Here is a 72089-nt window from a genome sequence, read left to right as displayed (position 1 = left end):
AGTCATACAGTGACAAGTATCACAGTTCACACATCAAGTCCTGCCAAGAGACAGGAAGGAGGAGGGGAAGACAGTCTGCTTATAAAAGAAAAAAAAAAAATAAAGGCAAGGGAAAATTTGATACAATCATGGAAAAACACTGAGATCCTCAGCAGTCCAGTTAACTCATTTGCTTTAAAGACAACAATGCTTTTTTAAAAGAGACTACATGAAACAAGTGAAAACACTAAGAATTATGCTGGGGTAAGTGGTATCACATGGAGTAAATGTTCTGCAGACCATTCTGAATCAAATATCTTTTGCAGGTGAATGAGGGAGATTTTCTTAATGTCCCAGCTAACTTTTCACTTCTTTGTTCTGGCCAGTTCATGTGCATAAGAGCACAGTTATGATCTACAAAAGTGGTTAGGAAGAAATCTGTAAATTCATATGCCTGATTTATATATATAAATATCTATTTACAATTTAATGTGAGCAGAAAACACTCCTGCTCAGACTCGGAGCTGTGCACATCCTTTTACCTATAAAGTCTTTGCTATTGAGTGCTGCCCAATAATCAGAGTGAATCAGAGATTGGGCATAGACCTAGGAGAGCTGGATACTGGTATTTTTGGAGATAAACCAGCTTCAGGCTCTTCTGGGAACACCACCACAAATTAAGCATGGTGTGAATGTAGCCATTTTTGTTTCAAAATGAGAACAACATAAAACCAGGGTAAGGATGTGGCCACAACCTCCATACAGATGAGGAACACCTCTTTTCTGTGCTCCACAGCATACACAGAATCATAAAGCCATTACTTGATGCTGTACTATTAATCTATCAATCCTATTGCTAATCAGGGTGTATACATAAAATCATTTTTAAGTTCGCTGAACATAGGAGGATTGGTAAAGAGGACAGTTTGCTGATTCTGAGTTCTCAGGACTGCTTGGTAATTTTGGTACCAGAAAGCAGCATGTGTTTGGTTGTTTGTTTGTCTGTTTTGTTGTTCTTGCTCTTTTGAAGTCCTTTATGTCTTAAGTCCTTGAGGCTTTTTATGTTGTCATAAACCTAAGAAAAAAATAAGCATAAATATACAAAATTAAATATTTTCTGGGAAAACTGTAATGCTGGTTAAGACTAGAAAGTTTTAGTGGATAATAAGCTAGCCACAAAGTGCCTGGTTAATGGTGGGACCAAAAAAGGCAAATGTAATCAGTGGATATCTAAGTAAATATAGAGCATCAACAGGCAACTATTATAGCCCGGTATTTGGCAGAGGTATCATGCTAACAGAATAGTACATCCAGTTCTGATGTCTGCACTCTAAGAAGGGTCCTAATAACATGAAGACAGCTTTGAAAAGGGGAAAGGGAACAAATTATGATCAGAAGAACAAACAGGACTTCTACGAGTGCAACCTCTAGCCTAAACAAAACCAGCTAAAGGGGCGACTTAGTCCATCCTCTGAGTACTGGCCAGGAAATAGAAATATAATAGAAAGTATTTCAAACTCTTAAAGCTATAAGGAGATACTAGGACTACGACTCCAACATAGACAATTTCAAGCCAGAAATAAAGCATGTGTTGTTTGATCGGTTGTGTCTTAAAAACTGGAGATAGAAACATGTCAGAATAACTTTTTTTTTTTTTTTTTTTTTTTTTTTTAAATCAGATACAGATTGTTTTCTAAAAGATATATTCTTTTTCAACATGGAATTAGTTTCCATTAACCTGAAGCATCCAGCAATATGAAATGTACCAGAACACAAACTCCTTAAGAACACCCGAACCAAGGAGGAGTCCTGGATCCTGGGGAAACTTTTCCTGCTGAAAAATGATTGCTGTCTTTTAGCAGATGTGCCCAGGCCTCACTATTGGCAGCCAGACTCCATTTCTGCATCAAGGGAGGAAAACAGTAAACAGCAAAATTGCTTGCCTTTTCCCACTGATTTCCGAAGTATGTCAAGAAATGGCACCACTGAATATTTTTGTGAGGTATAGATAGCTACATAAACAATAATGTAGTTGCAATGCCCAGATTTTGACAGTGTTTAAATGAAAAAAAAAAATGTAAAGGATGCTTCTGAAAATGTTCATAACAGGTGACCATGCCTTTCTTCATAACCCAGCAGATACAAAACTGACTGTATGGTACTGCTACTGCTGTTTTATTGCCAAGAGGGGTTCCTGCCAAAATTTCTCCATTATTTCAAAAAATTTGGGGAATTTAATGGGCAAGATTAGATTTAGATCCAGATGACAGCACAAAGTGAGTTGGGAATGATGTGGAAGCAAAACAATGTGAATGGTATTTGGGGGAACTGTGTTACAGGAAAGTCCGTTCCACCTTCCATGGCATCTCTGCCCAATGCAAAATGTTCCTGTCATCTCTTCCTTCTTTTCTTCTTCACTTACCAAAGATAAAGCACTTATTGTTTGAAAATAAAATGTTTCAGTGACAAGTTTGAAAGTTGTATGTCCATAAATTCATTTTTTATGCTGTTTAAGAGAGGGACATGCTTAAATTCTGCCTTGAGATTGAGGCTTCTGATATCCAACCTGAATGGCAACAACATCCTATAAACACAAGTATACTAATGCTCATGCCAGGGTTCTTACCCACCTTGCTTTGCACTGTACTGTAGTAGAAAGTATATTTTGGAGAGAAGTTAAAAAAAAAAAAAAGAAAAAAAAAAACTTAGCTGTATCAAAAACATGCTGATAAATCAGAGGCACAGACAGCTTTAATAATGAAAAAGCCATCAAAGATTAAACAAGTGATAATAATCTACTGAACACAACAGTTTTGCATTTGCTACAGTGTCACTTTAGAAAATTATCTTCTCCAGGCTTAACTACAAACATATGCACAGTAAAGGATAACAGGACCAATCCTAACTTTTCTTTTGCAATTATAAAATGAAGCTTAGTTAAAGGGAGATTAAGGGAAGGACTGAAAGAAAAAATGAGGAAAGAAAGAGACAGCAAGGGCAGAAAGAGTATCTAGAAGGATGGCTGGCAAGTAGATGGCACGGTCTCAACAGCTGCCATCGTGAAAGCCAGCCAGAAAGGGAGCTGGAGCGTGGCCAGAGCAAGATGCTGTCAAAAAATAGGGACTCTGATGTGGCAGACCCAAGCCCGAAGAAGTTACATGAGCTTGCAGAACGGTGCATGGAGGGCTGCCTCTGAATGAGCAAAGGGTTTTCAGTCTTCTGGAGCAATGAAGACCAGATTACTGAAGGATCACTGAAGCAACCCATTAGAGCTGTAAGTTTTACTGATTTGGGCACCAAATCATGATCTGCGAGCTGGTGCTGACCTCTTAAAAAAGGACGTGGACTTGAGAAAGACTGACTTTATCTTTTAATAACTGTCTTATAGAAAGAGATGGCTAATTTTTAGTAGTAACTTCCAGGATTTTCTGGATTTTCTGACAACTATATTTTCTCACAAAACATTCCTCCACTTTTTCTTTTCAAAGCAGCTCTAATTACAGCAACAGTGAGGAAAAAAATAGCTGAACATGATTTGTCCTAGGGTTATGTAAGATAATAATGAAATATGAAGTCTCCACCTGCAGGTTTATTTGCTGCAGATGTTCCCTTAACTTAAATTTAAAATGAAATATTTTGATGGCTTGCAAATGAATACAGCACGTAATAGTTAAAATGTTGGTTTTCCTACTGGGCGTTTGGCCAACCCTTAAGAAAGTTATCATGGGTTCCCAGTAAAGCACAGAGCATCTCCTGAGAATAGAGGTCTATCCATCATGAGCTCATATGAATTTTATGTTCCAGTTCTCAGAAAAGCATCTTGCTTTTCTTGCACACTATCAACTCATTTACTACATCAGAGCAAAATCTCATTGTTTTATTTACTACAAATTACAGTTTCTTTAAAAGAAACAGCTTGTTTCAACTGAAAATTGGATTAAAGTACATATCTTAAGTAGAAGAAGAAAGGAAGAGAAGATGAAGAAAGAAGAAACAACAAAGAAATAAAGAAAAATATCATGTACTGATGTCCATGTGGTAAACAGAAGCCATCAATGGCTTACCATTAGAATCTGCTCTTCAAAGTTGACAACCTCACTACACTTGCTATCCACATTTACCTTTCATCTAAAACAGATTTCAAACGAATGTTTCTAAATAGGGGCCATTGCTCAGTTTTGCTTTCAATTGTTTACTTTTTCCCTCAAAAGAAACAGAAAATCATTTGAGCTACCTGATATTACTTCCTAAGTGGGACACAATCTGTAAGTGACTGTTCTGCAGATCATTTGCCAACGTACTATCTGTTTCCTGGAATGTTTGGTCTGATAAACAACTGCAATGTATTTGAACCAATTTCCTATGCTAAATGATGCAGTAGTGTCCAGAAATAATGTTTTCTGACAAGGTTTCCACTAGCCATGGTAAAAGAAACAAGATTTTCCTTGTTACAATTTGGTAATAATAATTAGGCATGCAAGGAGTATTTTCAGTATCACACATACAGTCTGCACAATTTTTGGCCAGACTCTTCATCTCTTCAGTCTTGCCTGTCCTTGCAAAAAATGAAATGACTGCCCTTATCATTGTTTCTCCATATATTTGTATGTCTTTGTCTTACCAGACTACCTGTAGATTAGACAAACACTAATGATCCTGTAAAAAGACAAGTATTACCTATCGACAAGATGAGGTTAAAATTTGATAAAAGTACAAATTAAAAAGACGATACCAGTATCAGATTTCAGCAGTCCCCAATAAAAAGAAGAGCAAACTGGGCACATTTACATGAGAAAACATATTCCTCAGTGATGACTAGAAGTAGAGATCAGCAGATACAAAAAAATATTTATAACTGTGGAAGCTTCCTTACTGTTGAAGCAAAAAACATGAACTTGTACACTACAGCTAGACAGTTTAATACAACCTTTGCAGATTTGATTATCATTCTGCTTAAAGCAGCATAACTCAGGAGTAAAGCTTATGAGAATGGACACATAGAAGTGTGAAAGTGACATATAATATGAAAACTAAAGCAATAATGTTGAATCAAACAAAGTTCTAAAGTGAAAATTTATCTTTCAAATCTGTTCTCTGAATTTCACTCATCACACCTGAATGCATAAAGTGGGTGTAAGTCAGAATCAAGCTGTGGTCTACATGCAGACAAATTAGAAATGAATTAGGCCATAAAAGTATATTTGCTTTGTCCACAAAGTCTGCAATACCCAGTCATTAAACAATCATTACTTATGTATTACAAGGTAGTGATATGCTACTCAAAATGTGGGATTGCCATTTTACGTATTGTTCTTTAAAAACAACAACAACAAAAACCAAACCAAACCAAAACATGCCGTTATCTGTAAACTATATGTAAATTAATGATAATCTTTCTGAGAGAAATTTCTCTCCTCTAAGGGTAGACAGGAATAAGTGGGAAGGGATCTGTGTGATATGCTCCCAGGTACTTGGTCACATGCCTGCAACAAGGCTGAGGCATGTTCTGGGCTTACTTGATAACTAACAGCTCCCCTTCGAGCACTTGCCACATTGCACCTGCTAAATATAGAGTAGGACAAAAGGACAATTCATCAGAGAGAAAAGATAAGAGAGTAAAGTTGTAACTGCTCTCTCTCAGCATGCTTGCTGATATATTTATTTTCCATCTCTAGCCACACAATTCCTCTCTTTCTCCTTCATAAAATTAACTACATTTGGAAATTATTTTCTTCCTCATCCCTTCCTCCATCCACCTGTTCTTCTTGTTTTGATACCTACTGAACCCCTCTCCTCCAAGGCTGCTTGTCTTTCATCCTCTGTTATAAAAGAGGTAAATTTCAGCTTGTTGCTGAGGCACAGAAGGGGGAAAGGGGTCACGTCTGAAGATGGTGTAGGGAAAATCTCAACTTGCAAGGAGGAAAGCCATGACAGAAGAAGATAGGAGCTGTGATTATTACTTCTCAGAGAGGCTATTTGCACAGCCATAAGCCATACATTCAACCTTTCCGTCAGAGGCAATAGCAAGGACAAGAGGTAGAGATTAGTTTTTCAGTATGGAAATCTTGTTTCCTTACTCAGAGGTAAACTGTATTGTTTTCTAGTCCCTATAAAATAGTTACTGTGTCTGCTCTTTAGGTTTTGCAGCCATTTCCCTGCTATTTCCCCACAAGGGACTGGAAGGATGCCCTTTTTACAGTCAAGGTTGTGTTAAATTGCCAGGCACCTAATCTCTTCTATTGGGATCAATCCAGGAGACAGTGCCTTGTCTCCCATCCCAGCAGATCTAACTTCTGCACAGCCAGGCATGTCCTACTTGTGTCAAGCCACATCCAAGTTCAGAAGCTGCCATACATTATCAGGTACTAGGTATCTGAACACAACAATTTTTACCTTACTCTTAACCTCATAACCTCAGCCTCTTAACTCTTGCTGTCTGTAAAACTAAAGTTTTCAAGATCAAGACTTCTTGTTCCACGGAGAAAAAGCTATTTCTGACCTGAAGAGCTAGCAGAAAGTGCATACAAAAAATGCCAGAGGGGACATAATAATTCTTTTATGCCTTTATTCCTAATACCTACAAAGTCCACAAAAACCTGTTAATATCATAAGTTAGGTCAAAAAGAGATGTCAAGGAGGAATCATAGTTACAAGAAATTGTTACAAGCAAGAAGCTATGAAAACAGATTTTTTTTCAACTCTATAGCAAAAACTGATTGAAAGATAAGAACAAAGTGGTTCAACCAATGACATGGTATCACTACACTCATGAAAACGAGTGACAAATTGGGTATACTTGCTTGCTGTATGCAATGATGCAACGTTAATAATCAGATAATAAAAGAAGTGCTCTGCTCTAAGGAGCTGTTCCTTTAGCTTGTGTTTGTACTGAGGTTTCTCAGCTGGGGCTGCTGCTATCCTTGCTCCTTAAAACTTAACAAATTAAATTAGAGCATTTTTTTTTTCTTTAAAATGCTGTGTGCCAGACGCCATTTCTTAACAATAGAAAATTTGATGAAAATTTCACTCTAGAATTTTTGGGGGAGGAGAGGGGTTTGAAAATTGTCCTAAAAATAAATATTACATGAAAGCAAAATATGCTAATTTGCTGCTTTCCCTAACCAACATTTTCAGCCAATTATTAAAAATCAGGTCTTCTGAGTACTTTGTGTACTTGGAGATGGCTCTTTGAAATTTCTTGTTTCTTGGCTTATGTCTGTCAGTCAACAGAAAGTGTCTCATGCCAGAGGTAGATCTATAATTAGCCCTGTGCCATGCAAATCCTTAATTTTAGAATATAGTCCTTAGAGAATTCATTTTAGAAATAGATTGTGAAGTGAGGAGATACATTTTTAGAAGTTTGCAGACACAGTATTATCCTGCTCTATGCATAGAATTACATCCCATATTAACCAGATGAAATTAGTAAAGATGAAATCTGAGAAACAGTTTTCAAAGTAGCTATTGAGTTTAGACTCACTTGAAGCCATATTTATCTGATTTTCAGATAATATATACCTTGCAGCAGAAAACGTCTAATTCAGACACAGAACATCGTCAGGATTCATCCCTCAGGTAACAAAACAGTCATTTAAGAATGCTTATTAATGTCTTCTCTTCAGTCACATATCAAGTCACAATAAAAGCTATTCCTGCATTGGTGTTAACACATAGACAACACTTTCTTCCTGCAATTTCATTTTATGCTATCTAAATATAAGAAGACTCATAAAGTTGATATAATAATAAATAACATGAAAAATAATTTACAAGATGCCAGCAGGGGTTATTTTAAGAGAGAAAAAAAAATCACACAAGCATGACTACCATAAATCCTTGCTTTAAATTCTCACAGGAGAGTTAACCTGAATTCTCTCTGCTATTCCCTTTTCTAGAATTACTACTTTAAAAATTAAAGAAAGCTCATTAGGATTTACTCTTATAAAAGCAGGCTCAGTGAAAGCGTTCCAGCTAGTTAGGCAGCCAAAATATCATTGCAGTGAGAAGGGATGATCACACACACATTCAAGGACAAATCTCATAAAACTTATGTTTGACAGGAAATTGTACAGGAAGCTAATTCAGAGAGATCAAAATGAGGGTGGTATGTTCCCAGGACCCAGGGCAAGTCAGAAATCTCGCAGCTGAATTTTGTACATATGGTAATTTGATCAGAGTGGATATAGCAGAGAAGGGGATAGTTGATTGAAAATGTAGTTCTAACTTTAATTTAAAAAAAAATAAAAAATAAATTAAAAAAAAAAAAAAAAAGAGAGAGAGAGAGAAGAGAGAGAGAGAGAAAAGAAAAACCAGCATGGAAACATGAATCTTTGTATCTCTGTAAAGAAGCCAGATCACAAAGCCCCCAAATTGAAACAAAAATTGCTTTATTGTAGTAGGATCAGAAATACTATGATTTCAGATCCGTGGATTAGAAACTGGTCACTTGTATTGTAGAATTTGAAAATGCTGTGCATGTGTTTTCATTTACCTTTTAGATCATTTACTAAATGTGTTGCGGCCCTAATGCTGAAAAAATAAAGAAAAAAAGAAAAAAAATATATTAGAATCAAGCACATGGTTAAAACAGTAGATTTTAAGGCTACTGTGCACTTCAAAGCCTACTTCATTTTTATGTGTTCAACATTACATCATTACAAAATGCACGTATCTTTTATATATGTACTATAAACAGGGAATGAGATTCTCTTTGCTACCTCCTCTGCATTTCCAGAACATGATAGAGAGGAATTTCAAAAGTTTGTAGGAAATGTATGTGGGCTGCAGCCTGCAGATCCCACAACCACTGTACATACCCTTTCAGCCAGCCATCTGGTGATTTGTGGTAGCATGAACTTTGATCGTAAGTGGAAACTGCTTAATAACATGAAATACAGCAGTGGCCAAGTAATCCAAGTACGAGCAGAGAGCAAAGCATTAATTTCAGCCATAACACTGACTTTCTCTGGGAAAATTCACAACTTGCAATGTCCCTCTGGATGACTAAAAGAATAAAATCTGGTATTTAATTTTCTGTTTTATATCAAAAAAATTATCATCTTATTTTTTATCTTTAAACTGAATGAAAGCTATAGTGGCTAAATCATAACCTGTTTGAATGACTTCTTTATTGTTCATAAAAACAGGCAACTCAATAAGTACCATTATGTGAATTGGAAGTAATTTGAATTTATACCCGTTCATTCTTTCAAGAGGGACAAAATCCAACAGTGTGTCTATGCTTCAGTATACTCGTATTACAAGTGACACATCTTGGTTTTCTGTGGGGAGAATCCCAGAAGCCCAACAGGAAAGAGGAGGAGCAATGAATGGGAAAATACAAGAGAAGTTAGAGGTTTCCCACACAGCCATAGGATTTCCCTGGGGCTTTACACAATCTAGGCCAAATTTTGGACTTAGTTACATTTGTAAAACCTGACTGATTTCTGGAGAGCTGTGGTTGTAGAAAAGTGAAATTTTCCACCCTGTTTTCATCACAGGAAATAATAATAATAATTCTAAAAAACAACTTAAAAGCCAGATTCTTCTAAAATCAAACAGAACAACTATAAGCAACCTTCTGGCATGTCCTTCACAGCATGAAGATCTATCCAGCACTGACAACACAAGACAGGCTGTGACACTCCTCAGTCTGATGACTGAGATGTTTCACTGAAATGTACAAATGGGAAGACTCAGATGACCAGGCAAAAATACGAGAAGAGGCAGGCTGGAGTCTCTTCGTTCCACTCTCCTGGATGATTTCCCCATTTGTGCATTCCCACAAAATTGAAGTGATTTGGATGAAAACATGAGCAATGAAATATGAACTTTACATATTTTTCTTTTTCTGTGGGCTTTTGCTGTAGAAGACATAAGAGAAATAAACTCACTCAGTATGCCTTATCTAAAAATGAACGACTATTCTTCCTCACATTGTGATCAGGAGTGCACAGTTCTCCTAGGACCTGCCAGCATTAGAAGATGAAATATGGATGACCATTCATCAGATTGATTTAGAATATTTGGAAGGCCTTAAATGGTCTGCACAGTACTGATAAGCATCTGGAAATTACAGAAGGCTGAAGGAAGGGAGAAATAAAGTTTCTAAGATGGTGGATTTCAATATACTTAAGGTGTATCTGCATTTGTTTTGTTCTCTGTCTCATTCTGGGTTCCTATTTCCCAGTCATTAATAGTAATACTGGTTCATAAACATAATTCACTCTAGCTTGAACTGAACTTAGTAACTGGTATGGACCAGAAGCTAAAGTGAACAAGAGTCTACACAGTGTATACAACAGTGTCAGGAGATATATCAAGCTTGTGTCCCTCTGCACAGTCCTTCAGAGGGAACCCGTCAACATCCTCATGCCTTATGGTTTCCATACCTCTATTTTGATGTCCCAAAGCAAAAGTCTAAGAGACTGAAAGCAGTCCTCTCCTTTTGGTTACTGTTTATCTTGCTTCCCTGATAAGTGAAATTCAGGGGTTCCTTGCATAGCCTGCACAAGTGGTTTTGCTTCTAGAAGTATGCCACGGCACAGTGTGAAGAAGTGATCTGACAACTAGCCATTGCAACAAGCATTGTTCTTAGGAGTTTATAAAACTGCCAGCAGTGTACTTAAAAGCCCATGTCCTGAATCGCTGCCATGGTTCAGTTCCAAACATATTATGCACAGTAGCACTAGGTTTTTGACCAAGAAACCACCCAGTACAGCCCTCATCCTCCTATCCATTTACTGGGAAATCTCAAATGTGTCTACAGAAATTGAGGCCTGGTTTCTCTTTTAGTATCTTTGCTTATAAAGGCAGCACAAAATCAATAGCCAAAGACCTTCCTACCAACCCAGAACACCAACAATTTTTACTTTTTTCCCTGAGGCACCAAATATACCACCTTTCTCAAGCAAGGCCAACATATTTGTTGTTATTTGTTGAAATATGTTTGTAGAGAAAGAAGGAAGAACACAGGTTGTGCTCTTCCCTGCTCTTCTCTCTTTGTCCTGTACCATCTATACACAAGGGCAGGAACAGGCTGGTGAAATGGTTCCCATGACCTGTGTGTTTAGAAACCAGCAAAATAACATTTCTACATGAGCAGCAGTGGCCATGTGACTCACTGATGGTTAATCACAGCACGCTATTGATGCTATTGCAGCAATAAGTACTACATGAGTATCTCCAAAGGAAAAATGACCCTTTCAGTATCAGGCCATCTGTTTAACCACACATACTTACCACCCTGCCCACATGGACCTCTTTCAAAATGGCATCAGGCATGGAATGTAATTGCATCCTACATTCTTGTACTGAGCAATAGCAGGCACAACATGCTTCCTTTTTCATCTTGAGTTGCTAATGATTTATCAGTGTTCTTTTTTTCAAGGATGGTTTCAACCCAAGTTTTAACTGAAAACTGCAGACATTGTAACACAGAACAGGAGGGAGTACAGTTTCAAAATTCTGCTGAAAAACTGTGATTTAATTTGGATTGGCGTTACTTTTCTGCATTCAATTCACAAGCAGTTGCATGGAAGAGGAAAAAGCATCTGAATTTAGTCATTTAGTAAGAAACAAAGTAAACTCTTCCACTATAATGATTTGTTTACAATGTAAGAGTTTCCTGAGCTGCAAAAACTGGGCCTGATTCTGGGCACCACTCTCCATGAGAACATCAAGAATAAATCAGCTAAATCCAATGATTTACTGATTCTCAGAAGCCTTTGCCAGGTATCTGTCAGAAAATGAGATGACAGAATCCCAGCGGGTAGCAAGAGAATAATATTTATGGTGAAACTGGCAGTGATCTTTCCAGTAAAATGCTGTCAATTTTTCCTTTATCACAAATACAGTCGTCTTAAAAAACATCTCTTTGAAGCTGTTGTTTGAAGACTAACATATACTTGCAAGGAACTAATTCCTCATTCTCCCAGTTCTGCTTTTCCTGAAAGAGAAATTAGTAACTGTTTATGAATGGATACTCAAAATTAAGTTTCTTTTAAAGGATTAGGAGAAGGGGAGAGAAAAAAGCCCCAAGAATGGAAAAGCATCCGTATACTTACAGAACTTCAGTTACAGAACACCTGTTAATGACGTACGATTTCTGTTTTATAGATTCAGACATTTCTCAATAATTGTTTTATACTATTGCGTAACACTGGACTTTCTATAATGTCTGTCTGAAGCTACTGTAATACAAGAGGATAAACTTTATCTGGAAGTTGTGAAACATAATTCATGTTTCCTCATCAAAATTGCAGAAAGTTACCATCACTAAAAAAGTTTAAAACAGCTTTGACTGGGCACTTAAGGAAGCCACCAGGATGAGCTGACAATAGTAGTTATGAAATCATTCTTTTATGAGTTGAGAACTCAAGGAACACTTTATGAAATGAAAGCAGTTAGACACATGAATGATATTGTCCTTCATCTAGATGGCACAAATACAAAAAGGATGAAGAATAAGTGGCAAATTAGCCAGTATCAATGTAAGAAAAGAAAATGCTTCTGTGTTCAAAGATGATGCTTGAGCTAAATCTGGTCAGAAAATGTTGATACATTTTTTATTCACTGAACACCAATTCAAAAAATAAGTATTTCTTGCAAGTTTGCTGATTTTAGGAAGAACTTATTTTTTACAATAATATTCTTAACATTGTTTCAGCTTCTGTGAAGTGATTAATTTTCCAGTTTGAAATTTTATAGAAATGATTCCTCTTTAATTTCCCTAGTGTTCTGCAGTTCTGTCCATCACAATACAAATGTTGTTTACTACCTATGTACTTTAAAAGCAAACACAGAAGACCACATCCTTACTTGCCTTTCAACAATGTCTGTATATCCCTTCTCCATTTCATCACTATTCTTACAGTCTAAAGTTGCTGTTTGGTCCTCTCCTTCTCCAATACGTCCCACATCTTGCTCCTGCCTCTGGATCACCACTGAATCTGTAGTCACTAATACCCCCAGTGACTCTTTCTGTCCAAACATTAGAAACTCTTAGAATCAATACTTTCCTTAATCTTCACTAATCATGAGATCCTTCATTTTTTTGTGACTCTGTTGTCTGTGACCTTTTCCATATTGCATATCCCTTATTCGAACATCAGCTTCCACTTCTGATCAGCCATGGATATCTTCTGATACTTCTCTCTTACATTTTAAAAAATAATCACTGGACTTTTTCTCTTGCTGCCATTCACACTTGGGTAGAGCTCCCCATAAACATCCACAAAGTTATTCCACAAACATCTCCAAAACTCTCTTTTGCTGTTGCCCATAAATGACTGCAGATTATTAAGCTTTCTTCCCTTGCTACCACTATCATCTTAGCCAGTACAGTGTTTTTTTTGGTTGGTTGGTTTTGGTTTTGTTTGTTTGTTTGTTTGTTTTTTAAGCTCCTTGTTAATTATGTTGTATCTTCTGTGTATGGATATAACAAACTTAAAATCAGTTTTTCACATTTTGTATACCGCCCAGCACAAGCTAACACTGGTTTCTGCCTACAGCTCATAGTACTATAGTACTGTGCATTAAGACAAGTGAAAAAGGAGCTGCAGTAGGGAAACATTGAGTCCAGCTTTCCAAAAGGCAAACAGGTGAGATATCTACATCCCACTGGAATTCAGACACCTATATGCCTCCACAGAGACCACTAGGAGTCCATCGCCATCTTTAATGGTCCAAAGAACGTTCTGCAAAAATAAGTTTCTAAAGATAATGCCGCCCAAGGATGCCACAAAAGATCGGTTATATAGTTTTGACTCAAGTCTACCTTGGGACAGCAGAAAAATAATTTTATAAACAGGAAAATTACTATGTACAAGCTCTCCTTGAAAATGAAAACAAAAAGCATACATCATACACATTTCAACATGCTATATTGTTATCTCTGAACCTTCCCCTTTAAGGAATACGTGAAAGATGAAGTGAAAGAAACATGAGAAGAAAAGAATGTGAGACAGAAAGATCGTGAGAGAGGTTACTCTCATAGCACTTTTGATCTGGCTGACACAAAGAGGTAATAAAAATTCATAAGAAGTCTGTTCTTGCTCAATTTCCAGGACAAAAATGTGTGGGTATCTATCCAAAGCTGACTCAGCCTTGACATCTTTTGATCCCAAGTGCCCTATTTCTTTGTAACCTAAGGTACTGTGAAGCATTAACAAAAATGTATGCATTTCTCAGTGGGTTTTGGTGTAGCCTGATCAGAGTGGGATGGGATTAAAAACAAAAGTTGGAACAATCCTAGACACAAAACCAAACCAAACCAACCCAAACAAACAACAAGCACTACAGGAAAAGATAAAAAAAAATGCCATTCGTAACAAAACTGTATTTTATTATTTATGTATCTCTGCATGCACAATGTACACAGTGTTTGCCTTGCAGTCTCAGTATTAGAACTGTCAGATAATGTCATCAATACACATAGGTAATTTAAAAAATGGTCTTTTTGTTGTGCAAATGAACATGAGGGATATACTATGTCTTGTAAACCAAGGAAAGCTACAAAGCAAAATAATGAACTTTGTCTGGAGAAGTGGATGGAGGAGATAGAGATGCACACAGGGGGTGGAGCCAGTAACGTGATGACCTCAGATGACCAATTATATTTTATACATTCCAAGCCTCTTTACATTCTACAATAAAACCATGAAGCCAAATACATGTTCTACATACAACTACAATTTAGGAGATATAGAGCTAAACAATGTCTTAACAACAGCTGATGTATGCAATTGCCTTACTGTAATAATTAGTATGGAAAAAAGCAACATTCTGCTACCTGCTGTGCTAACACAGAATAAAAAGAAATAAGCTAAAGAAAACATTACTTCAGTAGAATTGTTATAGAAACCTCAGTGTATTTGAAGTTAGTAAACCAGTAAGGACTCCCATGTCTTTATTTCATGCTGTTGGTCAGCTGTTCAGTTTTTGTGCAGATGCTTCAGGCACTCAAGTTGAAGTTTTCATGTTATGTTCTCCAAGCTAGTTGAAGAACCATGATAATAAGGTCTAATTTCTAGAAATACTGAGCATGGATTCTTTTCACCTACAATGTAATTTAGAAAAGTTCATTCAATCTGATATGAAGTCATTTAGTTAAGATACCTAATATTAACTTTCAAGTTCAATTTTAAATGACTAACTCAGAGAGTTTGATCTACCCCATTTCAGCCTCAACTAAAATCTGTTCAGTGATCTCACTGTAAATCCAGAAACAGTGCCACTTCTTCACAGTGTCTATATCAGTGAGATTGCTAATGGAATCTAACACATGGATTACATCTAGAAATGTACAGAGTTTTGTTTCAAGTGTTACTTCATTTTACTTTTTTTTTTTTTTTTTTTTTACAGCAACATTTTCACACAGTGCATGTTACCTTATAAACACAAAGGAAGGCTAAAGACTACCAAAGGCACAGTAGAAAGTAGCACAGCTTCATCCAAAGTTTATGTCAGTGACTAGAATCCATTTAATTAATTTCAGAAGGATTTGGATTAGGCTGTTTGGTTAGTTTCCAACTAACTTTGTATATACAGGGAAAGCAGTGATCACATAGCCAGCAAGAGTGGAGTTTGCACACATACTCACTTTGGTATGCTTAGACTGAAGACTAAACAGAGTTTTTTACTGCTTAATGCTACTGAGGAACAACTGAGACTATCTCGGAGAGATAGACCTGAACTGCAACCCTCTTCCAAGCACACTTAACTCTAGATAAACTGTGAACAAAGTATGCAGCGCAGAGAAAGCCAATTCTTTTTACTGGTAAGCTTTGCTTATGTTACAGTGGAATTTTGAGAAGCTTACCTTGGGTTTTCCTCTGGTTTACACACAAGCACAATTGTGAACTACATTTAGGTTGCCAAATATAAAAGTGATGAGGTGAGAAAGAACACAACCTAGGGGACAGATGGCAATTTGCATTCACAAAGCCTTTTCTTTTTTCCCTATTTGCATTTGTTACTCACATATTTCTGTGGAAAGAGAAGTCACAGGGGGAATCAGTACAAAAGTTCCCAATGTCCCTTTTAAACTTTATTAATACTGCTGTGTACAGCATAGCTACACTTTGACTTCTTTGGTGTGTCCCCTTTTCAGAGAATATGTGAAGCATTCGTTAATAGACCTGTGGCAGCAAAACGATGTCCCGGATTGGGAACATTTCTACAGGAGAGCTTCCAGCCGACTGTGGGCTGATTCCTGAAGGAAGTGGTAGGATCTAAGTTATTGCAGTTGTTTAAACTTGAGCTGAGAGCATCTTACAGAAACTATTACTAATGCTGATAGAAAGATGGAACTGATTATTTTATAAGTATATCCAGCTGTTTTTTTCTAGTTCTTTCAGCTTCTGTGTTCAAAAATTGAGTTCTTCAAAAATATTTGCTCTAGATCCAATAAAGTTGTGTGTCCAGTAAATGAGTGAGAATGAGTGATTGTTAACATTCCCAAGTGTGGTTATCTGGTTCTTTCACGGACACTTACAGATTCAAAATACAGAGCTTTTGCAATGATAAGCAGCTCTTTGAAGTTCCAAGCAACAAACATACTTTCAAATATAAATGCTACTACTGTCCAGAAATACACCTGAGAAATGATCTATCTGTGTTTGGACATGGTCCTGGGCAACCTGCCCTAGGTGACCCTGCTTGAGCAGAGTTGGACCAGATGAGCTCTGGAGGTCCCTTCCCACCTCTGCCATTCTGTGATTCTGGGAATCTCTGTGCACAGAAGCAGACTTACAAGTACCTGTTCTATTTGGGAATGTAACACTTTTCAACAAGTCCCTTTTTTATAGTCCAAAAATTAAAGACATAAGGAGACTTCTCAATAAATTGAGAACATTAAGTTGACAGGCAGAATGTGAAAATCATGTATTATTAAAATAGTGCATGAGGAAAGACAAAGTGACAATTACAGGTTTTGTGCAGAAAGATGCAAATTGTTGCTAATAAAATGTGTAATATGTATATACAAGAGCCTCTTTCTCCAACAAATGATGACAAAAGAAGGTAGTACTACCATCCCTATCAGTTATCATTTCCAATTTCTCTACGATGAGACTTCCCTCTCTTTAGAACTCTCTCAGTCTCTGATCAGGATGCAGTCCTAACATACATAAGCAACAAATATTCTCAAAAGCTAAGACCTGGCAAACATTCATCTATGCACATTACTTTAATAATAGCTACATGTGCTTAATTTCAGCTACACAATCATAAGGACTTTAAAGGTCAACTCCCTAACCTTAGAAAGACTGAAGCACTTCTAAAACTGACCATGCCTGTAGGTAGATAACATCACACATGCATCATTTTATATCCCTCTTTCCCACTGCTTAGAGGCTGTAAGTCTTCTGGAGCTAGGATCAGGACCTTTTATGAGTTAGCAGACACACCTAGCAAATGCCTTTTCACACCAAGTTGGACACTGAACAAATAAATTCTTATACAAAGTAGGAACATGTTAATAAAGATGGCTGAAGGCAGAAAGGAGGGTATTCAAATCATCACACTGAGTGCCTGTGTTAGGAGGCTGATTTGCCTTTACAGCAGATGAAAAGAGCTCTCGCTCCCCATTGACTAGAGAAGATTCTAGACGGATGGCTTCCACTTTCAGTCCATCAATTCGGTGAGATGAATACTGACACCTCTGCCCACTCATCGCCTACATTTACATGTGGTGAAAATGCTTTCCCCAGACACACAAATCAAAACATTAGCTATGCCACCACAGAGAACTTCTCACAAGGAGAACAGATAACCTTTAAATACAGATTGAAATGTAATGTGGACAGCAAGCACATGCATTTTGAAATCAGACAAATCACCAGTGCTTTGTGCAACAGCGTTAGAACTTCCCTATATCCATGAGATGTACTCTTAGCTACTGCTGCATCTTAACACTGCATTTGTCTCAAATTGACAGCCTGTAGTCTGATGTTGACTAAATATTTCTTTTCTTTCTTTCCTTTTTTTTTTTTTTTTTCTTTTCTCTTTTTTTCCTTTTGTCAGGTCTGGCTGTCCTGGTATACAGCAGAAACTCCAGTGTGGTTTCCATTACTCATAGTCAGGAAAGAATTGGTCAAGCAGAAACAGGTAGAGATGAAGGGCAGGTTCCTATTTAAGCTCTTGTAAGAAAGACGTGTAAGGCAACCTGACGTACTAGCCAAGCAAAATAAAGTCTGCAAGAGAATTTTTCTGTCTTTCTAAACAAGAATGAGGAATAAAAATGACCTAGGTTAAATAAAATGTTGGCACAGGAGTAATTTAGTTCAATGAAAATCTAAATAATTTTAGGCCCCAAATTGTAAGATTATGTTTTGGAACACCTTGTCATTAGGAACTAGGAAGGGCAAGAAACCTAACTGGTTACAAGAAGAATCACTGAAATTTTCTTAATAGACTAAATGATACAGTTGTCTGTAAGAGCAAATGAGAAAATATATAGCTCACTTTAAAAAGAATAACAAATTCACCACAAAATTTATGAGTAGAAATAAATTTCTGCTGACATGGACTAGGGCAATTGAAGCCAGGGCCCAAGTAATCCATTACAAGGTATTGTATTACTCATTCAAGAAGCACAGGAAGATTTATTTTATTTCAGTTATGCTTAGGCAATAAAGAAATAAGCAAAGATTACAGCAAACCATTGTTTTAAGCAAAAGAAGACCAGAAGGACAGGAAGGGAAACAGATGTGTTTAGCTCCACACATCCAAGTAGAATAAGCAGTATTTTTCAGAGGAAGGTGAGATTAGTGACTTTTATGTGAAGAATTTTGCATCTGCATAAAAAAAAAAAAAAAAAAAAGCTGAAAATGCAGAAACATAAATTGCACACACTAGTTAAACCAGGGATCTACTAAAACCCATTGATTTACAAGTATAACAAGGTCTATGCTCTGGATTCATCAGTGTTGTGCTGTAGAAAATAAATTTAAATAGTATTACTGTGAGTATGAGGCAGCTCCTTATAAATTATGCCAATTTCGCTGACTTTCAGCATTGGCTGATTCTTAAAACTTGGTACTCCACACATTTTTTTAATATTCAAGAAGCTCCTTTAGACAAAGCCAAGACTGGTAGTGCCAAAATGTTGTGGGGATGGCTGTCCCAGTGGCACTTCCATCAAAGACAGAAGATATGAATGCCAGAAAACTTTTAAGACAGATCTCCTGAGGCCTCCTGACCAGTTTTGTTCATGTCAGAAGCAGGCAAACATTTTGGAAAAGCATCAGACTTCCACTCATTACCCAACAGAATCTTAAAGTTTGACATGCAATAATTAATATAAAATCTGAGCACACATTCTTTTTGTCTCCCCTACAGACATTTTTTTCTCAAAAATATGAAGGACTGGCAAAGGAATCTAAATAAAAAATCTAATAAAAATATCCATTATGCCCTGGAGGTAAACATAACACAAATCAGGCATTGTCTTTAACAGAGAGAAGAAGCTAGCCAGTCCCTGGACAAGTCATTAGAACAAGAGGATAGGAAGGAAAATTCCATCAGTCTGGCTGGGAGACTGTCTCTCCTCAAGTGCAGACTTGGGTAGTCTTCCTGTAGAACTTTGTAGTGAGACTCATGGACTCTACAGTTTATAAATAACTCGAAAAAATGGTACGTCTGCATGTATGTAGGTTTAGAAAACTCTCTGTGTGTGTGTGTACAGTGCCTAAGTTTAGTAAACATGTCTCAATACAAAAAATCATAGGAACAAGTAACAGTAAAATGCCAGTCAAAACAGCAGATATACAAACAGGCAAACTGTTCTCCAAGGATGCACAATGTCTGCAGTTTGCTGGAAGCCTGTTCTCATGTTGAAAGATTTTCACTTGGCTGCATAAAGGATCATCTTTATAATTTCAAAGCAGAGAAGCATTGAGAAGCCTTTCAGTCAACACTGGCTCTGCTGAACATTTCCTTTTCACTATTTTTTTTTTTTTGCAGGTTTTCATTAAGATTACCTTTTAGTTTGTTCTGAGCTTTCCACGAACTTGAGATGTTGAATTTACTAATTGCACAAATAACTCGTAATTCATATTGATGCACTCTGCTGTTTCCCTACCAATATACCTATGAGATTCTAGCCTTTGTATGAAGCTTTCAAGTTCTGGAGAACAGTCTGAACTAGGGGACATGCCAATACCTTGTTACAAGTTCAAAATGAGCAACTTATACTCACTCACCCATTTTCCATCTTTTCTGATCAACCTAGACACAGTCTCAGATATAAATTGTTGACAGCCAAAAAAAAAAATCATCTCCAAAAAAAATCCTTCAAAGGAAGTATTGTCATTCACATTGCATTCCCTGTCATCATTACCCACCTTTCTTATAAGTCACACGGTACCATCTTATGTCTGCATCGAGGGCAATGCCACCACAAACTGGACTGTCCTGAGATATGAATCTAAACCATTGAAAATTTTCTAATCATGGACTAAAACTGACTTTACAGGAAAATTCCTTTTTTGTTTCTTTGTTTTGTTTTGTTTTGTCTTAATCCAGGTACAGAAACTTTGCACACACTGGGAGCGTGTAGCGATATAAAGATTATATGTGTTTAGACCTGTGACTAGTGGTGTTCCCCAGGGGTCGGTGCTGGGTTCGGTCTTGTTCAACATCTTCATCGATGACCCTGATGAGGAAATAGTGTCTGCCCTCAGCAAGTAAGCCAACGACACAAAGCTGGGAGGAGTGGCTGACACACCAGAAGGCTGTGCTGCCATTCAGTGAGACCTGGACCGACTGGAGAGATGGGCAGGAAGAAATCAAATGAGGTTTAATAAGAGCAAGTGTAGAGTCCTGCACCCGGGAAGGAACAACTGGAAGTATAAATACAGGCAGCGGGGTTGGACCTGATGATCTTTCGAGGTCCCTTCCAACTCCTACTATTCTGTGATTCTGTGATTCTGTGATTATCAGTAGTATAGTAAATTAATATTTTAAGACATGCTGTAGAAAAAAACAATCCTCACATGTGAGCTACTACCTGTTATCAGGGCATGGAGCAGCTAGACCAAATAGTTTGGGCTGGTCTCATCAAAAGCAACAACGATAAAGGAAATATACAGTGCATTTTTTTTCAATATTTTGTACATTGGGTAATTTCCACACTTTCCAAGAGATAAGGAAAAGCTTTGCTATCCATGATCTGTGGAGCTGTTTTATTCAGCATGTGCATGACAGCTTGCCCATTACATGCCATCTAACTGTTTAGGTACATGAAACAATTCTAATGCATATCATCAGAAATAGCATTACAATAGCAGCATGAGTCAATGTAGAGGAACATCAGGTAGGAATGGGAACATACATTACCACCTGTAGGCTTCTTCACATCCTTTTTCTTTCATCTGTTGCATTTGCAAGTCTAACATCACAATCCAGAGCACATCAATTCACTTTATGCTCTGTCTCTTCTCTACAAAGGAAGGTGGGGCAGCTGGATCTCTTAGAATTACTTTGAGGATCATCTGTTGTACATCCAACAGTGAACCAGCTCTGAACCAACACACCAAAAGTCAAGTTCCTGCTATAGTCTGAAATCATTCCAGTAAGAATCAGCCACTCAGAAAAACTAAAGAAGCAAACTTCAGGTACAGGCTGTGCATTTTGATTACTGATTTGAGGCACACAGCAGCTGCCACTTCATTAAGGCTTTTTGTCTAAGGTGCAATGGAAATGTGAAGATGTGAGAAGAAACAAAAAAAGAGGTAGATGCCCTACTACAGGTTAGACAGAAAAGCAACAGAAATAGCAAGGAAGATGGGGGCAGTTAACTTGATAATGAAAATTAGACTATATAGTATGTTCCCTTACAACATAGCAAGAGCAACAAAAGAATAATGTCATTAAAATTCTGGATGACTGTTCCTTTCTAAGGCTACTCTGAGATGTTGGAGTTGCATGCTACTTTTACCAAAGATCTAAATATAATCTCTTAATAACAATGCTAACGTGAGGCTTATCACATATGCAAGCACTCGTACACCTTCTTCCACTCTCCCATCATCCCTCCATACACATTCAGCTACCTTTGCACATTTGTTTGTAAGTCAGAGATCATCTGTGCTCACCTCCACAAGGGCTGGATATTTACTGTGTCATATAAACATTCAGACATAAACTTGACCTATATAGAGATGATATACTTATCATCTATCAGTTTTGCTTATTATAGTCATGCTTATTTGTGCACTATGTTATTGGGTACGGTCTACATTATATTTCTCTGTTGAAAGGAATTTGGGCTAGATGTTTAATGAAAAAAGTGTTATCCTTGCAGATCTGGAAATACAAATCACCTTTCTTGACAGGACACATCCTGTGTCCTTCACCCTCTTTCCGAGGATCTCTGCTGTCTTTTGTCTTATGTGTGTATTCAATATTTTATTCTGTGCACTTTGAGAAATGCTGCCATTTACTTCCATAGTAAGAAAAAATATCTGTAACATTGACATGGCTGCATACTCTTATAACTATATGAGACAAGCTACCAGTTCTGTACCCATGCTATATTGTGTCAGACATAGGAAAGCGAAGGAGGTTTAAACCAGGTAATCTAAACCACACCAAAACCCCATGAAAACTGCTGATATTTCTGAGTCCTAATGACAGCAGGTATCTGAAGTCATCACTTTGATGGCCCTGACTTTACTAAGCATCCCTTCCAGCACAGAACTCATAATGTCTGTAGAATTAGTGTCAGCTCCCACAAACCTTAATGTTACGGATGATCATCAACAGAAAGCAAGCACATTTTATTGATTAAAAGTGAATTGGTAGCAAATAAATGGAGGGAAACAAACCAGCACTGGAAATGCACAAAGAAATGCTGTTAGCACGCCCCACCCCTATTCTGCAATAGAGCTGAAATCAGCAGTGAAAAGCCTCATGCTTCTAATTTAAGGTCAGTAAAACAGTCTGTTGGACAGACTCTCTAGAAATCAAGGCTGTTGGACTTGCTGTTTCTTTATTGATGCAGCCAGTAACTTTAGTACCTCTTCATAGAAGAAGTCCCTCCATACATAGTCTTCTGTACAGTCACATGAGCACAGAGCCCTCTGTGGCTGTTTTCACTGTAAAGATTTTGAAACTTGGTATTGGGTCTCAGGCCTCTGTTACTAGGTAGAGAAGATGAAGAGAATAATCTGTTCTTTAGCAAGTTTGACCAAGATGCCAGTTTGTATTTACTTTAAATTTAAAAACAGGATAATGATATTAAATGGCAATCTGACTTCCTCCACAAAAAGATTGCTGTCTAAAATCAGTTTAGAATAGTTTAAGATTTCAGTCACTCAGGGTGAAATCCTAGCTTCACTAAGAGACAAAGAGAATTTTCCAAGGGACTTCAACGTGGTCAGGATTTCATTCCTTATATGCTTCAGATATTTTATTCAGAGTATTATTCATTCAGAGTATTATTCAGAGTATTTATTCAGATATTTTATTCAGTATGCTGTTGAAGTTTAAAAAATATGCTTCATTTAGTTAAATTTAAAGTGCACCAAGATGCTAGAAGTATACTAATTCTTCACTTGTAAATGGGAAAGAAAACCTTTGAAATGTCACTTTAAAGAGAATAAGCAGATTTCATATTAAAGGGTCATATTTGGCAACAACCAATTGTAGCATGCCTTCCCATTCCTCTCATCTTATAACTATTATTTATTGCCATTACTAGGATGTGTTCTATAATTGGATTCTGGCACAGATCAATGGAAAGAGAAAAATCTTTCCGATCTGATTCAAAATAGGATATACTTTGTAAAACACACATGCAAAGAGTGAAAGATTATCTCACTGCTCCCCAGTAGTTATTGAAAACATTAAGACATTTTAGGCTAGGCGGCCTTTAAACCTGCAATTTCTGAAGTTGTTTTTATAAATTGTCTGTGTGATTTGGGGTTGGTGTAAATTTTTCCCTGTTTGTTGGTTTCTACTAATTCATCTTGGCCAAGCAAATGGCATGTTCCTTTCGAGAAATACACTTTGAACGAAACTTGCTTCTCACCAGTCACATATTCTGCAATCAGAGGTAAAATAAATGAGGTACTTTGCAGTCATATTTAACAAATTAAAATCAGTTGAAGGCTAATCAGGCACAAATCAGTGATTCTGCTTCAGTGTCTATTCAGACAGCATATTGAAACAACTATGAACAAATGAGAAAAGCATAAGGAAAAAAGCATAACAACATAGCATAATAAAAAATACAAATAACAATAAATAAAGTAGCATCAGGAAAAGCTAAAACTTCTTATGATTTTTAGAAGATGGTCTTCCAGAGCTAAAGAACTTTTTTGACCAATTGATTCCAACATGAATGGCCAATGTGAGAACTGTCAGCACACTCACATAGTCTTCAGCAAAGTACTCACTGTTTGGACTTCAGGATAATCAGGATGTTAGTCAGACAATGGAATAAGGAAGAAAAATATGAGGAAAAGTCAAAAACTGTTCAGAGCACGAACCTGGAAATATTAATTTCAAACGTCAATTTGTTTAATTTTTTTTTCCTTTCTATAAAGCTTAAGTTATAGCAGCTGTCAGAACAGGTTAATTAATAGTATCAGCCACTTAACAAATCAGAAGTACTCTGTAGTTTGGACTCCGAGATTGTTCATAACTTTTCTGAACTTTGTAACACTCTTAGACTTATAGCCACCAACTGATGTCTATTTTGCAAGAAACTGTGCCTTTGAAGACTACTTCATCCTCAACTGTTTGTCACTAGCAACTTTTCTCTTCAAAAGAGGTCTGTCCAAACATCCCTTTATTTGTTTCAGGCCAACTGAACAGCTGCCCTAGTTTAAAAAATAGGTTCAGGTTCCTAACAGCTTTAGGGAAGGGACACGTCCTTCTGTCTGAAAACAAGCAACGGATGGCTAGCAGCATCTTACATTTGCACAGCTAAATTCAAATGTCTGTTTGGGGCCTATTTGAAGGAGGAGAGTGGGGCCATTTTACTTCAAAGCAATCAGAGAGCAGATTCTGTTTACCAGTCCCTCTAACTGAAAACCCAAAAGAATACCACAAACTTCCAGAAATGTTCCAGTTTCTGTGCATGGATTTTTTTTTCTAGTGCCAGACATTTTGAGTCTTATTTTAAAAGCTTAGTACCAGCTTGTTTTTATTAAATGATTGAAAACATATGTCAACCATTTTATATGCAAAAAAAAAGGCTAAAATATTTTCTTTATTGAAAAATACAGCACTGCCACTGAGAGCTTCATATGCATCTACAGTAATGTTACATACAAAAGAGTACATTTAAATATATATAGATACTTTTAATTCCTGTGCATGTTTGTATTTGTGATTGCAATTGTTCTAAAGCTGTTTTCCATAAAGGAATGTTGTGATTTCTGTAAGAAACTTAAGCCCCTCGCTAGGCCTATGGGTTTTCACATAAGTGACTTGACAGTGGTAAAATAAGAGATCAAAAATTGGTGTGCTCTACCAGAAGAAGTCAAAAACCCATTAATTATTATCACTTCATATCCAAACTGCTAAATGGAAAGGAGACTGTTGTCCCTGAAAATATTACCCGTTCACCTTCCTGACCGCTTGAGATACTCAGTCAGCTGCAGTGGTAGGTGACTGAACCACCAGGTGACAATGCAAGGGAAGATGTACAATTACAGAACAATCTTGTACACGGAAATAGCCTGAATCTGAGTCTCAACACTTTGATATAAGTTTCCAAGCATATCTGTTCAAACTAGCATTTCTTAATATACAAAGTTATACTAACCCTCCAGGGCAGAAAGAATTAAACTATCAGCTCCTATTCACCACTAAAAAGAACCCTAAAACTTTGTTTCATGTTGAGACACCTCGTTAGGGGTGGGTACTTAAATCTACAGGCAGCATTGTAATAAGAGTAATGATTAATTAAAATTTAAAAAAAAAAATAATGAAAATTTTAGAAAATTGCAGAGACTAGGCTTGTGACTATCTGGAGGCAACAATTATTGTTACTATCTCTAGAAAGTACTTGGCCCAGACATGTCTATTAATACCAGACTCATTAGGTCTTGACAGCTTATAGGACATCTGTTTGTTTCATTTCCCTTTAGTCTCGCCAAATGCTAGCAGCTAAAATCATACAGACTTTTTTCCTACTCCTGCATAGCTTGAAAGACTTTTTTGCATATATGAATTTTGACAATAAACAAGATCTTCTAGTGTTCTGCATCTGATATATATGTACAGGCATGTGTGTTCAAAGAACTGCAAATGTGGGTAAATTTCTTTAATCTGAAGACATCTCGGAATAAAGGTGCTGCTAGTGGAGCTAATAAACACTCAATAAATTGAACTAAGAAAGTTATAGAGACCAAAATATCTCAGTAGCAATTCTTCACATACAAAAAAAAAAGGGGGGGGGGGATGAGAGGAAAAGACATTTCAGACATTTCAGGAAAAAATATAGGTTTTGGGTATGGCTTTCCCAATTTTTCCACTTTCTAACATTAACTGAAAAGAAAAATCAGCACACAGAACCTGATCCAAATAAAGTTCTGACAGTGGTACAGTGGTACAGGTTCCAAGTTAAACTGGAAGTAGTCTTCTAGTCCATTTTGTCTTTTGCCAGACTGCTACAGTATTCTAAATCTAAATCCAAAAATCATTTTTTTTCCGAGTTGTCCACAGTTCTTGTAAAGCTTTTATTGTTCTTGGCCATTATTTCAAAAGTAACGGTATAGATGAGAGTTGAATACCATCAACTGAAAAAAATAAATAGGAGATATAGGAGATAGCTACTTGGATATTATAAATCAATCACAGACAGCTGCTGATGCTTTGATCCACATTTCTCTGTGAATAAATGCCAAATAGCTAAACTACTTAATTTACTGGAATTCAGCTTTGTCCACTTGCATGATCTTCATACTGCTGTATAAATAATGTTTGAATTTTAAAATTATCTTTGATTATAAATGTCATATTAACAATATAATTTTACACAAAAGTTTATAGCATTTGTAACTGTTAAACAGAAAAAAAAAAAAAAAAGAAAAAAAAAGTATGCTTTGAGTGATGTTCATTCACACAGTCAATAAATAGGTTTATTATTTTAGGTTAAAGCCTGTTTGGGTACAAGCTTCTTCAAATATTTTCATTCCCTGGAATGTCATTTCCCATAAAATATTTCAGATTATTTCAGAATCAAAATTTAATTTTCAACTATTTTCTAGAACTTATTGAAAATTTACTGATCAAGATTATTATAACCACTAGTGAATTAATATCCATAAAAATCAGGAAATAAAATAAAGTTAAGGTTATGCAAAAGACAGAATCAAAAAATCTTAATAAGAAATAGCTTTTGCAGAAAACTGCAGCAATTTTCCAGTTTCAGGTATATTTTGAGATACGTGTGCACAATGGCATGGTTCCCTACAAAGTATATTAATTGACATAAATGCATCGTTTATGATCACTATCATACATGATACAATGATGATACAAATAAATGCTTTTCCAGTTCCATCAAGAGATTTATGCCTGCTGAGAATCACACCCAACTGTATCATAAGAGTCCTACAATGTATCTTCAGTTGGTCTGAAGTAAATAGCATTTAATCACAATATTGATATGTGTGTTTTCAAGTATATGCCTCACAAGGATATGCATGTTTTTGAGTATATTCATAATATAATATTCTAAATAACTACAGAGCTTTCCTCTTATAAGAGAACCTCACATTCCCAGTGCCTTAAATCTGAACTAGTTAAGATGTATATTTATTTATGGATTAGAAAATATGAGTTTGATGTTCATAAGGCACTGAAAAGTGTTTTTTTTTCATATGTTCTTCCTTAGGAAAACATGATGCAAATTATAAACTGACTGGTTCAAGGAATACATAAGCTTATATTTGCATGTATTTATTGTTCACATTTTTTAACCTACTTCCTGAATAGATAAATTGAATAGCATATTAAATCAGAGTTGTTGAAAGTTTGTAACTAGGATAAGCAGTAGTTAAATGTTTAAAATCTGAATTATATTGATTACATTATTTTAATTATTAATGATTGTAATATACAGTATTTTGGTTATATTCATAAGAATTGTAACAGAAGGCTAATGTCATTATTTACCCTTCTGTGCCTAGCAATTACATAGGCCTCAAACTTCTTTTTTTTTTTTTCTTTCTTCTTTTTTGTAATCTAGAAAAAAATGGAATAGTCATTCATTACAGCTTGATACAACTGAATTGATATAGGAGTTTCTTCTATAACCTTATGTTCTCATTGCACTGGATATTAGCATAACAAAAATCCAGTGTTATCAAATGAAAGCCCATGTAACTGGAGTGGTATATCTGATAGGAAAGGGAGACTGGCAAAAATCTCTTATTCATTATCAGTTCACATTCTGAAAAGTCTGAAAGTAGTAACTGTGACAAGAACAAAAATAGAAATAATAATATACACGTATGTTAATAAGCCTGTATGTTTTAACAACACTATTAACTTATCTTTCTATTTTGTTCCTTTATTTAATAGGACGTAGGTTAATTCACAGTGGTTTGACACACAGAAACCAACTCAATTGCAAATTATTTTATTAGAAAAGGTAAGGTGGCTGTCACCACAGAAAGAAGTGTTTCTGTTCCAAGATATTGTAACTGAGTTTGATCTTTTGTTGAGGATACTTGGACTAAGACACAAGAAATCACTCCTTGTTCTCTTTCCAGCATGTCCTCTCTCAGGGAGCAGCAAGGGCTGGCTGTTCCCTCAGGGCTGGGGAGCCAGCACCTGAGGGGAAAACCACAGACAGCAGGGCAGGGGCCTTGCCAGCCAGAGGCTTGGCAGTCTCCATTTGTTCATCTATCTTTCCTTATCACACCAAACCCCAGTAACCACAACTGGGATTAAGGGTAAACTAGGAAAAGTTATCCATTTAGTGTTTAGTGCATGAAGAAATAGGCACACTACCAACTGTGTGAGAAACCAGTAGATCATCAGCATGGGGTAGGACAAGAATCAACAAAGGAAAGGTGGTAGATGAATGCTGTTGTTGGGGTTTGATGCCTAGAAGGCATACTTAGAAGATATGAAAAGTTCTTATTAGAAAGAATAGAGCAAAAGAGACAAGACTCTCTACAAGCTGGGATGGAAGAGAAATGAAATAAGCCAAGGTTAGTTTGCTCCCAAGCCTTTGAAAACTCAAGACAAATTCAGAGTTCCTGACAATACTAAAACTTTTTATCATTGAGTTGTGCTATACAGCCAAGTACCAGTAAAAATGTTCGTTCCAGAAAGGGTCTAACTTTAATAAACACAGAACAATTTCCAATGATAAAATAAGCCCCATGGCACCTTTACTGTAAGAGGGATTTTTGCAAGACTGGATTTCGTTTAATAAATCTGTGCTGTTCTTATGGCAAACTTCCAAAACATAATTCTGAATGATATCTCTCATCAATGTACAGAATTAGCATAAGAACTTTCATTTTTCTCTTGTTATAGTAACATTCATGCTTGGTTTTTCTTTTCTATATAGAAGAGGTATGCAAGCCATTGCAATTGAAGTCCATGTCATAGCAAGGTAATAAACATAAAGCGCTTGACAAAAACTATTGCTGTCTCCTTCAATCGGTTTGAAGGATTACAATTTAGGTCCCCATTTACCTCACACAAGGGCCATGATGACAGATGACAGCACATCATAACAACCCTATTTCCATGAAGCCAAACGTATCTTAACCCAGCCCCTCTAAACACAGGATAGAGCTGGCTGTATTGTCAAAGCAAACAAAGAGAATACTCCACTTGCATGAACATAAAAAACAGGACCATTCTTGGAGGGCTGGAAGAGTTTTATTACCAAAATCTACAGAGCTACTCTTTCTCAAGAATTACAAGCCTATATTTTTCTACTTGCATTGTCTTAATGGTATCATAATTACCTAAATGTGTGCTTCAGTTTCCAATAAAGAATGTTTTCCTAGATATCAAAAAAGAATGGTTTAACCTTTTCCAGAAACCTTGATAATTTGAAAAGTTTTTTATCCTATAACTGAGTTACAGAACATGCACTTCATCTGTCAAAACATGCAAAAGTTTGTAGATTTGTCACTTAGTGGTAAGTCTGTAGATAAGCCTAAGTGTAACACTTATTGTAAGATAATATATCGACTATTATATTATAACCATTATGCAATGAATGCTGAATAATACAATGGCAGTAGTTTAGTGTATCACGGTAAATGTACACACAGCTCATTTCAACTCAGCTCTTGTTAGGCTAATAAAAAATTAGATAACTTTGAGATATTAGAAATAAGTGAGATGAGTCAGGGTTTTCCATGAAAAACAGCTTCACAGCCGAGTAGCCAATAGAAATAATTGTAACCTTATTTAGATTAAGATGAAATGGCATTCTAATATCTCACTATCTTATCTAGATAATTTTATTAGTGTTTAAGATAATAAAAGAAGAGTCTGGCAGCAGAATAGCATTCCTCTGTCACAGAACGTGTGTTCTGCACAGGCTCACATTTGCTAATGTGGATTGAAACTTGCTTATGTGAACTAAAATAAGTTACAAAAGATTTTCTAATCTATTCCCCCCCTTTTTGTGTTCTTTAAAACACTTTGCTTTGTCTTTATATCATTGCAAAATTATGTAATAGGCATCTTGTATGCCATGTCTGTATTTTCCTAGTCTTTATGTATTCTTTTTTCTTTTTTTTTTTTCCCTGCATATTTAGTTTTCTATGTAAAATTCTTTTTATTTATTACCGTTAAAACCTGTTCTCTTTGTAGCAGGCTGCTTGAACTCCCTTATCTCATAGCTAATTTCAGTGTCTCAGTAGGATGACATCCCTCTTAATGTTCATATATTCTATTCATAGATCTTTCTACTTCAGGATATTAATGCCTATTCTTAAGAACATTAATAAAATCATCTTTAGTGAATAGTCTTTAAGTGTAAAGTAAAGGTGGAAGTACTTTGATCAGTGGCCTTAAGGCAATTTATCTGAACTATTAGTAAGGAGAAATGCATGTGGTCAATCAATGGATTGGATTTGGAGCTAAACAGCATAAAATCTATTAATCTATCAAGGCTTCTGGACACCAAAGCACCACCTACCTTTGGCTGTGGATCATTCACTTGGCACTGAGAGAACACTTTGGGAAAATACTGCTATCCTGCTGTTCTTCATTAGTCATCCTCTGCTGGCCACTGTCAGAGGCAGAGGATATGGGACTAGATGGTCTGACCTGGCATGGCTGTTTTAACATTTTACAGTTCACAAATGGTAAGAAAAGCAAAAACAAAGAGGCAGAACAGTGATGCCCCACTGCAGCTGGATCATGGAAAAGCTCTATTCAATTGGTATAACTTTCAATAGAGTAAGAATATTAATTTCAAACAATATTTTTCATATTTTATAAGTGAAGTTTTCCACATATACAGAAATTTAAACAGAAACTATGGATTATGTCTAAAAAGGGACAAGATGGAGGACACAGATTTAAGGAACACTGACATGAGTCCCCCCTATGCACAGTGGGGAAGTGTCCCCTTGCCTGAAACAATGGGGACAAATAATGAGAACAGCTGAAGATCCCCAGATGCTCTCTGCAGTCAATAACTCTGACATCTTGGCCTCAAAAGAGTAGAAAAAATTATATGTAGAGATAACTTTAAAGAAATACACTCTTTGCTATATATTTCAGTGAACTTCACGCATTATTCTTTTGGACAATATTCAATGCTGTAACATTTTCCAATAGAAACATTATAACTCAAAGTATTCTGAACACTTTAATTCTAAAGTTTGAGTCAAAATACCTTGGACAAAATGGAAGTTTCATCTGAATCACAGAGTCACAGAGTCACTTAATTGCAGAGCCACTGTGGTTTGGAAGAGACTCCTGGAGATCAACTAGTACAACCCCCTGCTCTGAACAGGGTCCCCTCAAGCAAGTTGCTCAGGACTGAGTCCAATTGTGTTCTGGAAAGCTCCGAGGATGAAGATTCCACAACCTCTCTGGACAACCTGCTCTACTGTTTGATCATCCTGGTTGTGAAAGAGCTTTTTATTACTCTTAAATTAAATTTCTGCTATTTCAGTTTGTGCCCATTGCCTCCTATTCTGTCACTGAACACCCCTGAGAAGAGTCTGGCTCCATCTTCTGTACTGCTTTCTGCCAGATATTTTATTTTAACTTACTTTGAATCTGAGGAGATGCATTTCAATTAAATAAAACTAATTCATCCAAATATAGCCAAAGATCATCTCTTATTGCCTCTGAGGTTAGTTGTATAAGAAGCACTGCAGCATTAGGTTCATTTGTCAAATAACCCTTGTTATAAGGCATTCCTTTCTAAAACTCAAGTTGTTCAGGAACATTATTAGCTTTCAAATGGAGTCGTCTTGAAGAACGACTCCAGATGCAAAACCCAGTATCCTTAAAACAGAAATAAAAGGGGTTACTGTGTAACAAGACTAGTATGTTGCCCTTACCCTCAATCTTTGCAGTTATGCAAGACAAGCTGAGTAGTTTGTCGAAGAGACAGAAGAGAAGAGGTCAGGAAACACCCATTGCACTGATTCTGGAAGAGAGAGACACCAGTCAAGAGCTCTTCCATAAAAGAATGCATGCACAGGATAGCAGTCCTACAACAACGGTGAAAGTGTTTCTGGTACCTAAAAATATATCGGTGTAAACAACTGCGTTAGGACACTTTTCTTGGTAGCTGAGGTCAACTGCATTTGCAACTGCAGCTTTTGGATAGTTCATATATAATAAATTCCTTTTTTGTGTTGCTTCCTGAACACAGTTAAAAAAAAAAAAAATTGTCAGGAACAACTTCTGAATTTAACTCAGTTTAAGACAGGAATTTAACTCAGTTTTAGACACCTGACAAGATTAAAGATAGAACAAAGGCCTAATTAATAAATAAGCAACAAAAACAACAACAAAGAATACAGAACCGCCATGAGCAATTCAGTAATTTCTAATAATTAATACCACTTATGTGGGTTGGCAATAACAGAGGAATTCACAGTGGTAATAAATAGCTCTCTTTTTTCATATTTTAAAAGTTATCTTTAACAGCATTAGTAAATTTTATTATACCATTTAATAGTAAATGTAGCTAGGCATGTCAGTGTCTGAATATATGATGTAAACCTTCCAAATTAATGGAATTATGAATTGGAAGGAAAAATATGTGTTTGAAAGTCAAATATTTTCATTTTGTTGAGTAAGTGATTCTAGTTTTTTGGACATAGAGGTAAAATGATCCAAGGAAGGGAACGGGGTGTTAAGAATGTCTGGAGAATATATATTACAGATTCAAGAATTTCCTCAAAAAAGCACTCCATAAAACGTGCATGATCTTTAACTACACCCTTTCTAGTTCTTTAACAGTTTTTCCAATAAATTAGCATACACATGATTCTTGACAAAGCATATCATTGATGCTAAGCATCTATGACCAAACTGTAAAGAATTTTAAAATATCTTTTATTAATAGCATATGGACAATTCAGTGGCTTGTCAGCACTTATTCAACTTCAAGGCAACGTGAAGCTTTGAATTAAACTTTTCTACTGATTTGCAAGCAGTGGGCTTCCTGTGATTCTCAGCTTGAACATTTACATTCCTTCAAAGATCTTGTGTCTTGACACATTTAATTGAGATGGCTTTCTAGAACAAATAAAGTATTGCTGTTCCAGTTGATCAAGATGCTTTCAGATGCTTTTTCTTTTTTTTTTTCTTTTCCTTTTTTTTTTTTTTTTTTTTTTTTAATTCAAGGTTTAACAGATAATTTAAAGGAATGTCTACAGAAACATTCTTCTAACTATGCAGTACTCAGAAAGCCTAAACAATTTCTTACATGATTTATGGCCAAATATCTTAACTCTGCAGGCCACTGGGCATCACATTTTCTATTGTTCTTTTCAGGCTGTTCTTTTTCTTTTAGGATCACGTATTTTTATATCATATTTAGGAAGATTGCCTTTTTGGATTCAAAAGAAGCCCAGATATGTTTAGAAAATTATTTCTGTGTTACAGCCAGATGGAAACTTGCCATGAAATGAGGATCTTGAAAAGTTTCAACAAAGGGACCGAAAATTTCTTAAACTTGTTAGCGTGAAGGGATCTTGAAACTGTTTCCACTACAAACTGCACTCTCTGGTATATGAGTAAACAAGAAAGATTGTTAACTTTAACAGAACTTTCACTTTTTCTGAGTAACTTTTCTGTACCACTACCTTAGCAAAAGAACAGTAGTAAGAAACATATGAATGACAGAAAATGCTACGATTTTATTATTTTTGTACGTGCATTTTTGGTCTTGAAAAATAAAAGGTGTTAACGAGGTGTGTCCTGGATGGAGCACAGCAAATGCCACCCCGAGATCCAGAGTTTCTGAAACTCTTACATATCCAGTTTTACTGATCGTCGTGGAAACATAATCCTGACCAAGTCCAGGGAAAATGAAACGCAAAAGCTGTGTATTTAGTCGTGGGATATTTTCCCCCGCTCTGCTTGTGGCTGTTAAGTCGTCTGATTCAATCAGACACACAACCTTTGCATGAACCTTACTTGCTGTCAGGAGGCAGCTGCAGTAGGGGATGGATTCCCAAAGGCTGTTGCCCTACCGAGTCCAGCGAAGTCGTTAAGCTCCGCTTCAGAGAGGAAACAGTTAAAGAGCTCAGTGTTCCCCCGTGCCCGGGAGGCAGCCTTTGTGTTTAACGTTGGCAGGGGCTCCGCTCGGGCTGGAGGCTTGTTTTAATTGGGGGAGGGGGCAGAGAAGCGAGGACGCTCTGCCTTCTCCCCTGCTCCGTCTACCGCTACCGATTGAGCGGAGGTGGAGATTTCCATCCCACCCAGTCAGAGGCTCGGGGAAGACCATCCCAGGAAAAGCCGCTCGGCGGCAATTCCCGGCAGCTGCCGCCGGAGCAGCAGGCGCAGCATGAGCGCGGAGCCGGCGGTGGAGGCACGCTTGGGGTGAGTGCGCGGCGCCCCGCACCAGTGGCCCCGGTCCCAGCCCCAGCCCTGACCCCGGCCGCCAGCACCCGGTAAGGGCAGGTAACGGCGAGCGGCTGCTGCGGCCGCCCGGCTGCCGGCGTGGACGAGGGAAGGGGGCAGAGAGGGAGAGAGCTTGGGCTCTCCGGTAGGAAACGCAGCTCAGCGTGTGGATCCCGTCGATGAGCTCCGCACGCTGCCCTGCCTCGCCAGGTCCGTGTCGGGGCTGATGTCCTGGCGGCAGCGGGGAGCATCACCCCGGCGGCAGCGGGAGGCGCCCCAGGCAGCCCCGTGCCGCCAAAGCAGCGCCCGTGCCCTGCTCAGGCTCCGCAGCTGCCTTTCGGGCACACCGGTTGCCGCTTACGTTTTGGTTCCTCTTTCCTACTGCTCCGCGGTGACCCGGGCAGGGGCTGTCACCGGTTTGTCCCCGCGGTTCTGTTCCCTGCTCCCCCACAGCAGCCTCCCGCGGGTCCCCTCCGCGCCTCGGGGAGGACTGGGGCGAGCTGCGGGCACCCACAGCCCCTGCACTTAGGGCAGGCCGCCTGGTAGCTGTGCGTACTCTGTAGCCGTATGCACCCTTGGAGAATACGCCCAGGCAAATGAAGGATTTGCCAGGAATGTGTAGGAAAGCGGCTTAGAAATCATTATATAAAAAGACAGTTGTAGTTTTGCTTCTTATGGGAAAGTTTCTTTTGGGAGATGGAAGAGATGGCAGCTGGTGGTGCTGTTCCTAGCTTTGCATGCTGGCTGCACCATTGCCATGCTACCACCATGTTCAAATGTGATGTAGATATTAAGTTTTCACAGGAAAACATCATTAAATAAGGATGATACTAATAGCGACCAAAGCTGTGGGTCTTTGCAGTGAGAGCTGTCGGTTCAGTCCGTAGCTGTATCACATTTACTTGGGCAAGTACAAACATGGAAATGTCATTTAAATCACTACTGATTCAGTTTTTCCATGTGAATTGGGGAACAGCAGCTATAGTAAATAATAAAAGCACTGATACGTGCCTGAAAAGAGTTGCAGTAAAACATGCCTGTTATTTCTGATATGACTTAGAATTCTAAAGCAAAAAGCACTCAGATCACACTAACTATTGCTAACTGCCCTGAGATATCATTGTACCTGGCTTTTAGGAAAGAAGGATTTGCTGTCTGATTAAACTTTAAAATCAAGTGCACAGGTACTCGCAGCTGGTCAGATCACTATCTCAGATACACCAAGATAGAAGACTAAATTTGGATGACAGGTCTGTGAGAGATAGCACCCTACACACCAAGCAGGAATACTCAGACATAACTTTGTATATGCTGCTGTATAGAGGGGCACACACACTTTTACAGATGACACACAACAGAAGTAGCAAATATTTATAGTGTGGCTGCATCCAGAACTACTATCAGTAAATTGTCTACCACGTTCTTTCTCTTGGAAATTTTTTGCTATAAACTCTGAATTAATAGCCCCATAGGGAATGAAATTAGGATTCATTTATTAAAAGGGATCCTCCCAATTGCTTCATGTGAGTCCCTAGAAATCAGAAAGTTAAAATTACTAGACTTTCTACTTTTTTTTTTTTTTTTTTTTTTTTTTTTTTTTGGCAATGCTGTAGCATTTTGTCCTGCTTTGCAGATATGAGCCATGTAAAAATCTTTATTCTAAATTAGACTGAGGCTTCAAGGAATTGGACTTGAGAGTGTCCTCCTTGGCTTGCACCTCAGGAAGGTTTCACTGGAGGTGCTACCTGCCCCCTGCTGCAGTGACCAGCAGCTCCGGGGCTGCACACAGACAGTCACACGGGCGGAATGCTACTGTCTTCCTTCCTATCTGGAAATGTATCACTTAGAATACTAAACCAACTAGCTTTTTGTCTTTAAAAAAGCTTATTTATTTTTTTTATAATTAACTTTGCCATGGATAAGGACTGCAACATGAGCAGCAATGACATTATTCAGGAATCAAAGACTTATTTTTATTGCAATAAATTGACATACGTGGTCAAATGTTTACCCTGAGACTATAAAAGTCTTCCTCATAATGTCTAGGGACTTTGAATCCAGTCCAAAATTTGACTTGATATAAATGTATTATCAGTCTTCATTTGAAATCCAGGTTATTATAAAGCCAGAGAAAAATAATATAAAGCCTCATTGCAATATATCAAAAACTCAAAAATTAACAAATGTAGTACCTTGAATTACTAATGCCGTGTTGTTGCCTTACTTTTTAGAACATACTTTATTTTAGTTAAAATATACAGCAGTCTCCAAGGCCTCCCTTTGCTGGTATACTTTTCTTGCAAGACTGTATTTTAAAGCAGAACTTCATCTACCCCTTTGTGTTGTTTCATGCACAGGTTCTGTCTGAAATTAAAGGATCCCGCAGAGTATCATTGGTGTTTGCATTTTGTCAGAGTTAATGGATGCGGGTAATCTAGATTTCAGAGTAGCACAATGATTATAAGTGTGTGTTTATATACATGTGTTGTAGAAATTACATCCAAATAGCTTTCTTCCTAAGTGAGAAGCAGGATGTGTTACCCTGCTGGGTCTACTGATTCTGTTTCTTTTTTATTTATTTATTTGTTTTTCCTTATTGTTTTTCTCTGCAGGTGAAGAAGTGAGAAGTATCTCACTGAGATACTGAAAAAAACTCTCACTGAATTTGCTCATTTGGGACTTCGGGATGGAAGCCTTGTGTTTAAAAGTTTCTTTGCTGCTGCTGGTTTTGGGATTTGTCCTCAGTGACAGCTCTGATGGAGATGCTGCCAACCGGAGTGATCTGGGAAACTACCTTCCCACTTTCTCAGGGATTGACTCTAGCATGCTCCTCACCACCAGACGGCCCCTGGTAATCAACCAATCTGTCAAATGCTCCCAGCAGACTAAGATTGCTGAAACTTTTAAATACATTAACACGGCAGTATCTTGTGCTATTTTCATCGTTGGAATGGTCGGGAATGCAACTCTGCTGAGGATCATTTACCAGAACAAGTGTATGAGGAATGGCCCAAATGCACTGATAGCCAGTCTGGCACTAGGAGACCTTATCTATATTGTCATTGATATTCCTATCAATGTGTACAAGGTAGGATGCAACAACAATACATTTCACTTGCAATTTCCTTACTTGTTCACTGTGGTTATTTCTTTGTCTAAGTAGTGCATTTTGTCAATGAATACTCTGCTTAAAAAAAGTACATCTCACTTTTGCTCTGCAACCAAATCCTTGCTCTCAGGTGTCACCTCCATAAAGAAAAAAAATCTTCCTTTAATGACAATGTAGCTCCTAGCTCTTAACCGAAGCATAGCCTTGGGTATTTCAAGGAACTTTTCATTTATTATAGCTACTATAGTTAGCAAAACAAATTGTGAGAGTAGACTTTTTATAGACTGTTCTCTTTCTTGACAGACATAAAGCATTGGATTAGTTGCTATTTTTGGAATATCCTATCCTTACTTTATGTTTTTACAGAAAATACTCTCTGTGATCAGCAAGCTTCATGTTATGACTTTGTGGAGAGTGACTATGTCAGTTACACTGAGAGTTAAGGTTTTAATTTAACACTCATAAGTAGCAGATTTCCAGTATTATTCCAGGGTTAGTAAGGTTAATTATATCACAGAACATTTTTGAAATAACAAATTTAATCTGAATCTCTCAAAGCATTAAAAGGCTTCTCATCAATTCTGTCCCAGTTTTATTTTGTATTTTAATCAAACAAAAACTTAAAGTAAACATAGGTTTTTCTAATGCAATATATGTTTGTCAGTGTAACTTGCATGATTCCAGGACAGGTTTGAGTGAACAGAACTGAGTACTTTTTGAATATATCTGCCTCAAAGATATTAACTTGTTTTAGAAAGTCATCAAAGAATTTTGTAAGCTTCTATGTGTATCCTTGTGGATTATACACAAGTCCATAGCTGATAGGATATTATAACTTTTTTCTTTTTTTTTTCTTTCGTAAAAAACTTAAGGCACTGCTGACAGTAAATAAAACACTAAGGAGTATAATGAAAAACAAAACATTCCTCACATTTTGGCCCTTAAAAATTCTAGAGACTTAATTTTTAATGACATATATTTAAAACAAAGCATATTAATGCATGACTTCATAATAATTAGTGTTGTCTGGTTTCAAAACGGATTTTTAAATTAAAGAAACGGTGAATTGAAAAGAAGTATTTTGTATGTATATATTATAACTATTGACATCATAACTTGACCTGCATTCTAATGCAAGCGTTGACACAACAAGATCGTAATAACTTGAATTCATTAACCAATTAAAAATATATATATGTGCATATATGTCATTTGTACAGAGGCATATAATCTGTGGTAACATGCAGTACCCGATTCTGATCTTACAGTAGTATAAATTACAGATAAATCTGTTAACTTTAACTGGTTTTAACAAAATATGAATTTGAAACTAGGAGAAAGACTGTGAATAATAACACACGTGATTTAATGGAAATGTTAGTTTCTACTTTTCAATATTTCATCTGGAAAATTCAATATTCAATTGAAGATAGCACAAGTAAAATATTTTGTATTATCCAGTTTATGTGTGCATTAGCCTTTACCTGGTTTGACATTCCCCTGTGTCTTTCATAGCTGTGAGATGCCTTGTGGGACAGGGGACTGGGATTCTGCATGTTTTCATTATCCTTAGTGAATTGGAGTCATAACCTGGACTACATCTCCCACAATGCATTACTGTTTCCTCCCAGGGAAATTATCCCAATGTCTTTATGGATATTTGCTAGGGTAGTGTTCTTATTCCTGGTGGAATTTCTGAAAAGAAACTTCCAAGAAAAAATGGTCTATGTTTTTTTTCCAACCTAAGTTTGGGAAAGAACAAGTATTCTCACTACACAGTTTTTTTCTTGCCTTTCAAGAGCTCTGCTGCTTCTTCACATTGAAAGAGGACTGGAAATATGGAATTAATTTTGCCTTTATTTTTTTTTATATTCCCTTTACTTCGATTTTTTTTTCCCAATTAATCTTCTGATAATCCTTTGCCTCCCATAGGTTCACTGCTGTATCTTATATGACAAACTGTGGTCCTGAATAGCTCTCTACAAACCACATGACCCCATAGACTATAACAAAATATCTTCCTGGACTGCAGAGAAGTATTTGATAATTAAAGGCTGTGAATGAAACCACAGCCCTTTAACATCAACGTATGTCAACTCCCACATGCAAGAAGGCAGAACTGAAAGATTGGCTTTTAGTACTTTTTGACAGCTTGAACCTAAAAAATTGTTTTCTTAGAAATTATCATATACAACCACCTTGCTGTATAGGGTTAGCTGTATGTATTTTGAAACAAGGAAGCATCTGTAGCATTTATAATGGAATGCTTTTACTTCTGCTAATAAATGAAGTTACTATTTGTAGTACATTTTTCATATTAACCATTCAATAATGTGTCTACTTACATTAGAAGCTAATTTAAAAGTCTGTTAGATGGCATTCCTGTTTATATCTCAAGGGATCCTAAAATCTGTGGCACCATTTAGCTCCCCTTGTTGAGTGACAATCTGAAAGATGGCCACTGGAAATATTAAAACCATTTGAAAGTGGAAATGACAGTCTTTCAAGAAAAAAACAAAAAAACAAAAAAAAAAAAACAAAACTAAACAAAACAAAACAAAAAAACACTTTCCACTGTATTTTAAATCGTAATTTCTTAAGTATTCTATATGCTTAGTTTTGAACTTTATTTTAAAACATTCTTTTAGCTTCAGAATCAGCCTCATTTTGAGTAATATATTAATATCCTGTATAAATAAATGGTGTCAAACAAAACCTTACAGATCTGATCTTCATTTTGAGGAGGATAGAACAGCTCTAAAATCAGAATCAGATTAAAGCAAGCAATCATTTGCATGTTAAAAATATATACATATATATATATATAGTGTTAAGATGGCCACATCCTATACATCAAAACTTGTAATACTATGGAAGTAGAGTGTAATATCGGAAATATGTATAATTGAAACATAAGGTGGCTTTAACTATTTGAAACAACTCTCAGGAGAGAAGTAGTTAATATTACTGATATTCATATCCATTTCACAGATCTTTAAAAAGAGGGAGTTATAAGATTATAGTAATTGAAAATGTAAGGTCCCAGGAGGACTGAATCCATGATTAAGTTAAACATTTACACAATTAACAATGATGTGACACTGGGGAGAAAAAAAAAAAAATTATTTCAGATAAAGATGTGGTCACAGGTGTTTGACATTTTTATAATTTCTTCACTGTACAGTAGATTCAAAAATTCCCACTTCCTTTTGTGAATTACTGTAATTATATGGTGGATTCCCCTTAGCAATTTGTTAAATGGATTGAGATGTTAGCAATAATCACTAGCCTTCTTTGAAGATATTCTGAATGTATTAAAGTCCCATCAGGCTTAATTACCTCTAGTATATTCACTTGTAGGATCAAATCAATATTAAAAATTGTAACAAATTGAGTTTTACAGGAAGGGTGCCAATTATAAATCTAGCCTTAATGGACTGAACAACTCGTTCTAAGACAATTTCATTTTAATGTCATTTATAACACCTAGACCCAAATAGTTTCGTCAACGTAAAACATATACATCTCAGATATTCATGATGTCAAATAATGAAGCCTTCATATCAGTGAGAATTACTTCTTTTCAGTAAAAAGAAGACTAGGAAATACAATTCTAATGTTTCATGGTGCTGTAGAGGTAGGGCTAAGGCACTGAAGGAGAGAGAGGTTTCATATCTCCTTTTCTAGAATCAGGTGGCAGAACACAAAAGCTCTCCTGTTTCTGAAACAGAAAGTTTCCTGAGGTTGTGGAGCAAGAAACACTCTAGGCCCAGGCTCTCACCTTTGGAATGGCAAAGTTCAGCTTTAAAGATATTATTGGGAAGCCTTGAGCTATCTCTGCTTCCATTTTAATGCAATTTAAAGAAAATATTTAAGTAAGTTCTGTTTATTGAAAAAAATGACTTACATAGGATTGATGTTAATTATATCACCTCACATCTTATTATTAACTCCTTGAGTCATTGTATTATTAAAAAAAAAAAAAAAAAGATGAAGCAAATTAGCCCAGTTTTTAACCTGTTTCTTTAAATGTGATTAACAAACTTTTCCCTAATTATTTTACTGATACAAAGCGAGAGACACCTACCAAGAATAAAAAGGTGTTAGTGTCCGCTGCTCAAACAACTCAACACAATGGTGTTTTCTTTAGGGGCCTAAGGTACTTTTTTTTGGTGTTCATGTTTACAACAGTTACAACAGCATCTACATCTGAGTAGTCCACCTTGAACATTATAAAGCTAAATGTAGAAATCAGCTTGCAGTAAGCAAGCATTTCCAGCCATTTGTTCTTCCATAAAGGAAGACTTAGCTGAGGCATTTCTAGTCATTAACATTTTTCAACACCAGAGCAAAGGCTTAAGTTTTAGACCCATCTCTTCTAGATCACAAGTTGATGTATCTGATTGCCTTCACTGTCAGAATTAATAATATATATAAACAAGGTTGATAAAGAAACACTTGAGGAACGATCATGTAGACTAATTGAGCAAGTGACACCCACAGTAGTTATACTTTTGTGCCGAGGGAATATAGGGCCAAGCCTACAGCACATATGAAGTTAAGCCTACTTAGAAGAGAAACCCACCTTTACAAACAAAATTTGTCCCATGTGTAGTATGTATCTCTCAATTATGCATAAACACTAGTAGGAAACTCTGCAGCCACCAACCTAACTGCATTCTAGCTTTTGCTGAATTCTTGGCAGTGATTCCACAAAGACATGTATCGGTAGCCTGGTGTGATGCAGAAATCAATATTACTTGCTGAGAACATGAACTATGGTTTGGGTGTATGTCCCCATGTAGCGATCATACATTAAAGAAACCTAGAGGTAGCACAATTATTGATTGCTGTGTCCTGGAGGCACAAATCACCCAAAATGGAAGAGGGAAGGGGCAAGTGTAAGCGTACGAGGAATCTGTTCTCTGCATTTGCAGACTACAGCTTCCTAGTAGAATGTGTCTATCATGCACTCCAAGGTAGGAGGTAAGGAAGGTTTTATATTCTAGGTCTCCATTCAAAATCCACTCTGCCATTAAGTAATGGCTGTCCAATATGTAAATGGACAGCCTGGAGACTGTGGGAGAATATATATTCCTTTCAATGCACAAGCAACTCCTCCCTCTACTTCAATTTCACATCTTGTGCCTGTCTTGCTGTTCTGTGGATCTGTAATACTGTACAGTAACTAGGGACTGTAGGTTTAACAGAATATTTTGGTATGATCACTCTGGTCATTTTTCAATCAGCTAAATTCTACAGAAAACAAAGAATCATTTTGACTGTGCATATCCAGGGTTTACCAATTCTGCTGTAATTTCATAGCAATACTGTCACCCTCTTTTAGCAACACAAAGAAGACAACAAAGGTTGAAGAATAAGAAAAGCAATATTTTGTCCAGGGACAAATATTTTGTGCACATAAACACACCTTGCAGCTCATTTGCCTGAAAAAGAGCTGCACAGCTTGAAAAATAGTCTACCTAAATGGGGGGGAAGTTAGCCACCACCACAAAACAAGGAAAAACAAAAACAAAAACAAAAACAAAAACAAAAACAAAAAAAAAAAAAAAACTTAATCCTACTTTGTAAACAGCAAAAATACCACAGGGAGATGTCAGGAATGCTTGGCTGCTAAGTATATTTTTGTAATAAATATAAACATTTTAAAGAGAATGTAAAACTTAGGGTTTGTAGTTTTCAGCTGTTAGCTGAGACAGAACATTCTGCTTCAAAACCAGGGCATTTGTTTCCTTAACTTTCAGGATCTCTTAATGTATAATATATTTTTTCTTGTGTAAAACTCTACAATCCTTTCCCAAGCTGCCTAAGTGGGAGAAAATGACTGCCCATTTTACTCAGCAGGAAAAGATGAACCGAAAAAGCTGTGATAGGGCAATTCAGAGGAAAAAATGTTTTTGATGCTATTCCCGCATCCCTACTTAACATTTCTTCCTTCCAGAAAACAGACAGACAGACTTCTATCCACTCAGACAGTAGAAAGAGGGCAGCTGTTGGCTGTAGCAAAACTAGGGATATATTTCCTGCAAAGAACAGTTGAAGAGATGTCACGTGCCTTCTGGAACGTGGCAGTATCATGATCCTAAGTATAAGCAAACTACTAAGTGATACCAAAGTCTGCAGAAGTTTGAACTATTGAGTCACCTTGATATACCCAGTGTTGGTCTTGTGCCCTGTTTTACAGAGGCTTGCCCTGTTTGCTGTGTTCCTCTACTCAATGCCCTTCCCAAAGTTGAGGCTTTTCACTCCAGCAGTGGGAAGGGAAGGAATACTTAGAGACAGGCACTCTTCTCTCTCCTTTCACCCTTGCAGCTCTCTGTGCCAGCAAAATGGTGGAGCAGAGCTGAGTCATGCATGTGGGGTGAGCAACAGTCTGTGGGTCCCAAGAAAGAAATGGATGAGTATTGTCCTGCAATTCAGTTCTCTTTACGATACAGGGTTTGCGGGAAGATGAGAAAGACTTGAAAGTATGGAGTGAATTCTTGTACTGTGAGGTTTCATGGGGACAGAATGATTCTGGTTGAGTCACTGAATCAAAATACCACAATTAAAATGCAACAAACGGGAGACTGAACCCACCTCTTTCTAACTGGTCTCACAGATTGGAGACAGAAGGAATGCTTCAGTCACAATTACCATCTTTTGTCACTTAATGCAGCCAAGTCAGTGTCACAGACCTTGGACACTTTTGTGTTCAGTCAGATTCTACCTGAATTCCAACCAAAACAGCGGGTAACATATTTGGTTCATGCCTTGAAGCAGATGTACTTTGCAAGGGCCTACATAAGTGTAGATGATAATTTAAGACACAGCCGCACTTCCAAAGCTCAACATCTCCTACAGGAAACTTGCCTGAAAAACAAAACCCCATGGGATCTGACAAAGAGTAATTTCTCTTGTCTTTCATTCTGTGCTATATTGCAAGGCAACAAAATCACCCAGGAATACACTGATTTTGTAACTCCACAGTTAGCAGGCAATGGTAACTTATACAACTAGAAGTTATATAAACAACCAGCAATCTGCTGGTTTGGTGTCCATCACTGAACAGAATGAACTGAACTTAGAGAATAAAGAAGGTATTTCTGTTTGTCCCGCTGAAGACAGAGACGAAACCCTGACTGCCAGAGTGGTGCCGTCAGAATCACTGAACACCTAAAGGCCATGAAACTCAGAGATATATCCTGTATGGGGGCAAGTACTACCTGTATGAAAAAGTTTCTGGGAAGCAGATCTTCTGTGCCGGCACAGCAATGGTTCCAAGCAGATAGAGGAAAAAGAGGAAGACTCTAGAGCACTAGCATGAGATAAGAGCAGGAAGAGGAAGGTATAATAAAATCTTTGCTTTCATCCTCAGTGCCATGTGGCAGGGAGAGACGACGTCCTAACATGTAGTTGTTGAACCAAAGCAGTTTTCAGAGAGCAGCTCAGAGACATTTCCTATCCAGCACCAACCCAGTCCATCTATTTTGGGCTGAGCTCCAGGGTCATCATCTGCCTGTACACACACAGTATCAGCCTAGAAATAGATAAGCACTGTGGATGCATATGAGCATGTACTGGTGAATGCTCATGTGGTTAGATTATAACATTCTCTCTTTTAAACTATATATAAATTGCTTGAGATGCACAGTGGGACTTTATCTGTGTTTTGTACATCAGCTAGAATACTAATGGGGGTTAGAAAATAGCAGCAGCAGTAGAATAAAATCAACTGAGTGACATTTAAAAATCATTGCAAAGGAATGTTCTCAGCACTGCTGTCTTGTTTGTTTCAAGCTGCAGAGTCAGGGCAGAGAGTCCATATAAAGGAGCAGAGACCAGGGGATGCTCAAGGAAGCTGTAGCTTTCTAGTCACTTACTGAGTTTTTTCAAGACTGATGGTAGAACCTTGAAAGTTTGGTTTCTGATTTCAGTGTAAGAATATGCTGTTGACTACACTCTTCCCGCTCATGAATTGCACCACAGCTGAACCTTATGAAATACACATTTGCAACTACACATGGGAAAAAGTGTATTTCCTTTGCCACGTCTTATTTTGAAACTTCAGAGATTTTTAGAGTGGGGTTGCAAAAGCAGAATCCATTTGACCAAGCCATGGAGAACTAGGATGCAGGTTAGGATAATCAGCCTGATTCCTCCCATCCCTGTGGCTTCGGAGAAAATGTAATCTTCTAGGATTTTATCCCCATTTTGTCTGGATATTAAAAACATGCAAACACACTTGAAGAGGACAGACAGTAGTCCCAGTTTTTATCTTGTGCCTAAGTAAATCAGGACTGATTGAGCTTCAGTTGAGCTTCTGTGCCCACTTTTTCATACAGAATGAATGTGATATTTCCCTCTGAAGTTTCTGTATCCTGCTAGGGTAGAACAGAGGGCAATGGACTTGTTTTGATATAAAATTAGTAAAACCACAGACGGGATAAGATTTGCTGACTAAAAATATCTCCTGGAGAAAAAACTGGCACCTGATCCAAAGGGAAGTAATGAATGCATAGCTGATGTTGAATGATAATGGAGTATACCCATGGAAATGTTTGCAAAGTTAATCTTAAAAATCAAATAACTTAATCCTGATCCTAGTGATTTTGATTAAAATCAACTTGAAAAGAATGTCTGATGATTTGGTACTGATGGTACTTCAATTAGTGGAAAAGTGTAAGAAACAAAAGGAATAAAATACTTTTCATCTTAAAAAAAGGAGAGCTTCCTGGGGTGCGGGGAAGATGTGTACATGCTGAAACTGTGATAAAGCTTCCCTGTGAGAAGTAATGACTAAGTGAACCTTTTTCAAGTACAACACTTTTCTTTTTGAAGCTAATATTTGCTTTGTAGTAAGAGTTTCACAGTCAGTACAAAGTGCTTGTTCATTTCTATTGCTGAGTATATGCTACAATCACAGTCAGTGCACACAAGTGAAGAGGTGGTGGTCTTTCTCGTGCCTCTTAGATTGTGATTTGTAATGATAAATCAGTTTTGGGGCTCTGCTTGGCATAGGCAATTGGTAAAAGCCTGCTGAGGCCTCTTTCCCTTGGCAGTGCCACTTCTAATTTAGCCTTCACCCAGTGGTGCCTGAAAACTATTCTGACTGTACCCAAACTCAGACACCATATGATTACTGACTGTTGAGAATCTGAAACTGAAATTCCACATGATAAGAATGGGTTGGAGAACCCCCTTGGATTCAGACTGGCCTTTCTTTCTCCAACAGCTTTTCTGTAGCCCCTGACATAAAATAAAGCCTCATGCAAGAGCTCTTGGCAAAAGGCAAAAATATGCCATGAAACACTTGTTATAATATTGCAGATCTATCCAGAAAATAATTTTGCTGGAGCTTTCAATGTATTTCATTGAAATAATTTCATAATTTCATAATTTCATTACCTTTATTACTGAAGCTACAGACAATAGTTTAATCACCAATTCTGGTGATCCACTAACTAGCCTCTGGCACAAGAGGGATTTGCTTACATTAAATACGATTGTCCTAAACTGGAATACCATTGCAAAGATGCTTGCATTCTGTCTGCTGGGGTCTTGATGATAAATAAGTTTCTCAGTTCTTCTTGAAGAAGGAAAGAATTCTCAGTATGCTAGAAAACATACAACAAGAAACAGCAACAGAACAAGAGCAAATGGAACATTTATATTGTATCACTCTCAAATAGCGAGTAGACAGATTTGGATTGATCCTATGGCTAATTTTTAGAAATCTCATTTTAGTATTCAACTAAAGAGAAAAAATAATCAAGTAAAAACATAATGCCTAGTGGATAATGCCTTTCCTATTTAACTAGCAGTCATACACATAAGTTTGGTTCATAGTTGACTGAAAGTTATGAATTGCTAAAATCTGTCCTGAAATACAGGTGATCAAATACCAATATGCATTTGGCCCTAGAGAAACTTATACAGCATGTTGTAGATAGCAGATTCCAGGATTTTTAAGGTAGTATTTGGGGAAAACAAACAAACAAACAAACAAAAAAGAAAGACTACAAAAAGCACATGTACTTTGGCATTGTGGTGAATGGGTACAAACAAGAGATGTCAAAATGCAGATGAGGACTGACTCTAAAGAGAAGTTCAATTCCTAGAAACTCAGCTTTCAGTGAGTATTAGCTTGCTTCAGCATTAAACATCCTGCACTCTGCATCTGAATGCTCTGAAAATCTCATGCTGTGAAAAAGCAGAAAGGTAATTCCTACCTTCAGTGAGATACAGACATATGTGAACTTTAACAGTAACATTTATATTGTTAAAGGTTGTGATTATTCTTATATTTCAATTTAAGAATAATTTAAATAGTAATAAAATGTTTATTTTGAATACTACAGTCCTGAGCTAGGACCAAAAGTTGTTGTTTTTTCTAATTCTGCAGACAGAATCCACCCACTTTTACTAGACAACCACGTTCCAGACCCTAAGCTTCTACTGAGAAAATTTCCTAGTCCTTCTGTCTGCAAAGATAACTTTCAAAATGCAAACTGATTGTAATAAAGTCTGCCCAAGTATGAAAATGGCCTGAGAATAGATCTGCAAGAAAGTGAACTCAGTAGAGTCAAAATTCCTATTGATTTAATTATACTCTGAAAAGTATAATCTTTGCTCAGTTTTAATTGCAAAAAGGTTAAAAAATATATGATACATGGGTTTTGTTCTTTATTTTTGAAAGAGCCCAACTAATTTTTCCATGCAGAAAGCAATGGGGTCAGTTCCTGCACATTTGTGTAGGTAAGTGGGGATCCTTGCTCTCTGTTTTCCATTTCGTGCTTTTGCCCAGGGATAGCTGGAATCTGGCACATCACACATACTGTTTTTATTGGAAATGATAGCCGTGCCACCAGTTTATCACTGTCTCATGCACTGGAAAATAAAACTGTTGAGATGTTGCAATCTATTTTAGTTCTATAACACTGAAAAAAGTTCTATATAAACCTTCCCTGGTCTGGATCTAAATATCTTCAAAATTTCAACAGAATTAGGTTTCAGAAGCTTTCAGAAGCTTGTGTTTGGCTTCTAATTGCTACTCCATAGTGTATCATTCGCTATTGTCCTCTGAAGCAAACAAAAACATCTACAAACTGAAAAGGTACCATCAAAATATTCTGTGTTCTAGCCGTTGTTCAGTAACACTTCATATAAATCAAAAGATGAATGCACACCACTAATAACAAATTAATCATCCAATAAGATAAATTATAATTACTGTGTATTGCCTTGAAAAATTGGATCCCTGCCTATCTATGGGATACAACATCCTCCAAGATGTTGACAAAGTTACGTGTCTAGCTCAAGAATTGGTATTTTCATTTTAAATCTAATGTTTTCTACTACATCACCACTTTAATAAAAGTTGGTAATAGCATAAGAACTGCTGGGCTATGTCACACAAATTGCTCATCATACCTCTTATTTTGTATCCTACCCCTGACAAAGGCTCAACAGCAGAGACTTAGAGGAGAAGATTAAAAAAAGGTAGAGCAAGAGTGACCTCCTCACCAAAAGGGGAAGGATACGTCAATTTTCAAAGGAACTCTTTATGGTGACTATAAGATCCCTTTCCTGAATGGAATTAACCAAGCTAGAGCTTAGTGTGTATGGACTTCATATTTTTTTCCTATTAAATTTACTTACATTGAATATAATCTTCCATTTTAACTACCGTAAGTCATTTCGTATCCTGTATTTTGTTCAACACATTAATAGTTACACCTAGAAAGATTACTGCTTACACACTAATATTTTACAATTATTCGCAGAAATAAATGTTTTCATATTTGTTTTGTTAATGCTTCCTTGGAAATACTGATCTAAACCCCAGCCACTCATTCACATCTTTCCAAATGCATGCCTTTTTGTTGCATGGTAGTACAGCCCGCATGTATGAAGCTAGTCCTTTAGAACATAATACGGAAGAAATTGTGCGTGTACACTATTTCCTCCACACACTTAACAATCTGGCAGTGTCTACTGACATGAGTTACATGGCGGTACATTTACAATGACAAGAATCTACTTGCATGCAAGCATGGGAATTTGGCTCTGAGGTATTTCATTATGAACTATGAATTATACTTTGAATCCTTGGTTCTGGGCCATAGTAATCACAAACATTTATGACAGGGCTGAGTTAGATTTTCACTGTTTGGTATTGGTGGCTGAAGCACATCAATAAAAGATCCTTTAACAATGCAAGTGTAGAAGTTCAACACTTAAATTTTCACCCTCTCTGCCTCTACAGCAGCAGTTATTTCCCAGACTCTCTCAATATTAAGGATATGTTTGAAGTATGGAAATTTCGAGGTTACACTGATTGTGTCTAAGACAAGAAAGAATTACGATTGTTACGTACTTGCTAATCTATTGTTTAAACATTCTGCTTGTTTTGTATCTTCTCTTTAGCTCCTGGCTCAGCAGTGGCCTTTTGGAGATACTGAATTTGGACAGTTTCTTTGCAAATTCCTCCCCTTTATACAGAAGGCATCAGTGGGAATCACAGTCCTTAATCTCTGTGCCCTTAGCGTGGACAGGTACAGTATACTCTACTCTTTTGACTGACACTGTTCTTTCCCTTGAGTTTTCCTAAAACTGGGACTACTCAGTATGGTCTTCTTAGCAGACAGCCTACAGTATAGATGTAACCTACATCCTGCTTTTTGATATCCTGGCTATAACAAAGCACCACATCTGTAGCTCAAAGTATAACATGAAGATACTAGACCTCATGTCTAGTGAATTAATTTCATAGCTTTTTAAAGGTATTTAAAAGCTTTATTAAAGCATTATCTCAATTTCGTTTACCAGACTAAACTTTATTGGGATTTGAGACAGTTTTCTTTTTTTTTTTTTTTTTTTTTTTTTTCTTCTTCTTCTTTCATGTGATATAATGTTTGCTTTGTATTTGAACAGGATCATAATCTTTAGTCTTAAAAATAATTTTTTTCAACTCATTGCCTATGGACTATAATCACGGTATTTATTTTGATAACTTATACAGCTAGTTGAATTTTATTGAAAACATGCTGGAAACCTGTTTTGATAGTTTGATGTTAATAGTTTGAAAATTAATGCCTCTGCTAAAAGTGCTCAAGAAGATATATAAACATTATGGTAGGACAACAGTTAAGATACTTTTGAACGTTATTCTTTTATACTTTTTTTTTTCTTTATACATATTAGGCAAAAGCAGATGGAGAATTCACTTACTTAAAGGCTCTTTATTTTATTTGTCTTGAATATACTTGTTCATATTCTAGTCTAAGATTTCAGTAATTCTGATAAAGAAAACATTGATAAATAGAATGCATTATGCATATTAATATAGTGATGCAAATATAAATGAAACTTTAAAAATAATCTTGGTTTGGTTTTATATGAAAAGTTGATGTACAAGGTTTGCAGTGGATGAGTAACTGAGATGTATCTATACCTGAAATACAGTTCCTTATTGCATTGGTAACTCATTAGCTGAACTCATTAGCTCATTAGAAACAAACAAACAAACAAATACAAGTGCTCTATTTCTTTTATGAGTCTGTGACTATAAAAATAATTCTATTTCTCAGACTGTATCTGTCTAACACAAAACACAATCCCAAGGACTACTCTAAGGAATAAATCCTAGATCAAACACATATGAAACTTACAGATTGTTCGCTAAGTTCTCACCAATGAGTTTTCACTAGATTTAGTGAACCTATGTTATATATGTTTTCATAAATTGGAAGTAACTCAGCTGAAGCTCTTTTTATATATGCATGTTTGTTTTTCTTTTTTTTTGTTGTTGTTGTTGTTGTTTGTTTATGAGTACTAGTTTGCTAATCTTTAAAAAAAACAAATGCCACTTCCATTTGAGTATAAAACCTTGTATGGGATCATACTCAAATTTCCTCCTCCAAACGACATGCTTTGTCAAGGACATAGTCTTTATCACTTCGTGCTACTGTAGTAAATGACTGCAGAGAATGTGTGTTAGAAAACAGATACATACAGCCAGACTCTGATATTGGCTAACACATATTGAATCTAAGTTAAGTTATCATTAAATCAGGATCTGACAACACCTTAGACAAATTAGGTCAGGCAAAGGAGTGACAGGCATAGTCATATTAGTAAAGAATTCTACTTCAGCTAATGGACATTTTTAATACGAAAAATGAGTACATTTTTCACAAAAAACTTGGGTGCTGTCACAGCTGAACTATTTCCGGTCTACAGGCTAGCTATTTTTTCCTTAAAAAATGCTCCTGAAAATGATCTCATTTATAGTTAGTTAGTTAGAGAGCATATAAATGGGATTGCATTCTTCAAGGTAGAAATAGATGGAGGCAATCGGTACAATGAATACAGAGCTCCAAAGCTTTGATAATCATTGACTCCCTAGCTCTCATTTGTAGACTACAGCCTTGCTTTAGAACCCAATGTTTGTTTGCTTGTTTGTTTACAGGGACTGATCCCTGTGTTAACTACATCCTACTGTGAAACACCACTCGTTACTAGTGCCCCTTGCCCAAAATGGCTTGCACTGACAACATATTAAGGTTTAACTGTGCATTCCCAAAGGAATAATGCCCATTCACACATAGAGAGGGTTTCAAGAGGCTGAAAGAAAACACCAAACCAGCCATTCACTCTTCAGAGGAAGCTCACATTTATTTCAGATGCCCCTCAGACATGTTTAAACTCTGAGTCATGATCATGATGAAAGTCTGACTCTTCTCCTAAACAGCCCCTGACTGTGACTAAGAGGAAGGATGCTTTCCTTCCTGAGCTTTTACTTTTGATTATGTCTCAGACATAACAATTTTGATGAAGAGATGGTTTTAAGGAATGCAAAGATGCCAATCTCATTTCATAGGTATACACTCTCTTCTTGACCCTTCTGAATACCAAATTTCACAGGACAGTCATTTCAGGTTAGGTGTCTTCATCTGGACCAACTTCCAGTAAATGTATAAAACAGTCCAGATTATAGCAGTAAAGCAAAGCAGTAAGAGCTTTATTATATTAACTATTATTAACTATTATTATATTAATATTATTAATGGTTCTTATTTTTAATGTAATTACTTACAATCATTAATTTATTATATTGCAGTCAACACACTGCCAGCTGTCTTTAGAATGAAGAACTGCAGTGATCAGATCTCTCATAGCAAAGAATGGTACCAGTAACAGTATAGGAACTGTTCTGACTCTAACCTTGACAGTGACTGCTTCTCACATACTTGACTAAGTATTTAATTTCTTCTGTATCATCTTTCCCTTTTATAAAGGGCTATTGGTACTTGCAGAAGAGAAGTATGTTATACTAGTGGGTCACTTGAACAACTAATTTTAATACGGTCAAAAGGAGCAGGGAGGCAAAACCACCTACTCTGTAAAGCAGCAGCAGGCACAGGGGAGGCACACGCGTTCCCTGTGCAACGTGCTCTAAGTGACCCTGCTGGAGCAGAAGGATTGAATTCAGTGATCTCCAGATGTCCCTCCCAACCTCAACCATTCTGGAATTCTGTGACTCATAGTCCACACACAAGCTATAACCCAAGGTTTAATGTTCATATGCTCCTTGACTTCATTTCAGAAGGCACACAGTACATTTTCTTTTTTAATTGTGATTAGATACCACTATGGTAAAGTCCATCCAAATTGTTCCAAAAACTAATCTAGGCCACAGCAAAAACCACAAGCTTGCACCATTAATGTGACCCATACTGAAAGGCTAATTAGAGTTCTGGAATTATTCCTTACCAAAGAATGATGAAATCACGGAGAGGGTGTAGAAAAGCATCAGAAATGATTCAGTGACCTTACAGATCTCAGCTAGTTGCTTCTCAAAAATGATGTCGAAGAAGCCACTTAAATATTACATCCAAGTACTGAAACACAGACGATGTATCAGATATCCTTTAGGTCTTAGTTTTGCAAAGAAAATGTAATATTAACCCATTGATCAAAGTTGCAGCCAGATTCCACATGAAAATAAGGTACACATGTTTAACAATGAGGGTAATTAACTACAATAAGACATCACCAGGGAAAGGTGCTTTTTATGTTCTCAGATCAATACAAGATGTCCTTCTGGAAGACATGCTTTGTACCAGTTATAACTAGATAGGAGTGTAGTATTTAATTTTATATATGTATACTTTATGCTGTAATGATCCCTTGTCGTCAAATACTGTGCATACTTAAAATCAAGTAGTAAGAAGGACTGCAGGGTCCATGAAAATAAAGTTGTAATAAATAGCTAAGAATGAGAGAAAATGGAAGAGGAGAAAACACAGGGGAGAGAGCAATTGAAGGGTACAATCTACTAAAATTGATAGCACATGCGTGAGCGATAGAAAGTGAAGAAAAAAAATAGGGGGGGAAAGGGAGCCACAGCACTAAATAGGGAAAGGGAAACAAGCTGAATGTTTTAGAAAAGGTTGGAGAGAAAAAGAAAACAAACAGAAACAGAAACGGCAAATGAAAAGATAAAACATGCACACACAGATTTTAGGCTGAGGAATTAAATGTAATGTGTGATGCATCTGTATTATTTCAGTTCCCTGGCAAACATCCTATATTTTTTAAGTGTGAGGGAAATAAACCCTGCAGTATTTCCCATTCCTAATTATGGGAGGTTTGTGGCTAGACAAAGATCCTATATATTACATAATTCACAGAACACCCACTTGAAAAATTTTACTACCACTATTTTTCAAATCACTCTTATAGCAGTGAGTAGAGACAAAGTAATTGCAGGCTAATATGTATTCAGGAAATTCTGATCTAATTAGTGAACTTCCTATCCTTTAGGTGAAACCATTCATAACATTTTTCAGCCAGTAATTCTGCATCTGATGGTTATTTGAAATGTTAACTGAAAAAAAAATTGCCAATAAAATATATACAGAATCCAAATCCTTGCTGCTGTGCACACTGACCTTCTGTACAAAGCAGACATAACTTGAAGAGAAACAAGGATAAAAAAAAAATGCAAGAAAGCATTAGATTTCACGATTTCTAACCCATTTGTTATCATTTAGATAGTTACATAGGTAACGCAACACAAATTTTATGTCTTACTTGAGAAATGTGTAGTCTAGAGTCTCCTGTTTAAGAACATCCTGCAGTCAAGGATGATGAGATAGTACCCTGCACCTTGTGCAGCTGATTGAATTGATTGTAAAAGTTCCACTTATTAAACTTCCAATTGATTGGTATATTTCCAAAGTTCACCTGGTACAAATATCTGAGTATTTGTGTGAATATTCCTAGGAATATTCCATTTAGTAATTAAATCTAAAATCTGATGTTAGGTAAAATGAAATATGAGAGGATCACAAAGCATTCAAAATTAAATCTGAATTTTAATATGAATAAATGTGTGGGAAGATCTGATGTTGAGCATTACTTTCCCAGTTGTTTCAGCATAGGTTGTTTCAGTGCTCTCAGAATTCCATTTTCATAGGCCTCCTCCCCACGAGTGAACTATTGACTCCATCCTTTCTGAGATCCTTTGAAGATAAGCATGCCTTCAGAAGATGTTTTCATTTTTAATCTGCAAGTCCAAAATGTACTGTTCTGCTTTAGTATGTTCAAAATCTTTATACATACATTTCTGCTAAAATGGTGTACTAAGAACCTATCCCTAGTACACTATGCTGTGTATGATACTGTTTTTTTATCAAGAGATATCAAAGCAAAGGGTTCTAGTTGGTTTGCTCCTTCTAACATTGAGGCTACAGGGGATTTAATTTATGTGTTCCACCCTGTTAATAAGAATGAGCACACTTCCAAACAAAAAAGGGGGCGTGATAGAGGGAATCAGAAGAAATGCTACGTGTGAATCCTTAATCTCAAATTAGTGTTTTGTTTAGAGGAGGGGTGTGGTTGCCTTTAAATAACTCTAATTTTTACAGACATCTGTAGCCTGGGTCCTACATCCCTTGGCACATTTTTCCCACCAGAAGCTCTTCATTCCTTCCATCTCAGAAATCCAAACTTCAACCCTTCCCAGTACATTCAAAGTAACTGTAAATCCAGAGTTCTCAATTACTCTTTTCCTTAAACCCTTGTTACCCCTGAGCCTTTGAGCCCATGCCAAAACTCTGACTTCCTCCAATCACAAGCCATCCCACTCTCATCCTTCCACACCCTAATCCTCCAAATGAAAACTTTGTGATCTAAATTCCCCTGTTCTCTCCTTCCCCTGCCAAATCTCACCCATCCCTGCCACTGAGAGCCTATGTACTTGCAAATTGTACACTCCTGGTCTGCTGAGGGCACCTCCTTTTCCCACACCCGTCACCTTCCTTGTGCCTGCTGGCATGCTCTGTTGTTAGCTGCTGTCATCTTCTAAAATCACCACCTCATTTGCTTTTCTCTGAAAAGCTTAACTTTGGCTCCTGCCTTGGAAAGGTGTTAAGGATAGAGGTAGCAGCTGCATGCATCCAAATGTGTCTGCCAGGACTCATGGGGCAGAAAATGAGGGCATGTCTCAGGAAGAAAAGAATACTTGCCACCGTCAGGACAGTAAAATGCCACGGCTCCATACAATTTTTAACTGTTTCAGTAACTTCTTATTCTCACCTTTATAAAGCAGAAGAACAACCTTTCTTGACTTTTTTCTCCTCAACTAAAGAAGACTATTTCATCAGTGCATGCCATGATAAGCCCATATAGCACTGTGATTCCAAATGGGAAGGTGCTATTCTTTTATGGAAGTAAAATAAACAGTTTAGAAACTGTTTCTGTCATCACCAATGACAGAAAATTCTCCAGCATGCATTTCAGATTAGTACAAGAACAAAATAATGTTCATTCTTTCAATAATTTTAGATAGCATTGTCTTTGCTAAATTGTTGGAAATGCTAAGTAACTTATTTACTACAGCTATTGCTACATAACAGTTCAGTCTACTAATGAATTTTCTATTTATGGACTGGTATTACTCTGTATTACATGCCCATCTATCTTCTCCCAATAATTTTTGAACCTATTGAGCAGACTTGACAGAGAGGTTGAGGTCTGAAAGCTAATAAACTCCTACAAGTTCCTTGAAAACTGGCAGACAAGTCAAGGAGCAAGACCTTCTCAGTTCCCTGACTGGGGGAAAGGCTGCAGCCTGTAACAAGAATCCTCCAACACGGGAGGGACAGTGAAAGTAAAGTAAGGAAGAGAAAAAGGGAGAAGTGCTATAAATGTATGGGCCATATTTGAAACTTTTTTTGAGTTCTTACCTTTTATCAGGGATTTGAGCTATCAGATGCATACATATGGAGAAACAGGTTTCAGCAATTCTGCTTTTACAAAGAAACTTGGTATTTGAGGGATAAAGTTATGGGAAAAATGCTTTGCTTTTGGTATGGGCACACTTCTTAGCCATGCACTTCGGTTTCTCATCAGAAAGGTGATGTAAAGGCTGGGATCACTGCCAGACAGTCCTAACTAGCACTCAGTTGTATTCTAAGGCCAATACAGGATATACCTCATAAAAGCAGTACTTTTAGCATTAGTGTAAATAAAAGAAATGCATTTTCATGTGATGAAAAATATTTCACAGTATTTCATTGTATGCCAGCTGACAACTCCACTTCAGGTAGCACTGCAGTTACAGCTGAGGTAGCTGTGTCAGATCTGTTAGAATGGCTAGTGTGTTAGAAAGATTTTTCTTCTGCTGTTACATCATCTGATCTAGTAAAAGATTTAGTCTGTTCTCGCAAACCTTGCCCGGTTTAATTAGAAATCACTAGTGCAGTCCATAGAGCAGAATTCAATATGCTCCTGTGCCTAAGCAGAACAATTGCAGCCAGCTCTTTGCTCCCCACCCCTCGATGTGCGCTGCTGTGTCCTAGGTGGCTTGACAGCTGGCAGAGCCCCTGGAACAGGCAGGAGAAACAAGCAACACGAGTCTAAGATGTCAGCTTTGGGATTTTACTTCATATATAAAACTGGAGCAAGATGTTTGAATTTAAGGAAGAAGTTGGAAGATTGGACATTAATGCCTGTCTCTTTCAGGTACAGAGCAGTTGCCTCCTGGAGCCGTGTTCAGGGCATTGGAATCCCTATGATCACTGCTATTGAAATTTTCTCCATTTGGCTTCTGTCTTTTATACTGGCCATTCCAGAAGCCATTGGTTTTACTGTGGTACCTTTCAAATACAAGAATGAAGGTTATGTTACCTGCATGCTCAATACTACAAATAATTTTATGTTGGTAAGTAACATCCTTTCTTCTCTTTTTGGAATCCACAGCATAGACACTTAAGATACTGGATTATAATATGCTTTATTTATCTATTAAAGTGCAAAATGTATTCTAATGTATATTGATGCAAAGAAGATCCTTCATGCACAGTTACCAGCCTCTACTTTCATCTAGAGATCCTAAATGTGACTTTACAACATTTCCATTTATTCCCTACTGAGGATTCTTAATACAGAAATTTGCAATTTGGGCCCGACTAAAGTACAGCCAAGAGATGTCAGTGTAGCCAGAGCCCTGGGAGGTATTGTGTTTCTAGGTATAACACCCTGAAGCCTGTAACTGTCAGAAAACATGTTTTACTGTGATGAGTCATTGGTTTGTGTGCAGTAGCCAGATCCTTTGGCAGATAAATAATAGGGTGGGGCCATGCTCTAACATAGTTTTTCCTATTCTAAATGCACTTACAAAATCAGAGAATAATCCCTTCATTTATTAGAAATCATGGCTACAAATCTGACAAACTCACATCTCTAACCTAGGTAGCTTAGGCACTGTTAGCTGTCATCTAGACATAGCAACTCAAGAGCAAGAGATGTGCCCGAGTACAAACCAGACTTCTTTGGCATGCTTCATAGCACTTGTCCTCTGTGCTACTATACCTAACAGTTGCAAATACCCACATTAGATTGTTCAAAGCAAGTCAGGTGAGTAGTCGCTACAGAGTTAACGTATCTTTACTGCATAGAGGGATGGGGATTATCTTCTTGGCCTTACATTGAGAAAATGGGAAAGTGATATATTATTATTTTCTTTGTGAACCAAAAGAAGGGCCAGCAACCATTCATCAATTAATAATTATCATCATTTAAAAAAAAAAAAAAAAAAAAGTTTCATTCTGTTTTGGTTCAGAGAATGTAGATAACGCAAGGTCTTCAGTCTTGAGGGAAAATTCACCCAGGGTTTCTGGGTCTTTTTTCCGACCAAGATTTTTTAATAATAGAGTGTAAACTTCTCTGTTTTTGAATGTCTGATCTTGAGTTAGATCCCAAGCTTGTGATCCCACATGGCCTGGGATAGAATTGAGAAGGGTGCGGCAAATGAAGTTAGGAAATTTAGAAAATAAGAAGTATGTATGAATTGTGTTTTTCAGTGGAATATCTCCAATTTCAGTTGGGTTAGACCACAGGGATGGCAGAAAGAGTCAGAGACAAGAGCAAGAGAAAACAAAAGCCATGTCCTAATGGAAGTAATTAATGTGGGTAAAGAGGGAGTGGAATTGCCCAGGATTTATAGTATCTTTGTTTCTAAACTCTACAGGCAATATGGCTGTAGACACTATAGTTCAAAAAAAATAATTTATGAAATGCACACTGCAGTAAATCTAGGCCTTTCCCTTTTGTAGTGGCTGTTTTTCTCCACAGATGTGCCTGGACAATCTTCACTTCCTCTCTCCCTGAGAAAAAGAATGTTTTTCTCATCATGCTTCTCAAAAACACTACAGTTCAGGTCTTCGACAGGCATGTTAACTTTAATGATTATCGTTCTGTTCTTAATGTATTCAGGAGAATAGCTTGGTTTATTTTGTTTATTAGCAGAAATTAGTATTGTTTATTTGCTCAGAATAATTCAAAAGCTCCAAATTTCACCATGCCAATTTGATTTTCAGTGACATAAATCAACATTTAGGTCCAAACTGAGAATAAGTGTTGGACATGTCTGTCAAAAAAAAATGTTGTGTTTCAATGCACTGCAAGGGAGTATGAATATGAGATTAAAATGGAAATACCATTTTAACTGTAACTATAAGATTCACTACCACAAACATCACAATAAGTGATTACTAAACTGTGGGAAGTACTTATGATTAACTTTTATTTTTAATAGGGGAATTTATTCAATTTTAAAGCTGTCTTTGAACGACTTGAAAGGTTCATGCTAGACCATGATTCCCTAGAGGCTCAGTGCACTAGAGAACTTGTTTAAAATGCACATTTCCTGTAGAAAACCAGTTCCATGTGGGCTTTCAAGACAAACAAAAGAATGTCTACTTGTCTTAAATCAACCCAGTTATGTGCTTTTATGCAAGCTTTGAGAAAGCCAGATTCCATAATTAATCATTTACAGACGTTTTCGTGTAGGTTTTGTAATTTCATGAAGCCAGGTCATCGGACAGGGTTGTGACACAGGACTCTGGGTGTGTTCTTGACTGACATGCAATGCTTATGAAAACTGGTAGCCTGTTATGTGAGAAAGTTTGCCTTGCAAATGTAGTATGGATTCACATAGTATACATTTCACTGTGCTGCCCAACCAATATGCTTCTAGTCTGACCCAGAGGAATTTGCCACAAAAAAAAGATAATTGCTCCATGTACTTGTAATACATTTCTCCGCAGGAGCAGTGGTAATTAGATTTCCCCTCAGTACAAACTCTTAAAATATGAGGCGTTTTGTTTTCTGGTTTTCTGCTGGCAGAAGCTCAGGTTCCAGGGTGGGGGGAATTCGTCCCCAAAGGGGAGAGCAACTATGCAGCAGACTCTAGCCCCTCCTCACACAGGGATGAAGCTAAAATGAGGAGGAGGAAACAAGCTAAAGAACACAGTTCAAGATGTCCTGTGGGGTGGGGTTGTGGCCTAGATACCAGTAGCATACTCTAAATTAGCAAGCTCTGTAAGCAGCTAACTCTGTTAGGATGGAGGAAGAAAAATCAAAAACATTCCCCTTTTCTCAGTAAATCAACTCCCTAGTGTAAGTAAAGCAGATTAAAAATGAATGTTATTAAATACTAGTCTATTAAATTGCATTTGTTTCCTTTATCTTTTAAAGTTTAGAACTGTTCAGCTTTAAATGTAAACAAGATGTCAAAAGTTTGACTTCTTAGACAGGATCCCTAATAATCCTCAGTTATTAGCATTTTGACATTTGGTGTGGGAACTGTGATGTTACTAGAGCACATCCGCTAGGAATAAACAAGCTAGGGAAAAGATTATGAGAAAGAAGGTTCCCTTTTACACATATTAATCTCAGTGACTAACAATGTAGAGACAGGAAGTCTTTAAAATGTCATATTTTAGTACATGTTTTTGGCTTAGCGTAAAGTTTAAAAACTAAGATTTAATATTTTCTTGAGTCCGATATAACCATCGATGTAACTCAATATAACCATCTACAAAAAAGAATAATTTTAAATGTTTTGTCAAATGTACTATTTCCCATAATACATAAATGCATTAACTTAAACCACAACTTCAACTACAACTTACATTTAAAACTACACAGCAAAATACTGCTACTCTATAAATTCCTTCAGTGTCCTGTCACAGAAGTCAAATAGTATGAAAGGCGGGCAAAGAGATAAAAGTAACTGTACTGCTGGAAGCCACCAGCCCTAAGCTTTGCATATATCAGACAAACACTTATGAAGTGGCTCATATCTGCCCTGTACATAAGCAAACCAACTACCAATCTTCTCACCGATAACAAAAGGTGATTAAACTTACAAGGCATTTTGAATTTTCTTTTTCTGGAATTGGGGCAGAAGCCACGGAGGTAAATGGCATTTCCTGAGACAGGCTTTTAGTGAGATTTATTGTCTCATACTGACAGTGTCTACATTTTGGCATGTTCTTTTCACGTAAACTGAACCCCAGTTTTCTTGAGTAAGTGTAAATGTTCAGAAAACACAACCAAAGGAAATTAATTCCAACCCAGGACAGATTGCAGCAAGGGTACAGTCAGGTTGTTAGTAAGGTAAAATTAACGTTTACACTGCCACAGTTCCCATTTTTATGTTGGTCCAAAATAGATCAAAATTATAAGAAAGTTTACGTAATTTGGAACTGTTTGCCAATAGACAGATACCAGCATACAAACTGTCACACTTTCAATTTCCCATACCTTTCTGTGGCACTTCCTATTGAATTGTATGAAAATACCTTCTCTTTTCTTTCTCTTATCCACAGTTTTACAAAGATGCAAAGGATTGGTGGCTGTTTGGTTTCTATTTCTGCATGCCACTGGCATGTACTGCCATCTTTTATACGCTAATGACTTGTGAAATGTTAAACAGAAGGAACAGCAACTTGAGAATCGCTCTCAGTGAACACCTTAAGCAGGTAAACATTAGGAACAGCAATGTTTGAAAATACTGTTCTTCTGTCTTTGGCTTAGCACAGAAATGTTTCAAAGTACATTTGAATACATTAAATTACAGAAGTAGGACTTGAGGATATAGGTTATTTTTGATAAGGTATTCAGTCAAACCTGCAACATAAGACTAAATCATAGTATAAGAAGATACTGAAGACAGCACACTCAAGAAACTAATGGTTTTCTTTCTTTCTGTTCTTAAGTGTGATGGCTGTGCTCTCCCGTTCTTTAACCTTAAATTACTACTGGCTAAATGCTTTGAAGTTTAACTACAAAGATTTGGAAAAAAAAAAAACTTGACTTGTTATTCACTCCATACATCCCCCCTCCTTTGACACACTTTGATATGTATCTTTACATTCATATAAAAAGCCATTGTAGAATAACTTGGTTTAGAATAGGTGAGATTTGTTTCAGGTTTATTGCACTGTTGCAGCTACCACTCCTGTAGCTTTCCCGCTTTGAAAAGAGCAATAGGAGACTACTACAAACAAATGATCATGAAGTCACTCACAGAACTGTCAGATCTCACTTTGATGTTTTTGCAGCGCTGTCTGATGTTTCATTCCTAACTGAAATTTTAAAAACAATCTGTAGCTTTTTCTCTGCAGTTAGTCGGACAACAGGCTATAATGTTAACGTCAGCCCCTCAAATTCCACTCTTTCTTTCAAATTCCACATTGACGGATGTGAATCCCTAAACCAACCAGTCCTCTGCAGCTGAGTGAGTTCTCTCAGAGATTCCTCCTCTGCTGGCACATTTCAGAGCAAGGCAGACCAGAGAATCCTCCCCTCATGCACTTTGTTCCCTCAACAGGCTCCAAGGCCAGTAGCACAGCCTGTCCCTAGGGCCACATACAGGCTACTCCACCCATCAGAACTGGAATGGTATGTGCAGGGGAATCATCCCTCCAGCCTTCCCATCCTGATGTGCAGTGCCAGCAAGCTACATGGACTAGCAGCTGGAGGATGAATTTATGCCACAATTTACAAATGCTTCTCCTTTTAATGATCACTTTTTGCCTTTCTTCCTTCCTTCCTATAGCCCTGTCCACGTTAATTTCTAGTTATGATCCTTCTATTTTGATAAAAGCTATTATAAGAAAAAAGACACAGTAATAGTCATATTCAACACCTAACAAGACTTATTCTAATCACACATTTCACTGTAAATTTTTTAATGAGGGCATTATTGTTATTGTTACATGAAGGTGGCAGATCCAGAAGTGGTATTCTTACCTCTACATATGTTTATCAAATATATGCCTACCAAACACCACCGGTATGCATTGTCCAAAATCCCGTAAAACTTCTGTAAATCTCCAGAGTCATGTAAAATGTCCATTAAATTTAAATTATTTCCTAACTACTAAGCATTATAAGATTATGCTGTAACACAGACATTTCTAAAATGTTGCTCGTAGAATGACTACTTAAAAACATCAAGATCACATAGCAAGGATAACATAGAAAAATTAATACTTTGTGCAGTATCCCTTTATGTAATGGGAGGCATATTGAATATAAAATAATACATCACAGACGATTTGGCATCCTGACTGTGGTATGTGGTTCAGTGTGGTTCAAGTACTCAGTGTGGTACGTGACCCGGGTACGTGGCTCAATGGATCTGCTATTGCCAATTGATTTAGGTGCTTTGGATTTACAAATTGATCTATGTCAAAGATTAGGTTAAAAGTGGTTTATCAAACAGGTGTGATCTCAGTTCCCCTTGTACATGAAAAAATTTCCTTGCAGAGTATGTATGCTTCTAAAGAAAGACGTTAATCTGAGGGACTGCTAGAAAACTAATCCAGGGTAGAGGAATAAGAAGGACTGGGAAATTCGTAAGGTTCAGGGATGCCCAGCAGTGGTTGTTGCTTGTCTAACAACTATGATGTCCTGGCAATGACCAGTGTGCAAGTCCAAAAAAAAAAAATCAGATGGTCTGGAAGCTGCACTTTGGGAATCCTTGCATGCTTTATCTAGATTACTTATCTTTGCTGCCAACATCGTTTCACTACAATCAACTACCAATATGAACTAGGCACTCAGTCATAGTTATTTTTACTTCTTTTTCCAGCGTCGAGAAGTTGCAAAGACAGTTTTCTGTTTAGTAGTGATTTTTGCTCTTTGCTGGTTCCCTCTTCATTTGAGCCGAATTTTGAAGAAAATGGTATACAATGAAAGAGACCCCGGCAGATGTGAACTGCTCAGGTACTCCAACTTCTATATCAATCAGTTGTTTATACTGAAAAAAATATATTATCACATACTTGGGAGTTTGTGTGAGAAATGTCATTGTGCATGCAATGTGGTACATGTGGTATTAGAAGAGCAAATACGTCATTTTATGATTTTTCAACTACATCTGTTTTCTGGGGGATGAGTTTTAATGGGGTAGCATAATTACAACATGTTGTCCATTGCCATTGTACGCACTTTCCTCTGGGTTTTGTGAACTCCTGAGAGAGAGGTTGTTATTGATATGGCATGGTAAAAGATTATATTGAGCAAGATAGATGAGAATTAGTTTCTTTGACAGGAGAGACTCTAACCACAAATAGCATGAATGCTTCTACATTATATGAAGAGTTTAAAAGTTTTGCTTTATTTTTTGTTGCCTAGTTTCTTGTTGCCATTGGATTATATCAGCATCAACCTGGCAACCATGAACTCTTGTATAAACCCAATAGCTCTGTATTTTGTGAGCAAGAAGTTTAAAAACTGCTTTCAGGTAAGATCTTGATAATATATAATGTCCAGTTGACGAACAGTAGTAAACCACTTAGTTCTTTTTTTTTTTTTTTTTTTTTTTTTTTGAGCTGGGAGGAGAGCCATGCAAAGGAATGAATGATTCCTAGTTTCCAGTTGCCTAGTTTACCGGCTAACAGGTCACATAGTGCACATACCAAACTGAAAGTGAAAACTATCCACTTTATCTGAAATGCTAAACAAGTACATAAGTTTGACATAGTCCTCATGTATAAACTATTGCTGAGGGAGAGACACTCTTCTAAGTACTATTTATCAGCACATGACGTGCATGAAATTGGATGATAATGTATTCACCACTCTAGATGAAGATAAAGGACATATACGTAGGACAAAAAATCTGCCAGCAGTTCAACAATCCCATTCTGACAAAAATTTTCTGTCTTCAATACCAAAATAGGCATCTGAGTTGACTTTGGCAACTGAATAAGCATTACAGCTTTTACCTGCATTTTTCCAGTTCCTACGTATGAAAACATATTTTAATGTTAAAATATCTTCCTTGTCACACTGGGCTTCTGCAAGTCCTCATTCACCTAACAAAGGCCATACAGGCAGAAATGAGAACAACTAGTGTTAAAGAAAGTGGCAAGATGGAAAAGGAAGACTGAAATAGCTTTATCTGCAAAGAAAAACAGAAGATAGGACTGTACCACTAAACCTTCAGGCTGCAAACAGGTGACACAAGCTACTGAAAAAAAAATGTAGTAAGTGATTAAAATAGGGAATACCTGTTTTTCTGTAGCCTGATGAGACAGAAACTATTTTAAGGGAGTATTTCCACGTGAGAAATAAGAAGTCAGCTTTACTTCTGGTGGTCCCTTACTTCATTTGGGAACTGTGGAGAAGACTCTATGTCTGGACCTGTCCTCAAGTAAAAGAGCAAAGTAACAGTAACAGCGGGTACTACCAGTATGCTCCTCAAATCATTAGTTCATTCATTCCATTTGCCCCTCCAAATACAACCACATCCAACAATTCTAATTAAATAACTTTTAGCTATTACGTAATCCTTCACAGCTTTGCATTTACAGCTTCCTTTTTCCTTTCTGGTATCAAGATTATTACTTTAGGCAATCTCTTAATTTTATAGTAGAGTTTCTCACCCTACCTCTGCAGATATTCTATGTATCCACCCACAGACAAACAGTACATGTATCGTAAATCTGGCCATACCTCTCTTCAACACTCCCTTCTCATTGAGTATGTGGAAGTCATGGATCTACTGCTGTTATTGCCATTGCTCCTCTGAGGCCCTATCCCTCTTTCTGCTAGAGATTCCATCTTCACAGAATTAGGCATTAGTTTCTGCAAAAGGAGGGGAGGAAAGCTGAAGAGCCATTTCTCCTCCTTCCAGAATAGACAACAGAACATCACAGCCTGCGAAGAACATAGTACAACCATGAATTACCTTCTGTTCTTAAATGTGAAAGATGACACAACATATACACCATCCCTTTTATTAAACAATTTTGCCTTCTTCCAAGATGTGAGAAGAGACCTAAGCCTCTTTTTCTCTTACATGTTAAGCAGCATGCTGATCCCTAAATTTGAACTGCAGTGAGAAAGAGGTGAAAAACAACCCAGCTCTTACAATGTTTACTGAGTTCTGTCAGTTCTGAACCCATTTACCTTAGTTAAACAAATTTCCCATTTGATACAGGGAAAGTTTTTCTTAAATAAGAGCCACAGGCCAAGCCTAATTTGCTGCCTTTGTGATGATCAATTGCAAGAACTGCTTGCGTTCTAGGATAAGAAATGTAAATTGGCCCAAGTGCAGCTATCACTCTCTTCAGCTAGAATTCTCTGTTCATTTCTGAATTAAAAATACTGTTGGCAATCTGCATAGAGTTGATAAATTTGTGCTAACCTTTTTTTAAAAAAAAAATATATATATATATATTTCCAGTCATGTCTTTGCTGTTGCTGCTCCCAATCAAAGAGCTTGGTGACTTCAGTGCCCATGAATGGAACAAGCATTCAGTGGAAAAATCAAGAACTAAACAATCACAATACAGACCGAAGCAGCCATAAAGACAGCATAAACTGAAAATCAAGGACTCTGACATGATTTCAGAATCAAACAGGAAAAAAAAAGTCACAATAAAGCTAATTCAACAGGAAGCCCAGTGAGTGTTCCATCATCAATTCAGAAGTGTGCACCCTTGTACCCAACTCTAGAGGTGACTGAAATGGTTGACGGACTATAACTGTGATGATGCTCTACAAACTGAGATCCACTGGATGGTAATTCTGTCTTTGAAAATTACGTTGATGTGATTATAACACCAAAAAAATGACTTGAACTGCACAGGTGGTTTGTTCTTCTGAACTAAGCAGGAACTGTCCAGTATCTGTAACTGGTACAAAACAATATTCTTCCTGATTGTGACCTAGAATTAATCACTATGGCATTTTTTAGAAGGTAACAAAGTGGAATCTGTCTGTGTATATTTTCTCTCCTGCCATTTGTCTTTCAACTTCTATTTGTGTGGTGGATATATTCCATGCACCACTACATTTTGCATGTTGTTGTTGTTATTTTTTTTTTCAGTTTTATGTTGGAAAATGTTTTGTTCCACACCAGTATGTTATTTACTTAAGTTACAGTGAGTCAGGACATCAGCTGGGCAGTTCACATTTGTAGCACTTCAGCACTCAAAAACAGGAAGAAACAACACAAAATAGCATCGACATTTGGCACTTAAGCACAGATTAATACCAAAAAAGAGGTATTAGTAACACGGTACTGTACTGTGTTATTTATTCTAATGATCTGTACAATAATAATAATAATAATAAACATAATCTATATCAGCAAAATGAATGAAAGATACCCACAGAGGGGCATCTTATAAAATGTTTTCAATTAACCTGCCATGTTAATTCATAATCTATATGAATTTATTAATCTATTTAGACAATAGCAGCTTTAAATCTGTGTCAAAATGAGGATCATTGGAACACAGTGAAACATTAATAAAGCTGTCCAAAGAGTTACAAAGATATAATTATTTTCATAGCAACTATGCACAACACTACTTACACATTGTGAACATGAAGTTACAGTCATAGGTGAATGCAGAACTGTGGAAGTCCATAAGAGTTGTATATGCACAAGGACATTCTGTGCCTTATGTGTACAGACTTTTTTTTTGTCTTATTTTCACAATGTTCAAAGATTTTAATGGGATTTGATACTTTATTAGAATTGTTAACCATACAAACGCTATTAATAATATATAGAAAATATTGCTTGGATACGTGTAAACTGGTGATTTACTTATCATTTCCATCCATTATGGTTACATGGCAAGAGATTCATTGTTTGACTATAAACATTTTTAACTGGTAGCCTTTTATTAAACAGTGAAATTAAGCAGTATGGTGTTGTATATAATATGTCTTGTGCACAAATCTGGTAGGAAATTTATAGCATCTCTTGTGCCAGGTTAAGAAACATTAACTAAATTTCAACAACTTTTAAAAATGTTACAGTTCAAGTGAATGTGATATAATCCTACATATTTTTATTTACAAAGTCAAAATGCTAGTGCCTACAATGACTTCTGCTGAACAAGTTTCCCAAACGTTTACATTCACACAGATCTTCTAAAGTATATTAAAAAATATCTTTAACTTAGTTTATGTATTTTTGTGTGCTTTTGTCTCTGTGGCATATAATTGTGTATAAATACATACAAATGTACGTGTTATAAACCTAAATACAGTCTTTGACAGTGCCCTGTAGCAGTGCCCAGGAGCATGTTTAGCTGAATTTTATTCAAAACAGATCTTCAAGCTGTATCAAAAAATATACCAAATGAGTAACAATGCTTTCATTTGAGGTTGAATTACTGACACCTTCACTGCTACTTCAACAGAATGTATTGAGCAGATGATAATGGTAAACAGAAAGAGAGAATTGAATTTAAACGGTAAATCTACACTTTTTCAAGTAAAAAATAATAATATTTTTTTAAAAAAATCACAAAACAAAAATTCAGCCACGTTTAATTTTATCCTTTCATTTTTCTGCCAAATTCCACAAAAAAAGGTGTGTTGACATTTCTCTTTGTGCATCAAAAATGGTGTAGGTTTAGTTGGGATTTTGCTCTGCTCTTGAACAGAGGCTGCTTTCTCATTTGCATCAGACCAACCTTTCACAAGTATTATTCCTTCCTTCTCTTATTTTATAGATGTTTTTACATTTGCTGTTTGTGTTTTCCTTAGCTGAACCCCAAGCCTAGCTTTTCTGGCAGCTGCTGAGATCTCTATTCCACAAGTTTCTTTTACATGTAATCTTACATGACTAATCTCTCAGCTCCTCTCTTATTAGTTAACTCCATTTCATGGCACATCTACATTTAACACCTTTAATACCTCCTGCATATTCATACGTTATTTCCCTATTCCTGCTTAGCATTGTCTCCTTCCTATGTAAAAACCTAAGGCGCAGAGTTTTTTGTTGGGCAAGAGAAGTAATTACCACGCTTTCAATATGATTCTTGAAATTACTATATTTTCTTATTCTCTACATGCTCAGATTCATTTCTTACTCTATTTCTTACACAAGATCTGTACTTTATAATTAAAATCGATTTAACTATCAGAATCATCTTTTTTTTGCAGACTTCACAATTGCCAACTCTTTCCAGTGTAAAATTTCATTGACTGTTCTCTCCCATACAGACTCACGTCTTGAATTCAAGCACTTTCTGGACATTTGTTGAATTTAGAAGCCAGTTATTTTCCTTGTTTTCAATATGCATCTAATTCAGACTACCTCACTAAACATTTCCTCTTTGGTGTATTTTATCCTTACTTGCTTCAAAAATACAGCACACAATTTTTAATTTACATTTATGTGTTTATTTACTTAGGAAACTGTGCTTCAGACCTGACCTATGTAGCTCTCGTGCTTTGGAAAAAAGTGCCCATGAAGGAGTTCGTCATAAACCTTATCTGATAAAACTGTTACTTTCCTTCCTGAGGCTTATGCAACCTTCATGTCTGAATATCTTTATTTTGCTTTTAATGCAATGAGTTTCAGGTATTTACCTGTCTGTCCATACATCTCTCAGGAGCAACTATGAACCCCCTAACCAATTTTAAAGCAAATTTTACAGAATAGAGTTATACTTACGAAGTTACAGTGAATTTAATGGAAACTGGTGGACGGACAGAACAAGACCCTACTTGTTTCCTACAGAGAACATTGCTGAAATTGAATTTAAATGTAATCAACAAATTCATATGATAGAGAGATGCTATGAACATCACAGCTGCAGAAAAAGCTTTGATCAGAGGTTGCAACTTGTAAGACATCTGAGAATCAAATCACAACATAAATTCTTGGAACACAATATTCATAAGTTCCGTTGGTTGTGGAATTACTGCTTTTTTGCTGCTTCTTTCTCATCATTTACCTAATTGCATATTATTACCATATCATTCAATTCTGCGAAGCATCATGGGTTTGTGAGAAGACATAGTAGAAATTCAGATTCTGTAGCATTTGTATGAAAAGGATTGTGCTCAAATGTCCCTGAGGCAAAGCATGCATTTTCATTAGAAGAAACATACTCGGACTGCATGCTAACATTGCCTTCCAAATTTTTTTTCCAGACTAGCTGTGCAAAGCTTGGCTTAGTAAAGTATTCCTAATTTACACTTCCCACCCTTTAAAAGACTAAATAAAAGCAATTATCTCCAAAATAAGGGCAAGGGAATATACATAAAAAGTTTACAGAACAAAAGCAATCACCAAATTAAATAGAAAAAACAAACAACCACCAAAAAAACAACAACAAAAACAAAGCATGTTTAAAATGCAGTTTGAAGAGAAACACAGCTTATCATTAGGCCAAGCGTGGGAAAGGAAGATAAGAACTAAATCAAAAAATATAGGTCATCCCGTTTCTCTACAGGGAGGTGAAATGAAATGACCTCCAGCATCCCATATAGAATGTCCTTTTTTCCCTGTATGTACACAACTGCTTCTCAAATGAACTGCTGCTTGAATCACAGTTTTGCAGTCTCATTAGTTACAGTAGCTTTTGTTATTCTTGATCTTTTTAAAAAATACTGCTTCTAAATTTCAAAGTCTTTTGGGACCTTAAACATATGGGACTGCAGCTCTGGTTTTTTTTGTTGTTGTTGTTTTTGTTTTTGTTTTTCTGTTCATCATTCACTTGCAAGCAGTGAAGCAGGGGACAGTCATAATAGAGCTTAGGAGTTTAGAGGGAAGTTTTGTTTTCAGGCTTTCTAGTGAAACATCTTAAGTCCCCATCAGCGCCAACTTGTCACAGTCAAATTTACTGTCTACAGAGCAATGTCTCAAAAGCTATTCAAAGAGTCCTGTTTTTTTGTTTTTGCTTTTGTTTTTGTTTTTCAGCTATTAAAAGCTACTTCTTCAGTTTTCCTACCTTCTTTCTGGTAAAAAAGCATACCATAAGGTATTTCCACCAACATAAAAACTGCTTAGGTCAGTACTGATGTAAGCTGGAAGGTGTTGAAACACATAGAACAGTACCACACCCACAAAAAAGCACATCTCCAGGGCTGTCTTATGATCACATCATCTTTTAAAGCAGAACTTATCAATGTATCCATGTTCACACAGAGACTCCTGGGGAACCAGTTGCTTTAGTTTTTAAAAAGGTACTTATTGTTGTGGTACAGGAACTAAGAATTTCAAAGTGAAAACATTTCTTGCTGTCTTTACCCATTGACCCATTAGCTTTTCATGTTATGATTATTTCCAAACAACAGCACTTTAAGATTTGAAAATGCATGCAAAAATGCGTCTTTGCTTTAT

General features: G+C 36.8%; 1 protein-coding gene across 1 annotated transcript; it reads left to right on the top strand.

The window, feature by feature from the left end:
• Nucleotides 1-34728: 34728 nt before the first annotated feature.
• On the top strand, nucleotides 34729-69019 carry EDNRA (endothelin receptor type A). The gene is made up of 8 exons (XM_035323889.1): nucleotides 34729-34992; nucleotides 37626-38101; nucleotides 50552-50679; nucleotides 58157-58355; nucleotides 62308-62460; nucleotides 64578-64711; nucleotides 65123-65231; nucleotides 67179-69019. Exons 2-8 carry the CDS (start codon nucleotides 37700-37702, stop codon nucleotides 67317-67319), a joined length of 1266 nt encoding a protein of 421 aa, XP_035179780.1. The 5' UTR covers nucleotides 34729-34992; nucleotides 37626-37699; the 3' UTR covers nucleotides 67320-69019.
• The last annotated feature ends 3070 nt before the right edge of the window (nucleotides 69020-72089 follow it).

Source organism: Oxyura jamaicensis, chromosome 4, assembly GCF_011077185.1.
Source record: "Oxyura jamaicensis isolate SHBP4307 breed ruddy duck chromosome 4, BPBGC_Ojam_1.0, whole genome shotgun sequence".
NCBI lineage: Eukaryota > Metazoa > Chordata > Aves > Anseriformes > Anatidae > Oxyura > Oxyura jamaicensis.
This window is presented reverse-complemented; position numbering and strand designations above follow the sequence as displayed.

What these genes read in the sequence shown, in the direction of transcription:
- EDNRA (XM_035323889.1), top strand. Translation starts at nt 37,700, where the DNA reads ATGGAAGCCTTGTGTTTAAAAGTTTCTTTGCTGCTGCTGGTTTTGGGA. An exon ending in TTCCTATCAATGTGTACAAG is followed by an intron (nt 38,102 to 50,551) that starts GTAGGATGCAAC and finishes TCTTCTCTTTAG; the next exon opens with CTCCTGGCTCAGCAGTGGCC. An exon ending in GGCAGATGTGAACTGCTCAG is followed by an intron (nt 64,712 to 65,122) that starts GTACTCCAACTT and finishes TTTGTTGCCTAG; the next exon opens with TTTCTTGTTGCCATTGGATT.